This window comes from Achroia grisella, unplaced genomic scaffold (genome assembly GCF_030625045.1).
Source record: "Achroia grisella isolate CSIRO2021 unplaced genomic scaffold, CSIRO_AGI_Agris_v1 utg821, whole genome shotgun sequence".
Lineage (NCBI taxonomy): Eukaryota > Metazoa > Arthropoda > Insecta > Lepidoptera > Pyralidae > Achroia > Achroia grisella.
In genome coordinates, this window is record NW_026713035.1 from 4,048,417 (window position 1) to 4,112,355 (window position 63,939).

The 63,939-nt window shown below is 35.4% G+C and overlaps 4 protein-coding genes across 4 annotated transcripts; 3 read left to right on the forward strand and 1 right to left on the reverse strand.

Annotated features, from left to right (window-relative positions):
• Positions 1–5,723: 5,723 nt before the first annotated feature.
• LOC131851994 (ER membrane protein complex subunit 1) lies at positions 5,724–19,459 on the forward strand. The gene is made up of 17 exons (XM_059202557.1): positions 5,724–5,869; positions 5,952–6,067; positions 7,319–7,450; positions 7,567–7,768; positions 8,382–8,700; positions 9,172–9,358; positions 10,315–10,431; positions 10,927–10,941; positions 12,748–12,917; positions 13,351–13,497; positions 14,132–14,299; positions 14,850–14,954; positions 15,316–15,535; positions 16,278–16,436; positions 17,076–17,252; positions 17,698–17,919; positions 18,781–19,459. The coding sequence occupies exons 1-17, from the start codon at positions 5,727–5,729 to the stop codon at positions 18,939–18,941; spliced, it is 2,760 nt and encodes a 919-aa protein (XP_059058540.1). The 5' UTR covers positions 5,724–5,726; the 3' UTR covers positions 18,942–19,459.
• Positions 19,460–25,726: 6,267 nt separating this feature from the next.
• LOC131852024 (TELO2-interacting protein 1 homolog) lies at positions 25,727–50,439 on the reverse strand. Its single transcript, XM_059202594.1, has 17 exons — positions 49,918–50,439; positions 49,247–49,389; positions 48,435–48,609; positions 47,347–47,539; positions 46,716–46,869; positions 45,734–45,896; positions 44,814–45,022; positions 44,265–44,459; positions 43,446–43,634; positions 36,734–36,904; positions 36,062–36,283; positions 35,637–35,779; positions 31,680–31,775; positions 30,880–31,195; positions 30,046–30,343; positions 29,273–29,501; positions 25,727–25,939 (listed from the first exon to the last, which is right to left on the reverse strand). Exons 1-17 carry the CDS (start codon positions 50,106–50,108, stop codon positions 25,727–25,729), a joined length of 3,300 nt encoding a protein of 1,099 aa, XP_059058577.1. The 5' UTR covers positions 50,109–50,439.
• A 334-nt stretch (positions 50,440–50,773) lies between these two features.
• On the forward strand, positions 50,774–52,878 carry LOC131852049 (uncharacterized). The gene has a single exon (XM_059202636.1). It carries the CDS (start codon positions 50,890–50,892, stop codon positions 51,964–51,966), a length of 1,077 nt encoding a protein of 358 aa, XP_059058619.1. The 5' UTR covers positions 50,774–50,889; the 3' UTR covers positions 51,967–52,878.
• A 1,289-nt stretch (positions 52,879–54,167) lies between these two features.
• On the forward strand, positions 54,168–55,936 carry LOC131852052 (uncharacterized). Its single transcript, XM_059202640.1, has one exon. The coding sequence runs from the start codon at positions 54,192–54,194 to the stop codon at positions 55,671–55,673; it is 1,482 nt and encodes a 493-aa protein (XP_059058623.1). The 5' UTR covers positions 54,168–54,191; the 3' UTR covers positions 55,674–55,936.
• The last annotated feature ends 8,003 nt before the right edge of the window (positions 55,937–63,939 follow it).

A 63,939-nucleotide genomic window follows, 5' to 3' on the forward strand; every position in this document is an offset into this window, starting at 1 on the left:
CTATATTGTACAGCGTTTAACCGCCATTAGCTTGGATCGGTGAAAAGCGTCGTGTGCAAGCACCCTAATATTGATAATTCAACCAAAGTAACATCGGCGTCGCTTAGATGGGGAAGTCTGAATAACTTTTTGTATGGAAAAAATCTACTACAATTGTAGAAAAAATTTAAATGAAACTAAACTAGTGCATTATTTTTAATTCAGTTTTTTTTTCATTTTTACCACAGGATTTGTGATCTCGCATCTCGTGTCAAGAAATTAAAATAACTAAATAAGAAATATTAAAATTAAAATCTAAGTATAAATTAAAGTTATAATTAAAATATGAGTTGAAATAAAATTCAGTCTCGATATAAATTTTCAGTTATTCATATAACCGTAAGTTATCTATCTATATATAAGTATATATTATATATACATCATATATGTATATATCGCATTTAGAATATATTCGTTATTATTTCTCCTAAATATTCGTTAATAATATAATAGGCTTCATTCTATTTGCATTTAACAAGTGCGGATAGAAACCAAGTTGCATGAATGGTTCGCAACAGCAACTGGTACATCCATAAACTCATAACTTTCAATTTTAAAGACATTCATAGGAAACAGCCTTAATTAATTAAGTTCCAGTCCTTGCAACTGCCCGTCCACTAGCAAGGTAACCATAAATAAAAACTTTGTAAGTATTTTTTACATTTAAAGTTGATTTATATATTGTAAGTAAGGACATCTCTATAGTAGTAGGTCTGTGCAGTTAACGAGCGGGCTGGTTCGCAAAACTCTCGCTCTTTAGATCGTTTCGTTTTAAATAAATATTATTTATTCGTTCAAATCAAAATGGATCATGTAGTAAAATAGAAAGTGTTTATTTGCTGTCAGCAAACAAAAAGGCGGGCTAAAATAAAACAAGCACACATATTGGTCGGAAAAAACACAACATACTGCCTTTACTCAGATTCGAGTCGGGAACGAACGAAATAGTTATAGTTCTTTCTTATTCTATAACTAGAGTTACGAAATAAATTAAACGTTCGCTAAAAGACAGCACGCATATGGGCTGGAAAAACTTATAGAATTAAAAATTGGCCAGTCTACATCCTTTCACAGCCTCGAATCGAGAACGAAAGATCTAATTCTAGTTCTTCTTTCTCTAGAGCTGGTGTTACGAACTAAATTGAGCGCTCAGTCGGTTACAATTATGCACAAGACTAATAGTAAGTAGGCACTGTCCTCTAGACACACGCATGCATTATATCTCGTTTGTATGAGGATGTTATGCCATAAATGGTAAAGACAAGATATCGCCTTCACTTTTATAATTGGTACGCGTCAGGGTCAATGGTTCATCAAGGCGTTTTACTCTATTTTCGAGGATTTGTTCCAAAGTTTTAAATGCTTTAGCGATTTTCTCACAAGTTCGTAACATCGTACCAAATTTTTATTTATTTCGGCAGTACATTTACTACTATTGTAACTACTACTAATGTATGTAATGACGTTTAAACAGAAAGGTACAGTCATTATATTTTCAGAAATGTAAATACATTATATTTATTTCTTTTTGAAACAGAAACTATTTAAAAAATTGTTGATGAGTGATGACAATCACAGGAGTATAAAACTGTACATTTAATTTTAATATATGTTCTGACTGCCTACCTATAAAATACTGACCGCAGGCGATGTATTTAATATTTTTATCTTCATGTACGTTAACACATATTTTACGTAAAGTCTGATAATGCATTTCAGAAGAACATATCACTAAAAAAGAATTCATTAATAATAAAATTTATTTGTTCCAGTCCATTATTAGTATTCTCAATTTTTTTTAACACTAAACATCTTGTAATTATAACAATATAAGAGAATTCTTTTATATTGTTATAATTACAAGATGTTTATATAGCTAGCACATTCTAACATAGCTTCCGTTCAATGGAACGGAAGATGTACTAGGAATTACATATTTACATATTTTATATGTGTATAATTTCTCCATCCGCTATTTTTTGTCTGTAAAGTAATTTTTTTAACACTAAATATCTTGTAATTATAACAATATATAAGAGTATGGATCGGACCCTGTGCTAAGAATTACATATTTTATGAATGTTTAATTCCTCCATCCACTATTTTAAGTTTGTCTTTATTCCAAACGTTATATACCAAAGATCGAGTTAATTTATTTTAAAATAATAATAATCTCAGGACAATTCACACAGCGCCATCCAGACCCAAATTAAGCTACCTAAACCTTGTGTTATGGGTACTAGATAACTGATACATATACATAGATTTTTTTTAAATACATACATATTATACATAGAAAAGACCCATACCGATACAAACAATCATACTCATGAATACAAATGTTTGTGCCGTGTGAGGAATCGAACCCGCGACCATCGATCGTAAAGACACCGCTAGACCGCTAGACCACCGAGGTAGTCAATTAATAATGAATCTAATTTGCATTGTAAAACCATATAGACAGGATTGAAACGAAAATTGATCTAACTGCACTGTTCCTAAGCAATAAAAGATATTAAGCATTTTAAAAAATGCATCAATATCTTCATAAATTGAGATTCTTATGTAATCTTGATTCAATATATTTGATAATGTAATACTCTCTTTAGGCACACCACTAATATTACAAAGTTATGTTAGACGAGGTTCTTTATAACCATTATAGTTCTGCAGCTAAAAACGAAGGTACTCTTTGCAAAAAGTCTCAACTATTTCAGCCGTCAAGCAGCATAGGTACTCTGTAAAATATGTTTTGGTTAAAGGGTAATATAAAACAGGGATTATAGGACAATACACATGACATCTTAGTTCTCCGGAAGGACAACGCATGAGTGGTATCACGGGCGTCATATAAGATACGTGATAAGTCAGATACCGTGATGGAGCAACACATTATAAAAAGATTCAAACGTCTTATATGTGTAAACGTTACTTCTCGGCAAAAATGTTTATTATAAAATTGAAGAGTTTGTATATGTTAATAATGATTTTGTAGAAAGAACTTAAAATTCATAGGGCGGACAATATTATTGCACTATGAATGTGTGCGTAGCGGTTTCTATGTTGATTATCGCATGTCTCTTACTTGTTACTGTGTTATTATTTCTTTTATACAAAAGAGCAACACACAAGTTCTTGCTCATTCTTCTTGTGATGGAGTCTGGGTTCCGAATGAGTGGTAGAATGAAAAAATGTGACTAATAAAAAGTTGTTGAGTTTATTTGATTAAAGATTATTTCTATTTTTATTGGATCACTTATAGCACAGATAACATAATATTACATATAGTATTGTTCATGTACGTATGTTGGCGACGGTTACCATTTACCATCAAGTGTGCGGTCCAAATATTTTTGCCATTCTAGTTATTAAAAAATGTTTCATCATTATATTAACATAGGTATAATCGACAATAGGTTGCACCAATTTTTTTATTAATTTCAACTGGTGCACTTGTCTGCTCTAACGGAGTACGCTGGCGGGGCACCAGTGAAGAGTGATAAGATAAGCATGAGGTCAGGTCAGTTTGCTCATCGTGAAAATAACCAGGAATTAATTATGAAGGCCTCCAGGGGGTACCGCGAGGAGGTCAACCTGAATTAAATCAAATAAAAAATAATTTATTCATGTGGGACATTTTAGCCGCTTATGGACGTATTTTATTTCTATTATAAATTTTCCCTACCGTCCAGTTCAATATATAGACTCAATTGAGAACAACTATTGAAATGCTATATAGCTATCAATTGGGTCACTAGTTCCCATTACTCCGTAAATACTTGGCGGAATAAGTGTCTGCCTACTGAGCGATATTTAATGACCCCCTTATACATACCTATATAGCTCAATATGAATAGTTCATTTCATATATCATAACAGTAACAACTGTACTAAAAATAAATACTTTACAATGCCCTGTAGAACAATAATGTGCTTGGAAAAATCACACAGCGCCATTTAGTTCTAAGTTAAGCAGAGCTTGTGTTATGGGTACTACACAATTGATATAAATACATAGATCCTTTTTTTTTTTAAAAAAAATATATAATTTACATAGAAAACACAGACCTATGCAAACAATCATATTCATGAATAGAAATGTTAGTAGTTACATTTTCGTAACTAGAAACAAGACAAAAGGACAAAATTGCAATAGAAATTTGGTATAGTATTAATGTAATAAAATCATATAAGTCACCGCTATACAGTTGTAAGTTATTGTAATATGAACTGTGAATGAAACGCTGTAAGTAGCTAGGTATACAAAAATAGGTAGATATGGCACCTGGATATTCACAGGCCGCCCTCACCTCACCTGGAGGGTTAAATTTAAAGTGGAAGCTAAACCGGCATGCATTCGACCCAGTTGCATGCATTTATTGAATGGATTTTTCACTCATTTGCATAATAGCTTTGGGTTTTTCAAACGCGGGAAAGTGCACAAAAATATATGTATACATATCTAACTTGCCGCTGTGTTGCCGCATCGATTTGGCCTGAGATTATAACTTTGTGATTTTATATATATACATAATATGTAGTCTAACTTTGGAATAATCTAACTTTCAAATAGTAAATACTTTTTCAAAACGATACGTTGGTCTTGTAGTTTACATCCTCATAACAAAATTCTTTCTTTATTTCTTTAAACAGAGAAATATAAATATTCAGATAACAACTATGACAATATCACTATTTAATCATTATTTTAAATAAAGATATAGTTGTAAAGTAATAGTTGGATATATTGTGATTTCTTGCTCAGTGTTGCCAGATAACTATATTGTCTTCTCTAAAATTTAGTCCGAAGTTCCTCTAATGAACGAAAATTACCATGGCTGATGGCCAATACAGACCAGTGGTAACCATTTCTTATAAAACTAAAGTTGCGCCAATAGCTCATAGAAATAAAATATTTGGGGTAACGTCGTTGTTCTTCCCTTACGAATTACTTTCCCTCAATTTGGAGGAACACTTCAATATTACAACACTACTAATAAATTCGGAGAAATATGTACGAAGAATCATTATAACTGTACACAAATTAATAGAAATATTTGTTCTGTGACACAAAATCAATATGAACTAAAAATTAAAACTACTAACATATTTCCTTTTTTTTATCAGGCTACATTTGTTTATGCGTTCCGTTCGTTACTGTTTATAAAATGTAATAAGTTGCGAATAATGCAATTAATGATATCTCAGTATTTTATAATCTATTTCGGAAAACATTGTAACCTAATTTTCAGTCTTGCAGTATTAACAAGATACAAAATGTGAGCTGGTAGTTGTTAAAAAAAAAAGCATTTGAATTTAAAGCCGAATTTAAAATATCTTAGATTTGGATATGACATGAAATTTTATATCTTTTTTACATAATAGTTAGTAAATATATATTATACTTTACATACTTAATTAATTAAATGGCTACATTTAGAATAATCTTTAAATTATCAAAACTTATATATAATGAAGATTACTCGAAAATACCCTTAAGTTAAATAATTTATTGACACATCGGTACCCATCTACAACATTTAATAAAATAGACTTACGACCTTAAGTATTAAATTACATTTAATATAGTAGTAACCACATAGTAGGATAATAATAAATAAATGGACACGTCATAGAAGTATTCATTTCACCAATAGGGTAACCCTAAAATTTTCAGTCAATCAGCTATGGGGCTCTTGTCAAATAAATTTAAACCCAATTTTTTGGGTTTATTAAAATTTTTGAACAGTTTAAACTTCTTTATAGTGTTCTTTAGTTTAATAAACCTTTCTGTATGTATATATGAGGATCAAATAGGAAAATTCGATTGGTAATAATTTGTAATAGGTTATAATATACTTGTCATCGGTGGGTTAAACTTGATGAATTTTTAATGAAATTAACCTTTTCAGGCGTCAAAGTTATGTAGGAAGAATAAAATTTTCAGAGTTCGACACAGTCTCAACAGCTAAGAAAATAATAGTCGCCACCGAAGAGAATGTTTTGGCCGCTTTGAACTTAAAGACAGGTAATTGATTTTATTACTATATCCGCTTCTAATTTATATAGCGGTTTGTTTACACACATTTGGGGTAATATTACGCTGCACATTTATTTAAGGATTAGTGAAAAACCAAGATATTGTGTTATATTTTAGTACTATAGCGTGTTTTGTCAGTGATTACATTTATTTCTTGTATAATGGAATATTTGATCATGATAGGTCACAGATTATAATCTAAGAATAAATTGCATATCTTTTTTTTAATCTTTATGATAACAGATTTCACCATTGGCTTGAGCTAATCAATTATGGTGAATCCATGTTATGGACAGCTTTCTGGAGAGCAACTCACAATAGTTTGCATCTAATTGCACCTATATGAGTTTATTTTGAACCAAGAATTAATTACAATACTTTGTTTATGTAAAACATCATATCTACTATTACACCATTTACTTTTAGCATTTTATCACATACTGTAGCTATTGTTATAATTTTAATGGTGTTTGTTTTACATTTTTAGTACTTATCTCTGATTTTATGTACATACCGCAAGTGTGATTGTTTAAGTATATTGTTTAAATATTATATTTCAATACCATACATTCACCTATTAAGGTATAAAGTGTGGTATAATTCCTAAGAATTTTAGCCTAAAAAAGCCTTTATATTCATATACTACTTCATACTGTAGATAACTAAGTATTAATGGGTCCATAAAGATGAATTATTTTTGTTGTCAGGTTTATAAACAGTGAAATACACCCTAATGCATCATAAATTCAAAAATGCCTTTAAAAGCTTCTATACTCATATATAACTCTTCAAACAGTGAATAACTAATTATTATTGGAATTGGATTGGATTAATCTAAATCAATTTGTTATTAGAATTATAAAAACATATACTGTAAACATTTCTAATATTCCATAATGGTTTTACAAATATTTCTTCCTAATTTTATGAATGCTGAAGTTTGTGAGTGTCAATGAATGGGTGGATGATTTGTTACTAATACTTATGGATTATAATTAAACTTTATAATAATATAGCTTATACATCAGAATAACAGCAGGTGGAAGTGCGGGCACATCGGAGGACACAGACAATACCTGAACGGAGCCGACTGCCACTTGTGTATAGTATGATGGCAAAGTTACACATAATTTTGTGTTTTTGTAAAGAATCAGCAATTAAAGTACTTATCATATCAACATTTGTATTATTGGAAGTTTATATGAAAAAGAAGTGATTATTAATTAAAATGTTTGGCAGGTCAAGTGGTATGGAGGCATGTGCTGGAGAGTGCTTCTACAGGCAACATCCAGCTTCTCCATGTGTCAAAGAGGGTGGTAACTGTAACAGGAGCGAACCCATATCTCGTCAGAGGATGGGATCCAGCTACAGGTGAATATAATTATGATATATTAGACAAACTTATATTATTTTTAATCTATTCAAGATTTTTGCCATTTTATTATTGTTTTAATTTATTATATAGTTAACTGATAATACTGTTTCAGGTGTCCTTATATGGGAATGGTCACTGACCCTCCAGAATGACGATCATGCTGACTTCTCGGAGTGGTGGGTGCAAGAGTATAATGTATTAGTTCACATGTTGCCAATCTATGGCTCCCACATTGAAGTCACCATGTACAACTTAGTGACAGGACATAACAGAGGGGCCACATCTAAGTTACCAGCTGTATGGACCAATGATGGGTGAGAAATTTATCATTTTATCATAATTTAAAAATATATAGAAAATAATTAACACTATAATTATTTTTAGAGATTAGATTTATTTAGAGAGCAATTATGGCTATTTGCTGTCTAGGGTTAACACACATTTTGTTAACATTTCTATTCATGAACATGATTGTTTGTGTTGGTCTGGGTGTTTTCTAAGTATATTATGTACATATTTACAAAAGAAAATGTATCTAAGCATTTATATCAGTTATCTAGTACTTACCTATTTCACAAGCTCTATTTACCTTGGAACTAGATAGTGCTGTGTGAATTGTTGAGGGATATTTTTATGTATGTATTTACAAAAGAAATCTATTTAAGTATTTCTATCAATTGTTCAGTCCCTATAACATAAACTCGGAAACTATATATAACTTTTCATAGCCCTAAGACTTAGGCATAAGAAAAGTTGTTTACATCAATTCTTTGACCTACTGCATATACACGCAAAATTTCATAAAGAACAGTTAAGCTATTTCAAAGGAGTTTTGTTACAAACACTGTGTGACAAGAATCTAATATATAGAAGTAGTCCCATGTATAGTTTATAATATAAAGCAAAGCATTTTCAACCTTTTTACAGATGCATTCTGACAGCACCATATTACACATGCATAGGAAAAGAGCTCATACATTCACTCGACGTCACATCTAATGCAATTCAACTGATAAGCAAACCACTGTCACTGTACGTTCCCAATGCAGGAGATGTGACTCTTAGACCATTAGACGGTAACAGCATCTCACCAGGATTTATTATCAATGACAAGAAAATAGTGATTATAAAGAATAATGACTTAAAACTTCTGGAAACTGCACTTGGGGATCAGTCAGCTAGCGCAAGTATAATTGACAGTTCCAGTGGTCCAATACTTGTGCAGAGTTGGAGTGATGAACTAAAGGTCAATATATATAATTGTTTACTTATTTCCACACACAGCAGTTCCTGTCTTATTTTTTTCTTCTATTTTAATTAATTTAAAAACGTTTTTATTGATATTCTCATTTGATTTTAATTTCATTCATATTTTACAATTAAAATCAAATTAAAACTTAATGAATTTCATCATTTATTAATACCTAAATAATAATAAATAATTACAATATTACATTTAAAATTAAAAATAAAAAATAAAACTAAAATTAAAATAAAATAAGATTAGAATTAATCAAACAATCTAGTTGGTAACACACTGGTATATTAAATGAACCCGATATGATGGTTATGGGTGCCCACCCATAACCATCATACAACACACAACCATCATACATAACACTGTTATGAATGATGGTTGTGGGTGGGCTGAAAATTTCACATCTGTTATGATAACAGATGTGAAATATTCTAATATAATTCTTTGGTTTCTTCGCAGGGATTCTTCTTAACAGCTCACAGTCTAACATCAGGCCAGGAGGTACGAGAAATCCAATATTCAGATAAGGATCTACACATACCCGAGCCAGAGATATCGGCTGCGGTGTGTTCATCAGCGAGGGAGAACATCTGCAGATTCTTCGTGACCGGGGCGGATGACGCCGCCCATCTGTTGCAACAAGGAGGTAAATACTAATTACGGTATTCGTATCCAATAAAAAAAACTAAATGACTAAGTCATTATTAAATTCAGTGTGCAACAAATTCTAACCATTTTTTATTTCATTATTATAACAACTTAAACATAGCAATATGCATCCAGCAAACATTAATTAGAAACTACATAAAAAAAATGCGAGTGACATAGTTCAATTCTAGAACCAATGTCTCCGAAGTCGTATAGCAAACACCGTTACAAGAACATAGTCAACGTTTAATAGATTTAATATAAAATTAGCAATATTCCAATTAACAATTGTCTAAGTAATTACTATATTGAAATTGTGACATTGTGACCTCGTTCATTCTTGGCGCGTGTAATTTCTGCTCGTCATCACTTTTTAATAGGGCTGTGCAGTACATATGTAAGATACTTAATGGATTTATACTATTTTGTTTAAATCTGCTAAAAGTAGTGCTTCTGGAAACGTTACAACCTTCCCTACTCGTGACAAATTATGACGGTTTTTAAGTTGACATCCATATTGGAACATATGTTACGCCTCTAAACGAGGTGTCATAAGGCATTAAGTAGAGTTCGGATTTAGCTATTTTTTTGTGTTTACTTTTGCGCTTTTTGCACATATGAATCGAGTCTTTTCTCTTTCTTTAAAAAAAAATATTTTTATTCCACAGTTTTTAATTTCAAACACTTTTTTAAGATTTATAAACTGTCATTAACTCTATAATTATGTCTTTGTTCCATAGTTAGAGGTCCGTCATTTTGCAATGATAATTAATTATTAAATATACGGCCCTAAAGCACGTACGATTGAAGGACGTATTATTGCGTTCACTGGCGACACGCGCGGTCATTCTCGTTCTTTTTGTCTACATTTACATGCACATTATTTTCTGATTGGAAGCTGATTCCCGCGTAAAAGAGCGTACATGTAAATGCAGCTAATGTTTTAATTTTCAGGCCGTGTACTGTGGACTCGGGAGGAAGCGCTCGCAAATGTTGTGGCAGTGGAATTTGTCGATTTGCCCGTATCGGATCTCGACGCTGCAATTGAATCAGAGTTCGATCAAAAAGAGGGTGAGCATATTTTGTAAAATCTGTACACTTTTTTAATTTTCTGTGAGGCAAAAACTACGGTCGAAGGACCGTATTAATTAATTTATCTTTATCATTAGGGACCAATTATTTATAATATTTGAATGTATTTAAGTATATATAAAAATAGCTGTGTGCAATACCTAAGTCCTCTGCTGTGAAATCAGTTAACAATATGTGTGTAAGTTAGTATTGAGGGATGAATTATGAAAATATATGTATAAAATATGAAAATAAGATTAAAAAAGATATATGATACATAGATAAATAGAATTATTTGCAATATACAATATATAAATAATAACAAATTACACATGTATAATTACGAAAAGGCGGCCTCATTGCTGAAAGTAATCATTACAAGGCAAGAAATAGATTTAATTATCGAACAAAAGGGAGAAAATAAAATAATAATAAGTATAATAAGAAATTAAAATGTTTGAATATTATGTATTTAATATTCGTGTTTGTTTTTAGCTGCCAAGATGTACAGTAAGTATGAGTAGATTTGATGTGCCACAATGGTGATATTTTAAAGCTTTGATAGTGAAATTTAACTGTGTTAATTTTTTTTTGTTGTAAACTGGAACACTGTAGAGAACCAATTGTGTATGTTAATACTAAAATTAAAACATATAGTGTATAACAATTATTATATAATAGATAATAGTATTTTTAAAATATGGCCATTCAAAGAGGTGATGCAGGCAGTATCTTGGGTACACTGCCTCAATGTGCCGAGTGGGATTATAATGATTGTTTTTTTTTTATTAAAAAAAAATTATAATGTTTGTATGTTAACTACTGGACAGTTTGTTTGAAATTGATATAATAATAGCCTCTATGTGGTTGTTCTATAACCTTTTTTACCTAGATAGTGCAAAATAATGGTACATCTAAAACATCTCCAGTATTTCTGATACTAAAATTCAAGAATTGAAAAATATTGTTGTAATCATATTTTTCACATTTTATTTTATGTCCATTTTGGACAAAGTTTTAACAGTCTGTGTTGCCAATGGCAACTTTTTTGATAGTTTTTTATATATATTTGAATTTTATATTTGGACGTTCTATTTTTATATACCGTTTGTTTTCTTATGCCATTGTCTTTATATGTTTGCTAGCGAGCTGATTACACTTATTTTACCTCACCTAGGAACGTGTCTCATTTTTAACCAGCCTTAATACAGTCCTTCCGTAACATTGTGTCCGGCTCGAAGGACCACAATGTTACGGAAGGACTGTATTAAGGCTGGTTTCAAATCAAATTCAAATATATATATAAAAAACATAAAAACTATCAAAAAGGTTGCCATCATCATTGTCATTGCCATGGCAACAGTCTGTTTTCATTGATGCAATGTATATGTACTTCTATACTAATATTATAAAGACGAAGAATATTATTTTTATTCTTTGCATATTTTTATATGTTTTCTTTGAATGGGCAATGAAACTACTATTCTGATTTGAACAATTCTGTGATAGGTATGGAACAAACATTTATGGTAACAATTTTACTTTGTCCTGATGAAAATAGGCAATAGAATATTTTAAAAATGTTAGGAATCCGAAATAGGAAAATGAAAACTTCAATATGTAAAAAGAATCTTATTACGTGTACGGTACGGAAATTATAGATAATAGAGTATTGTGATGTACTTCAATTTTATAGAGGACATCAATGTCACAGGGTGTATATTTTTGTGTGTTTGTATATATTCAAATTTATAATTTGGTTAAATACCCGTGCGAAGCCGGGCCGGACTGTTGGTCAAATATAACATCGACTTGAGAATTTTAGTGAAATATTAACTATGACTTAAATTGTTATATTGCACTACTTGGAAGGACGAAATCCTATGTCTAAATCGTATTTTAAATTGTGAGGATACTTCTTGATATTTTCTGATCTCAATACAACAAAATTATGTTATAAAAATAAATGAATGGTATGTTGTACTGAGTTCAAAATAGACAACGGATCGTTACTTTTATTGCATTGTGTATGGAGGCCATGCACATCTATTTTTTATTATAATGGAATGGTTTCCCGCTAACGGTGTACGCTGGTGTGGCGCCTGTGAAGAATGATATGTTGAAAATGAAGTCAGGTCAGTTAGCCCATCTTGGCAAATGCCAATTTACTACGGTTTTTAGAGGGAACCGCGAGGACGTCATCCTGGCTACTAACAATGCCCTTACCATTTATAATCTATATGTAATTTTTTTAATTTCATCAACTAACACGCATAATTGTTAACTACATTGTAATTTCATTCGCCACGTGCGCAGGTTCAATATGGGCGGCGTTCTCCCGACGACTGCACACGCAACTGCAGCAGTTGCAGGCGTTACTGCAGTCTCTGCAGGGCGAGAGGACCGCGGGCAATGACCCGGAGCCCCTCGTCCGAGATTACTTCAACTTACACAAGATTATCGTGCTCGTCACTGATGTTGGCAAGGTAAAGCTGGATTATGTTCTTTTTTAATAGATGATAATAAATTAGAGTACCCGCCTACGCTAACGATATACGCTAGCGGGGCATCAGTGGAGGATGATAGGATGAGCATGAAGTTAGTCTATCGACAAATTTCATATATTAATAGATACTATTTTTACACAAAAATTGCAAGTTTAAATGATTAAGTAATTAAATACTTCTTTGTTCAATGGTCTTTATCCGCCATTTTGCAATAAGAATTAATAATTATTTAACCGCACGATTGAAGCACCAAGGAATGTACGAGCGGGCGGCGCACGCGTCTTTTTTGTGACGCTTAGCGTCACTAAGAGAACGAGAAAACCTCGGTATTCTCTCTCGAGAAAACCGATCTACTCGTGAAGGAGAGTTCGTGTAGAGGCAACTAAAGTGACAGTTTGTGATCGTTGTACAGATTTTCGGTATGGACAACCTGTCGGGCGAGCTGCTGTGGCGGCGCTACGAGCCGCAGCTGGACGCGGACGGAGCCCTCATATTCACCAGACGCTCGGCCAGACATCCGCCACATGACGCCTACATCACTATCGTGGGCAAACACGAGGTACTTAATACTACGTATACTTGTCTATTGTGGGTGAACACGAGGTACATAAGATGACATATGTTTAACTATAGTGAGTAAACATGAGGTATGAAATATGACGTATACTTGAGTATTGTGGGTGAACACGAGGTACGTAATATGACATATGTTTAACTATAGTGGGTAAACATGAGGTATAAAATACGACGTATACTTGAGTACTGTGGGTGAACACGAGGTACGTAATATGACATATGTTTAACTATAGTGGGTAAACATGAGGTATAAAATACGACGTATACTTGAGTACTGTGGGTGAACACGAGGTACGTAATATGACATATGTTTAACTATAGTGGGTAAACATGAGGTATAAAATACGACGTATACTTGAGTACTGTGGGTAAACACGAAGTACGTAATATGACATATGTTTAACTATAGTGGGTAAACATGAGGTATGAAATACGACGTATACTTGAGTATTGTGGGTGAACACGACGTACATAATATGACATGTTTAACTATAGTGGGTAAACATGAGGTATGAAATACGACGTATACTTGAGTATTGTGGGTGAACTAGAGATACATGTTTAACTAAATGAAAGTACTATCCTTCCAAACATTTATTAAGTAACATAATTTACAGGAAACCGGTAATGGGCTAATCATTAATTTGAACCCTATCCGCGGTGTTAGCGTCGGTGATAGTCGCTTGCATTTGGACGCCCCATTACTACAAGTGGCAATGCTACCACGTGCAGACGCGGATAAGCTACACGCACTATTACTACTCGACTCACACCGCGACGTGCTGGTACGTATCTCTCTCTCTCTCTCTCTCTCTCTCTCTCTCTCTCTCTCTCTCTCTCTCTCTCTCTCTCTCTCTCTCTCTCTCTCTCTCTCTCTCTCTCTCTCTCTCTCTCTCTCTCTCTCAATACTAAAAATGTAGTATCTATAATCAGAATATCTAGTATTGTATAAGTTTCTGAACTATATCTAGATAATCATGACACAGGTTTGTAAGTCAAAGTATGTATTAAGTTAACTGTAACTTTGACTACAGATTTCTACAATAAGGTCCCTGGTGTGGCCAAGCTATCGATCTTGACTATCAGTATACAAAATCTGACTAGATCGGCCATGTTGTGCCCATTACTTCAAATTAAGAAATCCTAGCAACCAAGTTATATGGCCCAAACATTCACAAAGTGTTCATTTATATAAAAATCACTTTACAGGTAAAATAATGAAAGGTGTTAATTACTAAAATTGATTTCTTCTACACAACTTTTGTTTATTTCATGAAACAATTTACAATTCAGGTCCTGGCTTAACTTTTCATTATCCTACATCTTTATTAACAGGTTTTACCGCTGTCAGCGGCGCCACTGGTACAGGACATGTACATGTATGTCGCTGAGAAAGAAACAGCGAAGGTGCAAGGATACTCGCTCAGATATGATGGAGTGGTGAGTCTGACACGAGTTTTCGCACAGTTGCAAGTTGGGATGATGATCATTTCCAGAGACTAGGTTTAAACCCTTGTGGATGTCTATGGATCAATAGTATTACTCTGATTGTGGCTTTAAACTAATAACGATCAATATGATCCATGAAATGTTTACACAATACCAGGCCAAAAGCGATTTACTCGAAGTTTTAATTTACCCTAAATTAATCATATATTAAGATTATGACTCTTGAGACCTAGCCCGGGATTAGATGGCACTGTGTGAATTGTAAGAATTTATATATATACAAACTTGTAACATTGAGATGTTTTCGTCGTTTTCAATGCGTACCTTAAACTCACCATTGTCACCCTCGCAGCGCGTGGTGGCGCAGCAGACGTGGTCGCTGTCGCTGGGCGGCGGTGGTGGTGGTGGCGGTGGTGGCGGTGGTGGCGGCGTGCGCGTGGTGCGCGCGGTGACTGCGGGCGCGGTGGGCGCGGCGGCGGGCAGCGTGCTGGCGGACCGCAGCGTGCTCTACAAGTACCTCAACCCCAACCTCGTGCTGTTCCTCGCTGAGGGACCGGACCCCGTGCATAAAGGTACCCCTCTGATTTATATACATGAACATTTGTTATATTTACCTATCAATTTTGTAGTAAATTCTCTCAATAATATACATGATGATCTTTTTTAGCCGTGTTGTAGAAATATATACTAAAACTATTTATAAAGGGATAAATATTGTAATGGTAATGGTAGGTACAGTGAAGTGACATGTATGGATTTTTTTTATAGTTGATTAGAGAATACAAAAATAAACTTTAAATATATTAATATCCAAAGAGTTTTTCAACTCATACCGATCACTTAGGGCATGACAAATATGAATTACACGCAAAAACATACTAAACTCTATGTACAAATTTCTATATAAGTACATAGACTTTTAGTTTGTGATATTAGGTTTTAAATGAACTTAAAAAAAAAAAATGAACTATGAAGAGGGAATTTAAAACAGGTCTTTTAAAAGAATTAATAATTGCTGTTTATTTTGTTTTTTCATTAGACAATTATTGACACAATTTTATGTTATATGTATTTTGTGCCATGTATTCATTATTTTTTTTTAAACTACTGTATTCCGTTTCCATAGAATTTATAGAAAAGGTAAACAAAAGCCATTAACCTATCTATAAACTATCTAGCGATGCCGATAGCAGTACGATTAAAGTAAATTATATCAATTGACAATATTTTCAAAATAAGAATTACTGTACATGAGTTCGTTCAAATCGGCGCGTGTTGTAATCGGTGTGGTGGTGTGGTGGTGTGGTGCCGCAGACGTGGTGGTGGCGTGGGTGGTGGACGGCGTGTCGGGCGGCGTGGTGGCGGCGCAGACCACGCGCCGCGCCCGCCTCGCGCCCGCCGCGCCCGCGCTGCTGGCCGGACACGCCGCCGCCTACGTCTACTACAGCGACAAGCATCGACGACACGAGATCGGTAACTATACTGCTTTGATTCATCCTCCACTGCTTTTACACGACACGATCAAAGAAGTGCATGGGAAAGCCAGCGCACCAAAATTCGAGTGAATAGTTGTGTTTACAAGACACGTATTTTTGTTAAATTTTAAACGCCAAATTTGAACGAATAGCTGCCTTATAGGAAACGTTCTTTCACGCTCGATTAAAAGCGCGGGGAAGCCAGCGCGCGAAGACTTGAGTGATTGCATTTAACGATTTATTGAGTGTCATGTAATTTCACTTTTAAATTTTTAAGATTTATTGCATAATTTTTATTGTTAAAAAACACATTTAAGATTTATAAATTATCAATAACTGTATCATAGTTTTTTTTGGACCATAGTCAGATATACGTCATTTTGCAATAGTTATTACAAATAATTAAAAAAAAAGTGAAATTACAAGTTAAGGGGATGACAAATAAATGGTATCGCCGACGCTAGATGATGTCGTATCTGTCTATCCGTATCCTGTATATAGATCGTACCGCTGTTACATACATCTTGAAACTTCGTCATAAAATGACGTGCGTTATTCTGGCGTTTAAATCTACTGCAAATGCGGGCCAATTTCAAATAATGAATGTCAAAGACCTTCAATTACATATATAATACAGCTACAATGGAACTGTACGAGGGCAAGGAGCGTTGGTTACCGGCGGGCGCGGCGTTCAGTTCGCTGACGTGCGAGCGAGCGCCCAGCGTGCAGCGGCAAGCTTACATCCTGCCCGCGGCGCCGCTCGCCGCCACCTTCACCGTCACTGAGAGATCGCTCGCAGACATACACGTTTTATGTAAGTTACTACCTATACATCGTACATTGACCCACCAGGGAGACTCGGAAAACGTATATAGGCCAAGGTATTCAATAAATAATTTATGGGGTGTTAAGACATATCGAAATATTTGACAATTATAGTATTGTCTCTCAGTGCCTTGACTGTCCGAGTGGTTGACACATCATTTTATATCTGTATATATCTGCCTTGTACAATAGATTAGTATATTTTGATATATATATAATAGAATAGATCTTTATTGCTAACAGTGACTACACTATTTACAATAAACACATGTATCAACATTTACACCTTATTGGGCAAGCAACAATTAACAATAAATATATTTGAACATCGTATCATATATACTCGTAGATATAAATTATAATTCTGCTCAAATAAAGTGTCGAAAACTCGAACGGAGTGGCTCGTTCGTACTGAGTTTGGCGGTGTGTCGCAGTGGCGCTGTCGTCGGGCGCGGTGGTGGAGATTCCGTGGGCGGCGGTGTCCGCGAGGAGGTCGGTCATCGCCGATGACGAGGGCCTGCCCCCCTACCTGCCCGAGCTGCCGCTGCCGCACGACGCCGTGCTCTCCTACAACCGCTCGCTGCAGCGGCCACGAGCGCTGCACGCAGCGCCCGCCGGCCTCGAGTCCACCAGCCTCGTGCTGCTCACCGGCCTCGGTGAGTGTGCCTCGTGCTCTCCTACAACCGCTCGCTGCAGCGGCCACGAGCGCTGCACGCAGCGCCCGCCGGCCTCGAGTCCACCAGCCTCGTGCTGCTCACCGGCCTCGGTGAGTGTGCCTCGTGCTCTCCTACAACCGCTCGCTGCAGCGGCCACGAGCGCTGCACGCAGCGCCCGCCGGCCTCGAGTCCACCAGCCTCGTGCTGCTCACCGGCCTCGGTGAGTGTGCCTCGTGCTCTCCTACAACCGCTCGCTGCAGCGGCCACGAGCGCTGCACGCAGCGCCCGCCGGCCTCGAGTCCACCAGCCTCGTGCTGCTCACCGGCCTCGGTGAGTGTGCCTCGTGCTCTCATCTACAACCGCTCGCTGCAGCGGCCACGAGCGCTGCACGCAGCGCCCGCCGGCCTCGAGTCCACCAGCCTCGTGCTGCTCACCGGCCTCGTGCCTCGTGCTCTCCTACAACCGCTCGCTGCAGCGGCCACGAGCGCTGCACGCAGCGCCCGCCGGCCTCGAGTCCACCAGCCTCGTGCTGCTCACCGGCCTCGGTGAGTGTGCCTCGTGCTCTCCTACAACCGCTCGCTGCAGCGGCCACGAGCGCTGCACGCAGCGCCCGCCGGCCTCGAGTCCACCAGCCTCGTGCTGCTCACCGGCCTCGGTGAGTGTGCCTCGTGCTCTCCATCTACTGCTCGCTGCATTCGGTTCCTTTACACGACACGTTCTTTCACACCCGATGCTTTAGAAAGCCAGCGCGCGCAATCGTGTGTGATTGCATTATTTTCCGTAGACACGATTAAAATTTATAAATTATCAATAACCCTCTTAAATACACATTTTACAACATCTTTTCTTATATAATTGCAGATCTGTTCTACACCCGAGTGGCACCTTCGAAAACATTCGATCTCCTGAAAGATGACTTCGACTACAACCTCATCTCTATAGTCCTGGTGGCGCTCGTGGTGGCCACTTACAGCACCAAGTACTTCGCGTCACGAAAAATGCTCAGGGTGGCCTGGAAGTGATGTTTGTATCCTATATAGTGATTTGCAATCGATACCGGCAATCTGGACTGTGAGACGAGAGTAGTATGGCTTAAATTCGTTTGCAGGAACGTCTGCTAATAAATTTGAGACTAGATGGCGCTGTGTGAATATGCGCTCATGCCTATACTGTCTAGAAGAGTAAAAAAGTATAAACTATTAATTATACTCAGACACTCTAGTAATTTCATATCAAATATGTTAGAATAGAGGAAATTCTATTCTTTACGCTTTGTTATCTTCTCCTAATGATTCACTTTGATGACCTTATCCGTAGAAACCTTAAATTCTTTGATTTATAAGTATTTTATTTTGAGTTATGTTCCTTTTAATATTTATTTTATTTAAAAATATTGAATTAAGGATAGTAATTGCTAATCAATTTTATACTCGATTATATATTCGATTCATAGTATGATTCCTACAAACGATTTTAAGCTATAGGACCCTGATGAGATGTCGCTTTTGTATACATTTCTATAGGCGACTTTTATACTACTATATATAATATAAAATATCGTTCCAATTTTAGTATATGTACTGCCGAAGCAAGTACATATAAAATATCAAATTATAACTTTGTACGATTTGTTCCCAATATTATATATAACTATTTCGTCTATCTCATTCATTTAGTATTGATATAAAGAAGACAGCAATAATTGTAAAAATGAAATTACAGGATAAGAGGCATCATCATGACATCTTAGACCTCTAGAATAGCAACGCATGAGTGGTATCACGGTGTCTCATGATAACGTGATGTTCATGTCGGCGACGCTTACCGTTTACCATCGGGTGAGCCGCCAGCTTGTTTCTCTTTCTAATTTTTCACCAATTATATTTGCGCCTAAGGAATTGAATTCCCATTGCTATCGTTCATCTCATAGTCCAGATAGCGCTAATTTTAAAAAGATTTTTAAAGGAAACATAAATATGATAGTATTGTGGTCGTGCATAGTGATTTTCGAATAAGTAAAATACACACATTATTACTGCAGACCAAAAGAAAAGTCAAGAGGGGACGTGACTTACAGTAAAAGTAAGCGTACCAAACTATACTCGTATCATATAAAAACATTAATTTTGACAAAAAAAAATTACAATATTTGTATAAACAAAATTATTATTAGAATTTGTTTGAATTTGACAAAAAAAAAAAGAATTCAATTTATGTAATAATAAACTTCTAAAAAATATAAACAAATAATTATATTACAAATATGAAAAAATAACTGCATTTCTACTTATTTTTCGGTTTTTTTGGCTAGGATCGTGAAGTGAAGTGTAAAGTTTAGGGTAATCATTACTTAATTTATTGTAGTGTTACCTCTTGACGTTTCTGTTGCTCTGGATTATTAAAAATAATGTATAATATATTATTATATGTATATTTTACACAATAATAGATGATTTGTTCAAACATATTATTTATTCATAGTAGTGTGCCTTTTTAAGAATGTAAATTTACATGGTTACTTCATAATCTAACGTCACCTAATTCAACTGTGTTCCTTTCTGTCGATATTACGTATATACTTGTGAATTTTGTATCGATCTTTATATCTTTTATATGATGATATACTTTTTTTCGGAGTTTACTTCAAATCAAATTTATTTCCGGCAAACATAGGTTTACATTGGTTGTCATTGTAGAATATAATGTCCCATTATAGTTTGCCTCATGCTTGTGCTTGTTTTTGGTTGTTCACGCATTTTTAATTCGTTCTCTATTTTAAAACGATATAAATATAAATTACAGTCATCTAGAAGTTATGAATACATTGATATTTGATAATCATAATCATCTGAAAACTATGATTGATTAATGGAATAACTCGCTCGACAATTTTTTGTAATATAAAATTTATATTAATCTTAATGTAAATTGTATTAAAATGAATGAATGGTATGAAATAATTAAAAAAAGTATAGATAGACACACTACTGAAGGCATCGGGGTTGTTAATCTTAAAACAAAAGTTATATATAATATTTTCGAGAGTGTGGTGGTATTTTCGAGATTGTGGAGATATTCTCGAGAATGTGTGGGAGAGTTATACTGTGAACCTGATAACATTTATGAAGAAATTGAATAAAAGATAATATTTACTCCTACAAAATGCAAAATGTCGTACAACATCGTATAAGTATTAAGACCTTGTATTTGTGAAAATCTCGTTGACAACCCAGGAAGGCATACTACATTGAATAGACAATTATAATGAACATGTTAAGTAGTTAGTGCAATTTAGGTATATTATTTATTAGAAAGTGATTGGTAAATGTTTTATTTGGTCAAACAAAACCATTCCAGGATATATCAGTAAATAAAGGACGAAGTAAAGTTATTGTTGCATTCTAAAAGAAAAACAGATTGTCGTAAATATTAGGGATTCCGGTTGTATAGAGTGAGAAATGTAATTGTTTATATATGCAGGGTTAGTGATAAAAGTCGTACCGCCGAAAACAAAATACAGTTTTTTATTAAAAGTACAAACTTTTCCGAGAAGTCAGAAATAGAAAATGTCGCTTGTCCTTGGGCAATATCCGAAAATCTTTGGTATTAGGTGAGGACACAAGACTCGACTTCACGAATGTTTATAACTGTCCAATGTAGTAGTATATTTATTGTATATCTTTTCTCGTATTTCACTGTATTTGTGTTTAAACTATTGTAATTTTCTGTAAAAGGACAAAAACAAAATGAAGTGAAATAAAGAAAAAGATACACATAAAGATCCCTGAATCATACTGCGCGGTCACGTGATCAACTTAGTTTCTGTGTGAAAGCAATACTGTGTTAATAAGGATGAATCTGGCTATTATATATAATGTACTTTCTGACTAACCCTGTATAAAATATGGCGATCTTTTAATCGATGTATATTTAGCTGCACTACACTATATCAATCTATGTTATACTTATATATATAATAAGATCTATTAAACTGAATAATATAAATGTAGATAGTATATTATATTGTCACGCCATCAATTCATATTACTTAGGGAATGTTAAGATGTTTTTAGTGAACTGGTATTTTATTTGTGTATTGCGGTTGTTTTCCCATAACAAAGCATGACGTAATAAAAACGTTAGTCTAAGAATATACAGAGACGTAAATATCGGACGCGCTACGCAGGCGTGGAATTTAGAGAATTCCTGTGCAGTTCAATTTTAGTACAGCATATATGGGAAACTGTTGTGACCTGACTCTTATGATATGTCAAATCTACCGTCAGTTCGGTATGCTATCGAGCTAGGAACTAACAAATTCTGCTCTTATTATTTTTCAAATAAGTTTGTACATCTTTACAAAATTACAGATTCAATTTCAAATTTAAATTAGGGAGAATAGTGACCACCAGTATATGTTGATTCATGTAAACATATTGTTTACAAAAACCTGTGCTGTGCTGAATTGTATCTGTGTCTCTGTATACGGCTAGGCTTAAGGTTATTTGTTCCATATAGTTAACCAAAGTAATATAACTAGTTATCTTAAAGGAAAAGATACCCGTTTGGTCACCTTGTTTTTTAACTGCAAATAAACTGAACTTACGATCTTATATATCATCGTAGAAACTTTTTCATCATAGGTAATTTTTATTTCATTACTTTACTACGAGAAAAATGTTTTGTTTTATAATATTATTATCTAATGGGAAAAGGTACTATAATGGTAACTTTATAAGTCATCCGAAACGGATGGTCCTATGCTGTGTTTTGTTATTTCATAACTTTGTGTTAGTTGTTCCTGTTATACACGGAGCAACTGTCGCTTTGATTCATCTTTGTACTAATAATTGAATTACGACGGCCTCGGTGGTCTAGCAGTTTAGCACACCGCCTTACTTCTTATGGTCGCGGGTTCGATTCCGTACGGCATAAACATTTGTATTTATGTATGATTGTTTGTATCGGTCTGAGTGTTTTCTATGTATAACATGTATGTGTTTACAAAAAATCTATGCATTTGTCTGGTACCCATAACACAAACTTTAGCTAGTTTAACTTGTGTCAAAAAAAATATAGATAACTTACGATCCATAGTTATATTTTAAAGAACGTAAAATTGTTACTACTTTTAACGTTCTACTGATACTTGATGATTTTATATATCGAATACATACATACGATTCGAAGTTTTATTTTAACGATAAAGTTCTTGTTAGGTTTCTCGCTCCGTGTATAGCATATGTATCATGAAGATTTATTAATTGATTGGGAATGTATAAATGATTTCAAGTCAATCGATATAAATGATTTGATATCGATTGACTTGTTTTAATGCGATAAATTCCGATTGAATAATAGATTGAGAACTTTGTTCTAATAGTCTTATACTTTATAAGTAGAATGCATTTGATTTTTTTGCGTTTATTTTGAACATACGTGTACAATGTTAAGTTCTAATTGTCAAAATGTATATTAACTTAAAAATGCCGTTCGCATGTTGTTGCTCACGAACAATATAATTATTATATGACTCAATTATTTTAACTAGTTCAAAACTATATAGTTTTATTGATATTGCTGATTCACTGTGTGTTAGACAAATAAATGTAGATAAGTCAAGAAATACATAAAATTTATAGGTGCAGGTTTAATTATTAAAATAATCAACAGTAATAGATATTATTAATCTTCTATACTTAATTAACGAAGAATTGTTAAGTTTTTTTTCTAAAGAATTTAATTAAACAAATATTGCATTTATTTATTACTATCAGCCACGGCTTCGTAAGGATGTACATGTATTATACATATAAACCTTCCTCTTGTATCATTTAAAAACTGCAATAAAATCCGTTGCAAAGTTTAAAAGATCTAAGCGAACAGACAGCTGTAGCGACGGCTTACTATGTAAAGAGTTTTTTAAATTGTTTCGAGAATAGGTGCAAAAAGTGCATTTTACTAGGTGTATCTATTTGTTAAAATAATTGAGTATATACTTAGAATTAAGTCTAAAGTATTGTTTAATATTCTGTTATTTGCTTTTATATCAAATTTAATAGACTTAATAGCGTAACGGTTGTATATTGGTAAGTTGTTGTGAGTTGAGTCGCGTATATAACATTCATTTTGTACAATAAATGCACGAGTATATAATGTATATTCATATAATTTAATTAATAACTATTCAATATTCTTTCTCAATAATATTTCAGTTGTTACACATAATATAATGCTATACTAGTAGTGTTAATTTTTTTTAAAGGCATCGGTTTAACGTTAAACGAACAGTATTTAGCTAAGGTTAATGCGTTTGCTGAACAATTTATAAGGTTACCAAATGAATTAGAATTTATTAAGTTAAAGGTATGGTCTAATAATTTGTCGTTCGGCGCTAATGTATTGGTTTTCACCGCACATCTTTTTTTAATAAGCGTTAGTTTTGTATGTCTTTTTAATTGATTAAATAACAATAGCTTTAAAAATGGTTTATTCCATAATATAAAGCAACTTATTCTACATACCGTTAGGCCTTTTATCCTGGATGTGGTAATTGTAGAACTCAGAGGCATTCTCATCTCGATTATTACAGTTATGAGGACTTGCATCCGCTGAGTGTATTTTAATCCAACATGGCCGTCCTCTGCCATTTTGGATTCAACTATAGGCTATAGCTTAGCGCCGTCTCCCGCACTATTTTTGTTTCTTCACTGAAGTAATATAAACCATTTTTAAAGTTAAATCAAGTTAATGCAATGAACAACTATTGATAATGTTCATTTATAGATCAAAACTACCAGTTAGAAATTATAAGATGTGAGAGTGGTTACAGTAGATTGTGTTCTGTATATCGAAATGGGTATTTGTTTCTGTCGAAAGTTTTTTTATATAAAATAAAAACGAAATACTGCCATTCAGTGTTTTATTTTTAATCCTTACTATGTAATATTATGTTATCTGTGCCCTTACTAATATTATAAATGTGAAAGTAGGTATTTTTGTTATCCTTTCACGCAAAAACTACTGAACCGATAATCATAAAATTATGTACACATGTTCTTGGAGGTATTAGAATGAATATAGGATACTTTTTATTAAAAAAATAAATATTTTTTATGCAAAATATCAACATTTTGCTACTTCAGCGCCATCGAGCAGCCAGCAATGAAGTTATGCGAGAGAAGCCGCGGGTAAAGGCTATATATTACTTAAAACTAATTAACTAACAGCATGATTGAATGTCAATTTGATTTTGGTTGTAGTCTTTATTTGTGGGATGATACGGTTTGTTTCTGTCGAAAGATTTTTATTGTTACCAATATTATTAATGCGAAAGTAACTCTTGTCTATCTCGCTTTCACGCTAAAACTACTGCACCGATTTAAATGAAATTTGGTACACCTATATTATAGACCCTGAGAACGGACTTAGGCTACTTTTTAATGTGAAAAAAGGGTTGAAAGAGATGAAAGTTTGTATGGAAGAGTAGTTTTAAAAATGACAATACATTTTTAAAACTAGACTTGCAATTTATTTTTTAAGTTGTTCATTAAATATAAATAACTATGACGTTCAAATGTTATATAGAAATCGTCATTGATGTATATTGCATTTATTGGGCATAGCTAGTATATAATAAAAATTAAGTACTGTCATTGTTCTGTTTTTAATATCTATATAAAACTAATTAACGGCATGATCAAAATTGTCTTTATTTATGGAATGCTACGGTTTGTTATTTTTTTATATAAAATAAAAATGTATTTTTGCCATTCAATGTTTTATTTTTATATCTACATAAAACCTATTAACTAACAGTATGATCGAATATCAATTTGATGTTCGTTATATAGTCTTTATTTATGGGCTCGTACGGCGTGCCGGTGACTGGCTGCAACGCTATGTGTTGTGTTGACGGCGGTTGCAACACGTGGTCGTTGTCGCAACGTTGCCTCAGGTGGTGCCAGGCGGCGCCGTAGTCGTACTCTAGGATTGTCTTAAAGAATTCCACGGCTCTTGTCTGTAATAATAAAATAAATAAGTCTGGACAATTAACACAGGGCTATCTAGTACCACAGTAAGCAGAGCCTTTGCTATGGGTACTAGAAAACCGATATTAATACCAGTGGCACTCAATGAGGAAGTAGCCATTATTATTGCTAAAAGTTGCATATAGATGGCGTGATTGGTATCGATGGAATTCTTCATAGTTTTGCAAACGTTTTAAAAAACAAAACTGTGTTTTCAAAAATGTTTAATCAATTTTTAAAAAGTTATATATACATGTTAAAATGAAATAATGCGTTTAGAAAAGTAATTTTCATATATTTACTCATTTTGTTATGTTCCAGTACTTAATTACACTTTAATCAGTGCTAATATGGGGCTCAATGTTTTCAAAATGCTTTCATAGATGGCATTGTCGTCATTTGTATCGGCCTAATTAAATGTCTTTTTTATATTTTCCAATAATAAGCACTTAATATATTATTATTGTAAATTAAACATATAAAATTTTTTTAAGTAAATTAAAAATAGCCGAACAAGCAAGTAATAATATTTCCAATAATACTTATGTATGAAGTGTTGTCATATTATAAATAAATACATGTATTATCGATTTTTTTTAATAATCGATAACAGGATTTTATTACGCATTATTCGATGATGCTTTTAATGAGTCGTTGTGAACAGTAAATTTTCATTATTTTGTATTATAGCAGTGTTCCGTTTCAAAGAACGGAATATAGTAGTACATTATTAGTGTCGTTGGTTATTTGCATTTGTACTGAAAAATCGATTACATAATAATTTAAAATATCGAGTACGAATCGTAGTTGTCTTCGAATACTGGCAACTGGTAAGATTAAATTAGTATTTAAAAAAAGAAAGAAATCGATCCTAATTCGAATACCATAAAGTTGATTTTCCTTTCTCATTAATATCATAGCAGTTTGTTTTTAACTTGCGTATGACTCTGTGGTATGATGTTTAACGTGTATTGTTATTGTACGGTGCATACATTTCAAAAATTATATTTTAATGTAGGTACATACATTACTTTCATACATTTCAAAAATTATATTTTAATGTAGGTACATACATTTCTTTCATACATTTCATACATGTCAAAAATTATCTTTTAATGTAGGTACATACATTTCTTTCATACATTTCATACATGTCAAAAATTATCTTTTAATGTAGGTACATACATTTCTTTCATACATTTCATACATTTCAAAAATGAACTTTTTATGTAGGTACTTACATTTTTTTCATACATCTCATACATTTCAAAAATTATATTTTAATGTAGGTACATACATTTCATAAATGTCAAAAATTATCTTCTAATGTAGGTACATACATACATTTCTTTCATACATTTCATACATTTCAAAAATTATATTTTAATGTAGGTACATACATTTCATACATGTCAAAAATTATCTTTTAATGTAGGTACATACATTTCATACATTTCAAAAAGTATCTTTTAATGTAGGTACATAACACCCCATGTCAGACCCCTTGTATTTGGAAGAAACTTAAAAATAATGCCAAAAATATTAGATGAATATATTTTTAATACGAATATTGTTTTATTTTTGTTCATCAACTTTATCCCTCACTAACAATACTAGTAGTAGTACATAACCTGGTTTATACCGCTAAAGATATTGAAAGATATACGAGTAATTCAGAATGTTTGGCGTGAAAGCGAGACAAATAGACAGACTGAGTTACTTTAGCATTTATAATATTTTTAAGAATATCGCTATTAAAAATAGGGGTTGGTGAAAGACGGGTGAAAATTTAGGCGTGTATGTATTTTCAATGTAACATTATAAATAAAAAAAAATTGTCCATAATACAAAAAAATATTTTTTCGGGGTAGGCCACCCCTATGACTTAGGGGTATAAAAAATAGATAACAACCCTACCTCAGACCTGGCAAGTATACATATCAATTTTCATCATGGGAGAAATATGGCAACTAACACTGTGATACAAAATTTATATATTGTAATACACTACCTCTAAGTAGATATATATATATAGCGGCGCACCCGCCGGTAGCCTCGCGCTGTTGGCTCGTTGCTAAGCAACGGATACCCCGGTAGCGGTTGGGTAACGGGAGGCCGGCGGCAGTTGGTCGTTGAATACCGCACGCAGCGCAATAGTCTTACAACTTATTTTAATTATTTTTATGACGATCCAACAATATAAGATATAGCGGAATTCTCATTAGGTAAAAGAGGGGTACATCGTAGAATACATGAGGTATATACCAGTAAATTAATTGTAGCTAAAATCAGTCTCATACATATAACGATTGAAATAAAAAAACGTATAGCCCGATTTTGATACGTACGAGTATAAACGTATCAAAATCAGGCTATACGTATAGCGCAGACGCGTTACAACATATCAAAAAAAATAGGCATGGAATGTAAAATAAACCATAACATAATAGGTATATACATTGGCACATAAGCCATATCTGCAGAGTGTCGGCTAACGATATTATACCTACACATTTACATTGAATCTTGAATCGTCCCTAATGAGGTACACGATACAGTAACCTACATATCTATTATATACATATCTTTGCAAAACAGATGTCATGTAGCTGAATTGACTGCCATCTATTTTCATGCTTTGTTACTAAGCACCCACTAGTAATCCGAACTGCTTCAAATCTAGCGACATCTAGCGGCTACGGTGGCGAAATAAAATAGCCCGAAGAATAGCCCGAGTTAGGAAGGAACCATTTTCTTGTATGGGATGGGGTATCTGTATGTAATATTATGTTATCTGTGTTAATACTTAGTTTTTTTTATAAATACATAATACATATAGAAAACACTCAGACCGTGCGAGGAATCAAACCCGCGGCCATCGAAGTTATGTGATATACTAAACCGCTAGAATACCGAGGCCGTAAACATCAAATCTGTAACATACCTAGATTCTTGTCAGTTCTTCGTGGTTCGAACTACTTTCAGAACTGTAGATCTGAATTATAAGCATATATAATTAGACTAAGACGTATTTGATTTGTTTATTCCCAGATTATTTTATATTGTTTATGTATAATAATAGAATGGTGCACCCGCCTGCACTAATAGTTTACGGGGCAAGAGTGGAGGACGATAAAATGAACATTAACTCAGGTCAGTTGGTCCATCTTCGCAAATGACAATTTACCATGATGATATCCAGGGGAACCGCGTGTAGGTCAATCTGACATGGTACTTTGTTAACAATTGGGTCATTAGTCTACATTACTAACTATTCCCTTCCCCGCTCAGTTTACTGGTATCACGATAAAGTCCTAACGTACCTGCAGAGGTTTGGGTTGTTTATTCGACAAGTAAACATTGACGCAGTTCATCGCTTCTGTCAATTGTTCATCTTCAAGTCGGAGATTCACTGCGAGGTGCGGCAGGGCGGCGAGTGACGCTTCCTGCAATACGAACGCCTGGCTGTTCCTATAAGCCGACCCTGCATCCTTTAGGTAACTCTCGAATGATGATTTATGAAGATTTAAGTAGATTTTCGGCAGGACCTCCCTGTTGACAAGAGATATTTATTATTACCAGGTCACTAAGTGGTCGACAATAATTATTTAACACTCAAAGCTCTCCAGTTCAGTTGGAAACAAAAATGGTACTGGGCAGGGCATTTGGCGCGATACAAAGGCAGGAGGTGGACTATTGTAACTACAAAATGGCTAGGCCCGACAGGCTAAAGAAGAGTAGGACGGCAGAAAAAAAGATGGGCTCATGACATAAAAATTATGCAGGAAAAGACTGGATGCAAAGTGCCATGAATAGAGAGGGTTGGCAGAAGATGGAGGAGGCTTTTACCCGAGGGCACCACATAAAAAGAAAAAATAAATAATATATATATCTAAAAATATATATTTAAATATATGTATAGACAAATAACATTAAAGAGTAACAATATTATTCTATTCTCAATTTGACCACAGAACAATAAACAAGAGTATCATATATATGTCAAATATATGGTGACATGTGTAATATTATATGTAACATCATAATATTTTTAGACCGTAAGGACAGAATATATAATAAGAAAATATTGACTTACTTAACAGTCCTACTAAATATGAAATCCTTGGACACGTCCGCCAAAGTCAACAGCAGATCTAGAGCTTTAGTCACTCGGGGTATATCTTCAGCCATGAAGCTGGCCACCAGCGGCGCCCAGCACTTGTGCACCAGCGGCAGCAGTTCGTCCTGATGATGTTGCAGCTGCCGCAGGCCCGTGTTCACCACCTGCAGCGCCAGTATAGCTTCGTCGCGACTGCGCGAAGTGATGAAGTGTATGCACCGATTTATGATCGTTGTTGTCACTTTTATGTGTTGGGGAAGAGGCGGCTTTTCCTCTGTAAGTAACGGGATGCAACATATATTAAACTTAATAAAACAATTATTTCTTCAACATTACGATAAAACAGCGCTCTTTTACTACTCCACATATTTACAATTTTTTTCATAAGAAACGATTTACCTTTATAATCAGGTTATTGTTAGCTTCCTGGCCATTCCAGTTATTAATAAAACAGTTATACAAATTAATACAATAAAACGTAAATACAGTAGCTATGGTGATGAACTGCAAAATCAAACCGAAATATATTCATATAGATCTATTACTGACTCTTGTGAAATGTTAATACTACCGGAGTTTCGAGCCAAGAAGAACTGACAAATAACTCGGCCCTTATTCTTTTCAAATGAGCTTGTACACGATTACAAAAATACAGATTCATTTTTAAATTCAATCAGGAAGAATATAGTGACCACCGGTATATGCCATTGCATTTTTGTTGAAAAGAAATAATTTAACCAGTGGCTGTAACCTAGTGGCCACAAGCAGCATCAGTTATTATGAAATGTGTAAAAAAAATCATAAACTAACCAGTAACTCGATCGTCATAATCTAATAGACCATCCTGTTTACTTTTTAAATCTTCCTTATACATTTCTTCAACACTCTTTCCAGTTTCATGCTCAAACTCCTCATTGCTCATCAGTCTCTCAGATTCTTCTGTATTCTTTATATATTCTTTGAGATCACTAAATATGTCTATATTCGAGTTTTCATTATTATTAACCGTTTTGTTTGTGTCCTCTAGTGGGTACCATTTTCGTATGCATTCCATGAATGTTAGGAACACTTGTAAATAATCATATAGATTGTTTTCATAATATTTATCACAACTTTGGACTAGAACCTGAAATATAATACTAATTAAGACATACACATCATTTTCTAAAGGTTCATAATGTTGCCTTATAAATGCATTTAGTTGTTTTGTTGCATCTAGTATTTTTTAATATTATGTAAAAGATAATAATAAAAAATACCTTATGGATTCAAATCAATGAAATTTGGTATACGAATACATCTAACAAAAATATTCTAAACTAACGGATAAGACTTTTTACGCAATTTCTTGTAAGTAGAACCGAGGTATACAGCTAGTATTATATATATAATTTAATCATCATCATTATAATTTAACATGAAAATCAATTTATTTTTTTACATTTGATAGTTAATTGTTGTGATTTCACACATTGAAGTACTAAATTAGATAGGAATTTTTATACATAGTATTTCAGATACAAATATAATGCTATTAAAACCCAGTCAAACACTGTTCGCCCGGATGCATGCGTGTAAAAGATAGTACAATATATTTGTGCACAACTTACATCTTCCACAATACTGTACAGACAATCCGACATACTGACATCACTGTACTTCATGACCACACTGAGTATCTGCAAAGCTGATTGACTATTCCATGCCTGCAATGAAATTAAGAGAAACATCTATTAGAACTTTGTTAAATTTAGAACTGACGGTTAATATTATGACTACAATTTTATATTTAGAAAGAGTGAGATTTTATCTTCTGTTTGTTCATTTAAATTTTCGCTGTTGACATATTACGAGACCTTTACCTTTTACCGATTATATATACATATTTTTGTGTCTAAAGGACATGTTGACTCTAAAACTGTTGTGCAGAAGTGCTAATGTCTAATAATTACTATACATAATACATAACATATATATATATATGTGGGATTGGTATGTAACGGAACGACTGTGTTAACTTAATGATGTGTGCATAAATTGAAACGTGAATGACGAGAGAAGAGATATATAAGTGAAGGGAAATGATTGAATGAATTGAACGCTAGAACGAGAAACGACGAATATTTCTAGCTGAATATTAGTGCTTTCATTTCAATTCTGAAATAAAATTCATAACGCACAAAAATTCTATTATTTCGAATCTCCGGACCTACATATAACTAACATTTTTGGTATCTATTTAAACTTTTATATAAATAGTTCTGTGAGATTATGTAATTATATGTCAATTAATAAATAATAATAATAATAATAATAATATATTTATTTGTCAGAATATGGTATGTACAATGGTGGTAAGTATATATAATATATGTTTCATCATATTCTGCTGTTTCCAGCGTACAAATATTAAATCAATCAAGTCATTATAAATTCTAAATATTACTCATTCACCATAACTTCTCACTTTAAAAACATTATGGAATATAATAGAATGTCAATATTTCATTAATTGTCAACATTTTATTTTAATTCTAAATAATTCAATTGATTGATACTATTTCGAAATACATCACAATCACATTACTAGCCGTTACTTGTCATTAAGGAATTCATCAATTGAATAATAACATTTTTCCAGTATCCATGAATATACACGTTTTTTAAAGAATGTGGTATTGAGACTTTTAAAATTGTCTGGTAATTTATTATAAATACGGATCGCCATGCAATATACATTATTTGAATAAACGGTCAATTTCTGTCTAGGATTTTGAATTTTATAAATATTAGTGCTCCTTTTGCTCAGTGTCGTTTTTCTGAAATGAATTTGTATTAGTATGAACAAATACACATATGTGATAAATATATAGACTGGGTAATGGTAATATCTTATTTGCTATGCATAATGGCTTACTATCCCGCGTCTTGGCACATATATGATGCATTTCTTTTGTGTCTTAAATGCCCTATGCATTTCTACTGAGTTGCCCCATAAAATTATTCCATATCGCAGGTTAGATTCAACGTAGCCTCGATATGCTGAAAGTGCTGCTGAAAGTGTTACTGTCTTTCTAATACGATTTAGAACGTATACAAATTTGTCTAACTTTTTGCATATGGTATTAATATGTTCATTCCAACTACAGTATTTATCCATTACTATTCCTAAAAATCCTGTGGAGCCTACTGATTCAATTTTGTTTTTTTTATAGGATATATTCAAATCTATATCAGTTTTTTTTTAGTTTGGAATTGAATTATCTTTGTTTTATTCATATTGATGTTCAAATTGTTTGTTACTAACCAGTCTATTACCGATATTAGTTGATTGTTTATTTTTGTTTCATAAGATATTTCGTTTTTATTCTGAATAAGTAAAGTAATGTCATCTGCATACAATACACACTCACAGTTAACAATGTCAGGCAAATCATTAATATATGCAATAAACAAAAAAGGGCCCAGTATGCTACCTTGAGGTACTCCAAGCCCATTCACTGCGTATTTGGATCTATATGTTTGTTTACGCGAATTCAATGTTTTTGTCACTTCTGTACACTGTCTTCTTTCACATAAGTAGCTTTCCAACCATTTATTAGCTTTTCCTCGTATACCATATCTATCAAGTTTATCCAATAAAATGTCATGACGAACATAGTCAAAAGCCTTTGAAAGGTCTAAAAAAATAGCTGTTATTGGTGTGTGGTCATTAAGGCTTTCTGTTATCTTTTTTACCAAAGTAAAACCAGCTAGTGAGGTCGATTTGTTCTTTCTAAAACCAAATTGCTTTTCAGTCAATACGTTGAATTTATTAAAAAAAGCGTCAACTTTATTGTACATTGCCCTTTCTATTATTTTGGCTAATATAGTTACAAGTGCAACTGGTCTATAATTATCGATGTCCGTTTTATTTCCTTTACCCTTGTACAAAGGCTTAATAACTGAGTCTTTCAATCGTGTTGGAAAGTGTCCTTCAGTAAAAGATAAATTTATTATATGGGCTAATTCAACCGATATAGATTTCTTGCACTGCTTTAAAATTTTTGTGGTAATATCATCGTATCCTGCTGAATTTGTGTTTTTTAATGAGGTAATTATTTTTTCTACATCTGTTTAATGAAACATATATATAAAAAAATAAACATATATATAAACACATATATAAATAATAGCATATATTTGACACCCATTAATGAATGGGTGTCAAATATATGCTATTATTATTAGATTTTATTTCATAGTTACGATAATTCTTATCATTAATTGTTATATTTTCATGAGTCCGGTATATAAAATGATTGTTAAATTGTTCACATATTATTTTAGGGTCATTATAAGTCTTTTCATTTATTTTTATTTCATTTATTTCATCTCTATTTACTTCTGACTGCATATTGCTTTTTATGATGTTCCAAGCAGCTTTACATCTATTTTTTGCATTGATAATATATTCCGTGTTATTTATTTTTTTGTGCTTGTAGTATGCAGTTCCTCAATATTTTTGAATATTGTTTATATTTTATTTTATTTAACTTTTTATTGGATTTATTTAAATGATATTTCAAATACAAGATTCTTTTAACAATACAGCATTTCTTAAGTCCTTTTGAAATCCATCTTTTTTTTTGTATTTTTCTTGAATGTTTTATTGTTATTATAGGGAAGCATAAGTTATATAAGAGGGTTAAAATATTATGGAAGTTATTGAATGCTGCTTCTGTTTTGGTTTCATGTAAAACATCATCAAATGTGAGTGATTCCACATATTGTTGATATTTCTTTATATTATCGTAACTATAGTCTCTACGCTTCTCAAACCAGTAATCATTATTAGTATTAAAAGTATTTGTTAAAGCTTGAAAACTTATTATTTGCGCAGTTTCATGATCTGACAGGCAAAGGCTATGTAAACTAGATTGTACTTTCGTAATATTGGAACATATTAGGTCTATACATGTATTCTTCCTGGTTGGTTTATCAATGTGAATCCTAATATTGTGATTGCTAAGTATTGATGATAATTCAGTTGAAAGTTTACAATTTTTAATCAGATCGATATTCCAATCCCCACAAACAATTAAACTTTTTTTAGTATTTTTGCTCAATGTACCTAAAAGTTCATCCAATTTATTAAAAAATATTTTTGGGTCTGATTTTGGCACCCTATACAGGCAAACAACTACAATGTTCATATTTTTTATTTCTGTGGCACAATACTCAAACTGAAATGGTATTGGTTTTATGGTGATTATTACTGGGCTATAATTCAAAGTATTCTTTAATAAAATACATGAACCGCCTCTACGCTGATCCCTTGAATAACATGAGGCAAGTCGATAATCTTTCAATTGCAAATTACTTTCAGTACCCCTTTTTAAAAATGTTTCAGTAAAACAAATTATGTCAACTTCACCTATTTGTTTCAATTTGTAATACATATGACACCTTTGTATTTCAATATAAGGATTAGAGCCCTACAACATATATACAAGCGCAGGCAGGTGCACCATTTCATTATCATCAATTAAAAAACTAACTAAACCTACCATTACTCATAATAGTACCTTTTTCAGTCTTGATGTCACTTGGTTCGTGAAGTAATCCGCGTTGCATTGTATAAGTTCGGCGACAGTCGCATGTCCGCACGCGAACGCTATATCATTAATTGCTATCAGTCCCGCCTGATGTAGTACCTCGTACTTACTGCCTGCAAAATAATGGAAATCTTTACGCCTGTGTTATTCTCATTATTCATGTAGTACAAATAGTTCAGTCTAATTAGATAAGATTATTTTTAATTTATTTATATGCATAACATATATCTTTTTCTTCCATCATAATTTATAATTGCATTCACATATTAAAGAGCTCGAAATTTAATACAGAATAGAAAAGTCTTTTTTCAAATTAACTTTAATATAAGGCACATTTGAATAGTCACATATTTTTTATTCTACCACTCATTCGTAATACATAAAATGAAACCTACCAACTCTTTCTAATATCAGGCATAGAGTCTTGAGCATGTACGGCTGGTATTGATCCATGAGTCGCCTGGCGATGACGCCCACGCCCTCAGTGAGCAAGCAGGAGAGTGCCATGTTGGTTTGTGCAGTTGCCAGTGACAAGCAGCCGCCAGCAGGCCTCCGCTCGCGTCTGCTCTGATAACTTATATCTGTGTAGCGAGTCTCCACTGTGCCTTCGTACAGTCCTGCAGTTACAAAATGATGCATTGAATTTTATTTATTTGTTATAATATTGTTACACTATTCTGTGTCGGCCTCGGTGGTCATGCGATCATCGGGCGGTGTAGCACACCGCCCGATGATCGCATGTTCGATTCCTTGCACGGCAAAAACATTTGTGTTCATGATATGAGTATGATTGTTTGTATCGGTCTGGGTGTTTTCTATAATATGTATATATTTACGAAAAAAAAATTATCTATGTATTTGTATCAGTTATATAGTACCCATAACACAAGTTTTAGCTAGCTTAACTTGGGTCTAGATGGCGCTGTGTGAATTGTCCTGAGATTATTATTATTATATACATATACATAGGTGTAACTGGTTATAAATTAACAGGTAAACCTGTAAATACATCAAACAAAAAAAAATTTTTTTTTCAGAGTCAAAAACACACAAATAGACAGACTTACCAGGCACACTATCCCGGGTCCAAGCTCTAGGGTTGTACACAGTGACGTCTAAGGTTTCATCCTCTGTGATGGGAGTTTCCCCACTACTCACTTCCAATGGTAAGTACCACATATCTTCCTCTAAATACGTGTCCAGTATGCGTTTCACTAACTCTAGGGGTGAGTTTGGTGCTGAAATATACAATGATACTTTTAAAATGTAGTTGGTTTAGTTTGAATTTTTTTCAGGAAAATATAGCATTTTTTTATTCTACTACTTATTCGGAATGCGGACTCATTACAAGAATGAGCACGAGACACGTTGGTCTTTTAAATAAATGTTGTTCTAAGTAAATTTATATCATATAATAAATATAATCATTGTTATGATTAGGCTTGCGATAAACCTCTAAATTAGAATTGTAGTTATCTAGGCACATATAACAAACATTATGTATGTAGTAATATCAAAGCTACTATAGGTTTCACATAATGAACACTATACAAAATGTACTATATATTTTATTGGCTTGCGTTAAAATAAAAACAACCAAATAAGAAAAAGAATGTAACAACTGAATAAAATGAAATGAATAAGAATAATTTAACCTCTCATTTGCGAAGGAGCCAATTATTGGACCCGGACACTAAATCCCCATCTATAATAATAATAATAATCTTTATTTGTCTCAAACAGAAACATTTTACACAATACAACTATTGCCCATAGAATAATATAATTTAAAAACTAATTAATGAGACAAAACGGTCTATAACTCAGTGAGGGCAGTGAGTCCACCCTCTCTGCTATTCTGTCTGCCTTTATCTGTGAGAAGTTCTGTAAGTGTAGGTGATGGTGACAGGACTATGTACTAGGATCCCTGGTCGTATGGTCGGACGGCGAAGTAAAAATGCTCGGTTGTTTGCACTTAGTAGGAAGGCACCTATCGGGTCGCTGTCTCGCCAGTGAATGCGGACCGCTGTTTTTTTTTTTTTTCGGACTACTCTAATGCTGTTGGCCGTAGCTGGCCTTTACAGCTTCACCGGACGTTATGGGGCGAGTGCAGATGGCACTCCAAACCCGCGGAAGGACTTATGGAGCGGCTGAAGGCCAACTCCTGCCCGACGGATACGACTTTAGTCTGAGGGCACCACTAGGGGTTCGAACCTCGGCTCAGGCCGTCGTAATTTCGATCCCCGTTTGAATTGGACGGGGGATCGATCGGAGAGGCGCCCGGGGGCGCCGGTGTGGAGCGCCCGGGCGCGCGCAGGCGCCCGGTTGAATGCGCGATATTGTGTGTTTGAGGTCGTCGTCTTCGCCGGCGAGGACGGTGTCGTGTGTGTGTGTAAAAGTGTGGTCGGGGTGGAACGGGTGGGCCCGTGGGGAGGTTACCTGCCGTTATGGGGTCGTCGGGGTCAATGAGAACGTGCCTCGGGCGACGTTGTCGCGTATGTCGGATATTACTCCTCGGTGCGTAGTCGACCGCACTGACTATAAGCGGATTAGGGTGGGATTGGGCAGAGTCGAAGTAGCGTCGAGACGCTTCCTTCATAAACTGCTTGATGGAGGGCAGATTAAGATCGCGGTGGAGATCTACGCTGCGAACGAACCACGGCGCACCGGTGGCTCGACGCAGAAACCTATTCTGAATGACCTGTAGTCTGTTGATTAAGCAGTAGGGTATGTGGGCGAATACGGGACTAGCGTAGGTCATGATGGGACGGATGCAAGCCTTGTATAATGTCAGCTTGTTGCGAAGCGACATTTTACTGTGCTTGTTAATAAAAGGATAGAACCGCCCTAGTATAAAGGCGGCTCGGTCGCGGACACGCTTGATGTGAGGACGAAACGTTAGTTTCCTATCTAGGGTGACGCCGAGATATTTCGTTTTCGAAACCCACGGGATGTTTTGGCCGAATAGTTCGATCGGGTGATTCATAGAGTCGAATTCCCTGCTAAAGTACACTGCTGCACTTTTTTCGGGATTGACTTCTATGCGCCACCGACGGAACCATTCGCCCAGTATCGTTACGGCTTTCTGAAGCCGTCTGGCTATTGTCGCACGGGACTTGGCGGATGTAAAGAGAGCCGTGTCATCGGCAAACAGCGATATTTCGACTTTTAAGTCGGAGAATTTAGGGATGTCGTTGGTGTACAACGAGTAGAGCATCGGAGAGAGGACGGCGCCCTGAGGGACGCCGGCTCGTATGGGGTGCGGGTCGGATAACGCTCCGTTTATACGGTAGCGATAAGAGCGGTTTGACAGGAAGTCTCGTACAATGAGTACTAGCCTGTCGGGGACACCTAACTGATGAAGCTTGTAAATCAAGCCGTTGTGCCAGACTTTATCGAAAGCCTTAGCCACATCGAAAAATAGGACGCCTGTACCGCCTTTGGGGGACTTGGTGGCGAAGTACAGAGTGTTTTTGTGAATGTGCTCCGTGATGCGGTGCACTTGATGGACGCATGAGTGCTCATTGATGAGCAGGCCTTTGGAGTATATAAACTCCTTTAGGCGGGCGAGGAGGAGTCGCTCGTACAGCTTGCCTATAGCCTTGAGGAGGCTGATAGGACGATAACTGGACGGGTCGGATTTATTTTTACCGGGCTTGGGGATGCCAATGACCACGGCTTCTTTCCAGCTGTCTGGAAATATAGCGTTGGACAGCGCCGCGTTAAAAATAGCGACGAGTAATAACAAAAGTTGGGATGGCAGACTTTTGACTAATCTATTCGATATGCCGTCTGAGCCGGGTGATTTTTTGATAGGTAGTTGTTTAACTAACGTTTTGACCTCATCAAGCGTGACTGGTGAGAGGGATTCGGTGGGCGGGGTGGACGCGATGCGTTCGACTTCGGTGTCTATCTTCTCGAAATGACCTGCCTCGACTGGGAGCGTGCTGGGGGAGCATTGGGCTTCTAAGTTGGACGCTAGACACTCAGCCTTGTCTTCGTCGAAGAAGGCTATAGTGTTGTCGGGTCGGACTAGCGGGGGCATGTCGTTTGTCTGTTGGTCGGTTTTGAGAGATTTCGCTATGCGCCAGTACGCGGTGTGGCATGGCGTTATCTCTTCTAAGGAGCTAGCCCCACCGGCCGTCCCGGATCTGCGCGATGCGCTCCTTAACGCTACGCTGTAAGGCTCGCAGGCGCACCCGGTTCGGTTCGGAGGGGTAGCGATCGTTCTAGTGGCTGCGTTCTTATCGCTTATTAACCTCCTTACGTCATCGGGGAGCTGCCAGCGACGGTCGTCCGTCGCCGGTACCTTGGAGCAGTCCTTGACTGCCGACTGCAGGTGGTTAGTAAGCGAGTCGATCGCAATGAGAGTGTCCTCGGTGGACTCTATGACGTCGGGAATACGGTTGAGTATCGGTGTGTCGGTCGATTCGAGAGATTTCTCGAGTAGTTGCCAGTCTGTTATTGTTTTGGTTGGTAGTGGCGTGTCGGGCGGAGGGCCCAGAAGGAGGGTTACCGGTCGATGGTCCGAGTTAAGCTCGGCATGGACTTCTGGGGAGCTCACCCGTAGGGTTACGTTCCTCAGCAGTGCCATGTCCAGTATGTCGGGTCGGTGGTTCACGTTATGGGGATAATGAGTAGGGCGGAGCGGGGCGATTATCTCGAATTCGAGCGAGTCGGCTAGTCTGTCTAGTTTGTGGCCGTTTGTCGTGGACACGTGGCAGTTCCAGCGGGTGTGTTTACAATTCAAATCGCCAGCCAGAATGGTGGCGCTGTTGATATCTAGGAGGGCGCGTAGGTCGCTTTCCAGCAGTAGTTTGCCGGGAGGCTGATATACGGATGCCACGGCGAGCGGTCGGTGGCCGGTCATGCCGAGAAGACAGACGGAGGCCTCCATATGAGTGAGAGGCGGTGTTTGTAGTGGTATACAATGTAGGGACCGTTTATAGTATATGAGCGTACCGCCGCCTCTACAGGCGGTGCGGTCGTTCCTAACTATGTTGTAATTGGCGATTCTAGGATCGCGGACTGAACGTTTCAGTAGAGTCTCCTGCACGAGGAGAATATCGACTTGGTGGTCAGTGAGAAAGGAGGCTATTTCCTCCTTTTGTTTTTTTAATCCGAACGCGTTGAAAAACGCTATTCGAACGGACCGAGGCTTTTCTCTCTGAGCTCGAGTACCCATAATTACAGGTTAAAATTGAGGATGGCGGTAAGTACGCCGATGTGCTCACAGACGGCTGCGAGCCTATTTTGGGGCGATTCCTTATACAGGCGGAGCTTGGAGGCCAGAAGGGCAATCTCGTTAGGGTCGATGGTGCTGGCTAAGCGAGCGACCAATGCGAAGTCCTGCGCGAGGGAGCTGCCGTTGGCCTTGGGGGCCGCGGGCAGTGTTTTGGGGACGGGTTTGTGTATGGGCATGGGCGGGGCATGGGCGGGGCCGACTGGGCGGGCGGGGCTTTCTGGGCGGGCGGGTTGGGAGCTACCTTGCTTACAATTGCCGGGGGTTTAATCCAGGCATTGTTAGCAGGCAGAGGGGCGGGTACGAGTGGCTCGGGTTGTGTTTGAGCCTTGGCGGGGGCACGTGCCGGAGCACGGTTGCCCTGGGTGTGGGTGGCCTTTTTTTTGGCGGGACGTGGGGCGCGTGAACAACCGCGGTAATTCGCGGTGTGACCCTCTGTGAGGCAGAGGGTGCAACTGGGGGGCGTGGGGGTGTTGGGCCTACGGCCGCAATCTGCGGTGGCGTGATCGCCTAGGCACTTGACGCACCGTGGGCGAGCGAAACAATTACGGGCAGAGTGCCCGTAGTTCTGACAACGGTGGCATTGTCCGGGGTAGGTACGCTTGCGAGGCGCCTCTACGGAGAGTGAGGATAGTTGGCAAACGCTCTTTATATCAAAGATCGATTTGCCTTCTGGGGATAAGTCTAATACAACTAGAACAAGGTCGATAGCGGCCTTGTTGCGTGAGCGCGACTGGTACATACGATGTACCTCGTGCGCTGGGTAATTCTGGGACTGAAGGTCCTCAAGGATGGAGTCTGTTGAGAGCTCCTTGGGTAACCCGCGTATTACAACGCGGAGCTTTTTCTCTTCCTCGAGAGCATAGGTGTGATAACCTATGTTTTTCTCCCGCAGGAAGGTGGTGAGACGACGATGGTCGTCAGATGATGGGACTGATACTTTGATCCCTAGTGAGGTAGCCTTAACATGGCTGAAATTGATATGCTTGTTTTAAGCATATTGGATACGGTGTTCCAGGCACTTTTGTCCTGGATGATGACGGGGGGCGGGGCTTTGGTCTCGGGGTGCGACTTGCGTGCACTTGGACCGGGGGCGGTTTTAGCGGTGCCGTCATGGGCACGCTTTGTTTTGGCTGGCTGGGAGCCCTGGGTCTTCTTGGCACGCTTGTTGCCAACAAGAATAAAGTCGTCCTCGTCTGAGGAGACCGGGGGGATGGGAGAGGGGACGTCGCCGTCGCGGATGGCGTCGAGCTCTATACTAGGAGCGTCAAGCTCCGCGACGGAGTCGTCCTGCTCCATGGCGGGCGAGGCGGGTTCGGCCTGGTCGGCTTGGGTCGGGGGAAGCGGCGGGAGCCGTTGCGAGTCGTCCTCGAATTCGTCTGTCTGACTGTCTGTCGGTGGGGACGCGGGTGGCGAGCTGTGCACTACTAGTGCGGGGGCAGCCTTATAAGCCATAAATGACTCTAGTAAGCCGGGGCACTTCTTTTCGAGGAACTCGAAAAGCAGCGGGATATCGGCCGCGGAAAAGGACATTGTAAGAATTATAAGCAAAAACAAAAACACAAACAAAAAGTAAAAATAAAAAATAAAATATATTAAGAGGACGGTCGTCGGCGGGTGCAGCCGACGGTGTCAGCGGGGGCCTCCCTGCCGGGTGAGGCAGGGGGGTGAGTGCCTATAAGTATGTGACCCTAATATGTAAGATCACTAATCTTATTAGAGTGAAAAATGTGTACCTAAGCGAACCTACTTGGTGGCGTCGGCGGCGGGCGGCAGGCAGCAGGCGTCGGCGGGTGTTGGTGGCAGCGGCGGCGGCTCGGATCGGCGCGTCGCGCAATAGGCGTGACGCACCTCCCTAACTCACGACAGTCCGTGCCACTGAGCGTCCACACACAACACTTCACTTCACTTGAACGAAAGAGTTCCTCCTTCAGTCCTCACAACACAACACTACACACGCGGAAAGTCCTGTAGTACCGTGTCGGAACGGATGCCGAGAGCGCGGACGGCCGCGGTCGGCGCGGGACACGGAGGCCCCGGGCCACGCTAGGTGCACCGAGTGCACCTAAAACGCGGCGAAGTAGAATGAACGCGCGAACGTAACTGCGCTACGTGCGCGCGCGCGGTGGGTTGCTCGAGGGAGCAGAGAACAGCGAGACGGCGGCGGGACTAGCGAGCACATACGCGCGTTCGCTAGCGCGTCGGTCAGCGGAATATGCGGACCGCGGCGCGGCCGCGCTCTTTATATAGACGCCCGACGGGTGGCCTTCCCTACTGCAACTGTACGTTGCGCTTGATTTATTATTATTAACAAAAATGATCTTACTTATATACAAATTTTGCTTATACTAATTATTTATATCTAGGGGAATAAAAGACACTATATTATATATTTTATTGATGATGACTTATTATACTAATTACTTTCTAATTGATTCCGTCGTGTACAGTAGGTCTTCATCGAGACCTCCCCATCTAGATGGGGCGTTAATGTAATTTTATCAGCTAACGGTTGAAAGATGAATGAAATTAGTCACCGGCAGCCATCCAGTTGATGAGGCAGGCGAGGTCTGGCGTCCTACAGCACTGCAGCTGTAGCAGCAGGTGGTCCAGCACCAGCGGCACGGCGGCCGCCCCGCACGCGGCCCGCAGCCGCGCCGCGCCCGCGCCGCCCAGCCGCAGCCGCCGCCACCACCGCGGGCCTCCGCTGCCCGACCACCCCACCTCTGCACGCGCATACCCATAATCTTATATATTAAATTCTCGTGTCACAGTTTTCGTTCCCATACTCCTCCGAAACGGCTCAACCGATTCTCATGAAATTTTGTGAGCGTATTGAGTAGGTCTGAGAATCGGCCGACATCTATTTTTCATCCCCCTAAATGTTAGAGTTAGTCCACCCCTATTTTTTTTTTATTTTAAGGCATAACGACGTTTACCGGGACAGCTAGTAATGTATGTAAACATATGGACATATTACACAGCGTCATCAAATCCCGAGTCAAGTAGAGCTTCTGCTTAACAAAGATTTGCAGATTTTGCCAAAATTGTCGCTGTAACTAACTCATGTATAAACAAAATATATCGTTTAGGGGAAAGGGGATTGTTAGTACTGTGAATTGATGAATTAGCGATGCATCTTATATATTATTGTAAAGTTTCATCAAAATCCGTTTACTTAGCAGTTTTTATGTGAAAGAATAAAAAACATCCATCTATTAATAAGATAAGATTTAAAGTCGAAGCGTATAAGAAGAGTGAATAGAGTTTCCATATACTTATACAATTATATTACTGTTAAATTTAATATAGTATTGCCAATACGAAAGTAGAATAGTCAATCATAGGATGAATACCTGTAGAGGTGCGATGGTTCAGCAGTGTAACATCTGTGTGTAAAGCTGCAGCGGCCTGCAGCGCTGCACACAATTGCTGCAGGCCGCTGCAGCCGCTGAGAGCGCGGCCGAGCCGCTGGTGAGCGTCCGGGCCTGACGACAGCGCCTCCAAATATCCATGAAGCAAATTCAGCGCTGCCAGCTTTCTACTTTCGTCTATTTAAAATTATTATTGAATATATAAAATCTCATATTACAATGTTGAAGTTATATTTACTTGTAGTGAAAATGTATTATTGGATGTTTCATTGTGTTACGTTTTGTTTAGATGACCGTCAATTACAGAGTCAGCTCCTGACCACTTTTATTTGCCATAAAATTATTTGTGTTAAGACCCAGTTAACAATATAAATATAATTAAAAATACAATAAAAAAACATATCAAATCAAATAATCGTCAAAATCACGCTTAAAGCGATTAAAAGACATCCTGTTAGATGTTGTCAAAATCAATAAAGAAAGAACATATATTTATTCGATACACATAAAAAAATATTATAAATCTCTTACCTATATTATTGAGTATACTGGGCAAACTATGTAACGTTGCGAAGAAATTTTCGCATAGTCCATCCATTATTCTCATCTTGGAATCTTCAGATCCTGCGTTGAGGTATGTGTTAACTGCTTTCGAACAATACTCCGAAACTGCTTGATACTCGTCTTTCGTCAGGGACATCAAAATATCTAGTACTACAGGAACAGATGCCTGCATAGTACTGGAATTAAATTTTTATTGTTACGTGAATGGCAACTACGCTTCATCTAATAGTAAATTTTAAGAACTCTGTTAAATCTCACTATCTTTCCAAATAAACTTATACTGTCTTCCTTCATCCCTTTTAGCTTGTTCCAAACTACGTGTTACATAATTTGTATTTAATAATTTTAATACTGTATTTCTATAAAAGTAGCGCACCTTCCGGCTCCATATCTAAGCATTACAAATCTTTGAATTTCTCGGTTTGTTCTATACAATAACAAGCATATATTACAGATATAAACCGTCCTCTTTTATCACTCTACCTATTGATGAAACTGCATCCGTTGTGTAATTTAAAAGACATAAGCGAACGAAGCGAATATGTATGTATTTATATAAATCAAAATATCTTTATTCATGTAGGTCTATTACGGACTCTTACGATATGTTAAATATATATAAAATGAATAGTATATATATGTAAGTAATATGTATTCATTATTATTATTTATATTTAATATTACTATGTTTTTTTTTCACCAGTCCATTACCTTTACTTCCAATAAATCTTAAAAATAATATTACTTTTTCACGAAAATACTACTGAACTGATTTTGATGAAACTTTACAGTAATATAGCCTAATCAGAATAACATATAGGCTATATTTTTATTGAAATTAAACGCGGCTGAAACAGAGGGCACAGCTAATGTTTTATAAAACTTACCGACTGCATTCATTGAGGATTCTTGAGCAATACACGGCCAACTCTTTCCGGACTTTAAAATGTTCGTGTGTTTGCAGTGGCACTAAACTTTTTGTGACGACGGCCAACTTATCACCAGCCATGGCGTACCATTCTGGTGATCGTTTAACTACCTTTGATTTATCTGTAAAAAGTCTTTGTATTATGCAATTTTACATTTTCGGTACTTGATAGGTTCTTTTTTCGTACTATTGTAATGCTGTTGGCCGCAGCTGGTCTTTTCAACTCAATCGATCGCACTCAAAATCAGAGGAATGAAGAATTACTAATGTTTAATGGATATGAGTTTAGTACGAGAGTATCGCTAGGGGTTCAAGCCTCGAGTCAGGATGTCGTAATAACCTGAAGAATGGGACAAGGGGTCGATCGGAGGGGATATTGATAGGGCCGAATCATGTCATGTCGCGTTGTAGTTGTCGATACGGCACAGAGTCAATAATGAATGAAATCACACGAAAGACAAAGACCAAAGTATGACCAAAAGGCGTCACATTTTAAAACTACATTACAAACTAACTTTGACAATGCTGTTTTTAATACATAGAACAATTGTTAAATTGACGTCTCAGTATATTAAACTCTGCCAAGTTTCACGATAGCCACATTTGTGACATGACTTGGGGAAAAGAGGGGAGGAAGGGAGAGTTACGTTGCGCTATATGGCTAAGTGGAAAGCGGAACTTAATGACTGTGTATTAAGAAAAAATAAAATTGTGTAATATTGATTGCATTTCGTAGCGTAATCTAGTGTATATTATATTTTAGTAGACTACATACAGTACTTTTACTTTATATATCGTTTACGTAAAGTCTCAGAATGGCCAAAAAGTCAGCAGTATGTTATATACATATATAAATATAATTATACGAGTAAAAGCTGCATATAATGTGGTTATAATATTGGTCTGCGTAAAAATTCAAAAGTTCTAAAATTACTAATTACCCTTATTGCTTACTTCTTTGTTATCACTGTCTGTTAATTTGGTTTTCTCTTCCACCATTTTGGCAATGTCCTGCACAGTGACTTCTGGTTTTTTTGCGAAATATTTGTCTTGCATTGTGATGCACAGGATGCGGTGAACAGCGTCTAACGATGCCTACAAGTATCATAAATTTATAGTATAATTAGCAGACCCGGCCATGAATTGCTGTGGCTAAGGTTCTTGAATAAAATAATATTGCGACTATAAATTGAGATGTAAGCTATCCTATCTTTCAAGTTAAATCAAATTGCACACAATGTGCAAATCAAATTTGCAATCAGTTCAGTAGTTTAGGAGTCCACAAACAACGTGACATGTAATTTTTGTATATAAAGATTACAGGGTATAAAGGCATAAGGATGACTACTGGCCTGCTCTATTGTAAGAGACTGACGTCGACGTTTTTCAAGAAGGGTTTATTAAGGTTTCTTAAGAGTCGGTAACACACGGGATTCACCTAGTGATTAGGCGTCTATAGACTACGACTTACAACCGTAAACGATGACAGAAGCACAGGTATCAGACAAACTGTTACATATAAAATATTAAATATATTTCCTTTTTTAAATTTTAAAATAGTATACAAATTACCACAATGACAGCATGTCCTGGATTGTTGATAGACGTAGCGACATCCTGCAGTGCTGCCAACACACCAGGCAAGATGCTCGCGAGCATATCAACTACCGCATTCTCCAGAACAGGATCGTACAGATGGTACTTGCTATTCATAAAGTGTGGATGTGTGACCGTGTGTGCAGTTACACAATTGATTGCTGACAATCTGCAAACAAAAGTGTATGTTATACTTTTTTGTACCCTGTCTTCATTATTTCATATAATATCAGAACAATTCACACAGCGCCATCTAAACCCAATTTAAGCTAGCTAAAGCTTGTGTTGTGGGTACTAGACAACTGACTGATATAAATACATAGATACATTTTTTTTGTAAATACATACATAATATACTTTGACAACACCCAGACTGATAAAACAATCCTACTCATGAATACAAATGTTTTCTCAGTGTGAATAACCTAGCCCACAACCATCTGAACTAAATTGGAGTGTTAGACCACTGAGGCTGTCAACTACATTTGTGTCCGAAGGCAGTTTGTGTCAGAAGGCAAAGAACTCTCCTTTACAATTTCGTAATAATAATAACTCTGGATTCACATAATCCCAAATTATGGAGGCTATTTACTGTTCTGGGTGTTTATAAATATTCATAGTATTTTATGTATGACTAGCTACTCGCCCCTGCTTCGCATGGGTGTACATGTATTATATATGTATAAACATTCCTCTAGAGTCACTCTATATATTAAAAAAACTGCTTCAAAATCTGTTATGTAGTTTTAAAGATTTAAGCATACATAGGAACGGACAGACAGTGATAGTAACTATGTAATAATAATGATGTGACACCTGTGATACCATAATGCAATGTTATTCCAGAGGATAAGAATGTTATGGGTCTTATCCAATAATTTCACAACCTTATTGCACCTACAACCTCAGGAATAGCTTAAAAAGCAAACTGATTGGTGGCTGAACTAGTTTAGACTGAGGTTACCCACACCTATGACTTTTTACAGTTTACCTTTGGTATTGCATGCCACAAACTTTAGGATCTACACATGCTTTATTTCTATATTTACAAATCTGGTACTTACCTAAGTGCTCTTAGTTTTTCGAACTTAGCTATATGTACAGATACAAATATAACCTGTGCTAGGAGCGGCATTTGAGTTTTGACCAACTTCTCTCTAAACCTCTTGTCAAGATTCAACATCAGAACAGTTAATGCTCTCATTACACTGTGTTTCAGCTCTTCTGGTACATTAGCAACTGAAATTATTAAAATAAATAAGTATGGTTTTTAAAGGTTTTATTAATAACTAAAGAAGGAGTTGCATGTTACTAATTATGAGAGATGGATGTGTAGCATGAACTTCGCATATACAGGCCTTTCATTCTCACACCCTGGAACCTAAATGGGAACATAGTGTGGTTTAAATTGAATTCCCACTTGTGAACATTAAAGTTATGGAATGAAATACCAGTTGAGGTATTTTCTAGAATATAACAGGTTAAGACAACAGCCCAGATGAGAGGCTAAATGTGGAGAATAGAGTCCATATTACATTACATTACAACAAGATGGGACACACCCAGGTGTTTCATGCAAACAAGTATATGGCCCATCTGATGGTAAATGGTTAACATAGCCTACAGACACTTCAGACACCAGGGGTATCACAAGATGCATCCATAAACTAAGATGTCTGTTTACCATCAGATGGGCTATTGGTCTATTTGTCACCATTGCAGTATAAAAAAATTGTAAAGTGTTTAACTTTCTGTAGATAGTGTTGCAATGTATTATGCTGGATATTTATTTATTTATTTCAAGCTACTAATGGATATATATATGCTGTTAAGGTATCAATTAAAGTCTATTTTAAATTATAACAGTAATACTTACTCATTCCAGGTTTAGTGTTGTCAAATATTAATTGAAGTAATGCAGTTTCAATCTTCAAGCACATTCCAAAATTGTTCACTGTGACTTTTTCCAAGACTACTCTCATTGCATCAATCAGCAGTGATTGTAGATCATACTTATTTCTATAAACAAAAGTTGTCATATAACAAATTTGGAGTATTTATAGCTGTGTCTACACATTACCTGAGCCTCTCAAGATTGGCAATTTTTTAACAAACTTTATATCAAATTCTGTAGAATAAAATATTTCAACTATGATTCCTTGATCATCAGGCTATCTTTAATAAGCTTATGATTTACATCTTCATTAATTTTGAACAAAGAATGTAATTAAATATTAAAATTAACATACAAATTTATATTGGTTCCATAATATTGATGTATAATTATGAAATTGAGTCTACCTTCCTAGGAAGACAAAAAAATAAAAATTCTATTAAGTCAGTAATTTTATATTGGGGGCAGGGGGGACTTTTAGTAATGTCATCATGTTGTATTCCCCTTTAAATTTACCACAATGGGCTAACTGATCTGACCACATACTCATCTTATCATCCTCCACTGCCAGCATATATCACTAGTGTAGGGAGTACCATTCCATTATCATTCATTAAAAAAATATTTATATATTTATATCACAAGATTCTTACTCCATTTCTGTTGATTTGATGTGAGTAATAAATGGAAACAAGAGATACTGCTGCAGTTCTTGTATGACTTCTTTCTTCAGGTCTGATACTTTTGCAGTGAAGGTTGTTATGCTATCAGACGTAGGGCACACCATTACAATATCACAAACAGGTTTAATCCGGGAAAACGCAGATTGCAATTCGGCATTCATTTTGATATGTAACTAAAATGCTATAATAACGAAATAACTACTTGAAAAGATTGCAAACTACTAATACCATACTGAATTATATATAGCTAATATGAAACTCATGTGGTAAAAGCTGCATAAGCATTTATTGAATATTTAAAAAAACATGACGTCGCTTTTCTTTGCAAATTGTCTTTATATCGCAGAATTTGCAAATTATGCACTCCACAGAACACTATATAATTCAGACACAATGCATCTATTGTTTCAGATTCAGATCAAAAGAACGAAATGAATAATTTAAATAAATTTATTAAAAAAATATTATTAAATGTAAGTTGTATAATTTAAAATTGTATTGGTATTTGGTAATCAGAGTAATCACAGATTAAGAAACTTAACGTTTCATTGCGAATTACAAATAATTGCTGATACTCTATGATTTTAAATGTCAAGTTTAAAAAATGGATTCTCTTTAAGAAATTAAAATTATCTATTTATTATCCTGTAGTTAAGTTTGTGTTCAAAATTATTATACATAATACAGGATATGTATTAAATATAGTAGATTTAAGTTCAATTGCAAATATATTGTTCGATTCAAACCACAATTTTTAACTACTTGAACGCATGTGTACTATTTAAAAAAGGAACTGTCAATTTGTTAATCAAAGTCAGATGTTTGATATTTTGAATTGTCAATATTTTACCAGAATGGTGCAAGAGAATGATAAAATTAATTAGATTATAAAATTGTAGATAACATGTTTTTATAATTCGTTAATAGTTTAAAATACCCATAATGTTCTCCTTGGGAGGGCAGCGTGTCTTACATAAGTGCCTCAAGATTTTGAGGTTAACTGTTCTTGATTTCAGCAACCTACCTGATATAAAGAATCTGAACGTAGTCAGGACTGTGGAGAAAACAATAGACAACAATACGAGTATATTCGTTGAGAGCCCCATACACGTAAAAGTTCAGCCCATCGACGTTAACGATTTAAAAGCACATAACAAATTGATTATGACACTCTACAGTCAGGGCAAAGATACGAGCGATTTCCAAGTGAAACAGACCTCTAAGCGTTTGGAACTGCTTAATAAGAATACTTCTCCAGATAGGAACGATGTCTGCTTAATACAAGTGCCATATCACCTGAAAGTGCAGGTGACAACTACAGATAAAGCATCTGTGCATTTATCAAAGTTGGAAGGTGAAGAATTTGTAGTCAAAACGGATAAAGGTATTGTTAAAGTTACTGACCTGAAGGCTCAGAATATTAAAGTCGAGAGTTCCGAAGGTGAGGTACATACAGAAGGAAGATTGCAAGCGAGCAATATAGAATTGAAGACGGGTTTAAATTCTGGAATACACTGTCACAATATCATGGCGAACACATTTGTAGTAACAACACATGCAGGACCAATAGGTGTCAAGTCATGTTACAGTGATAAGTCACATTTCACAACCCTAATGGGCAACATACGACTTGACCATCTACACAGGTCTGTAATGATTGATGTAATACAACAGGGAAACTTGTATATAACAGCGTTCTCTGGCAGTGTACAGGCTTCACTGAAGAGTGGTGAAGTTTTTATGCATGCTTCACAATTGACTGACAAAAGCAGTATATTTATTCATGAAAAAGGCAAAGTAGAGATGCTTGTTCACGACATATTGAAAAACTTGCCTGCAACAAATTTGATTGCGGATAAAATAAAAGTGGATGAGAAAATTATGAAGCTCGGTCGGTTCATGGATGATTCACATCCGCAACGGTTTAGGTTCGAAGGGGAGCCCCACAATGAGTTGCATATAGTCTGTAAGAATGGCTCAATTGAGTTGAAGGAGACAAACTTACCATTTCTCATTTAAGTTGTGAAATTGTATCTCTAATATTAGATATTATTTTTCCTTTATATTATTTGTATATGATGCTGAATAACATGGTTATTATTATTTTATATATGCAATTAAATATATTTCGCTAATATTGATTTTGAACTTTATTAAAAAAAGAATGCAATATTGTTTGTCAAGTACTTAATTTTATTTCACAGAAATAAATTATGATTACTTAAAAAATAACTGACGATTTTATACAAGGTACCACTTCTAAATTACATCACACTTTGGAGGGAGTGACAAAGTGCGACATACAACAAGGGGTTGGGGACATCATAAATATTGTGTAAAAAACTATGATAATCATAATAATGGTTATATCATAACATTTCAATTATAGTGCTAAAAAACATGAAATGTTAATTATTAAAATATGACAAGCTGTATAAGGTAAGCGGTGGGAGGGGAATAAAAATGACTGAAATTGGTGTGATGTAACTTAAGGATGAGCCCCAATTAGAAGTCACAAATACAACAATCTGTTTCAAAATGTTAATACAGTACAATACTAGGTAACTTTGTAAATTGTTAACTATAATCTAGTTATATATAAGAGTAGTCATGATGAAATTTATTGTTATATTATATATCTAAATTGTATATTTTTGATTTATATAAATACTGTATTATTATTGTTATATAAATACTGCATGATTATTCAAGTAACAAATAACTTTCTCATGTTGTTATATTCTATTGTAGGTACTATCTTTTTAAATTATTGTATAATTGTCATTTAGAAGTGATAATTATCAATTGTGTATTTATAAATGCATTTATATATTATTGGGGATCTGTCAATTAAATTGTATCAATTTATTTTTGGTTCCGAACAATACTGTGTTTATTATATTTGATCAGGTTTCTTAAAAGAACATCCTCTTCTAGTTCTTATATCCACCGATTTTTCTTAAAGTGCAGGTATACAGTAACATTTTAAAACAATCATTATGATGTATATTTTAAAAGTTATTTTAATAGTTCCTATGTTTCATAACTTGCTTTTGTGATATGTTTCCATACTGCTAGTCCTAGATGAATCTATGTAATTACAATACACATTTTAAGATATTATACAAAAGTATTGTTATTATTTAGATATATGGTAGAAATTATTAATAAATATTGTTGATTTTATTGCTATTGTTTTTAAATCCGACATTTATTTATTATTAACAGCCGCGCTAGTCTAGTGGCAAGCACACGCGTTACTTCTGATGGTCGCGGGGTCGATTCCTCGCATTTGTATTCATTAGTAATATTGTTTGTATTGGACTGAGTGTTTTACGTACATATATAATGATACATTAAAAAAGTATCCTATAATATAAGCTTTACTGAACTTAGGACTAGATGGCGCTGTTTTATTCTCCTGAATGATTATTACTATATAATCACATTACATCGGCGTGGTCTCCTTTCATAAATAATTTCTAATATATACTTGCTATTAATATTAATGAAATATATTCTGAACTATAAAAAATAACAAAACGAGATCACTATCTATTCAGATATATTCAATTTCATTCAATTATAGGTTCAGAATAGGCAAAACATGCCACTTTAACTACACACTTATTTGTTTTTTATGTGAGTACCTATTCCTGTAAACACCGTTAACAAGTTAGTACGCTTTGCGCTAAAAGAGATAAATAATATTTAATTATTTATAAATAATTAATACATTTCGAATTATGTTCTATAATTCTTCAATAAGAATACGCTTGTTATTAACAAAAACAGATTGAACTGATAACAGATACAAAACACAAATCATTCAGAAAAAAGCGCTTGATTTGGTTGTCATTGGCTGGTAACCATAAGCTAAAAATTTTGTTAGTAAGTTTTTATATAGCATAGAGACAAACGAGCTTTCGTTTCACCTCATGTTAATTACTTTCGCCCATGCCTGCACTTGCAACGTTAGAGAAATTAAGGGTATGATGCTGATGTCTTAGAAAATGATGTGTTCTTTCTTGAAGGTTTAATATCGTACTGTAGTTATTGTTTAATAGTAGGTACTTTTGAATTTCCATTATTATTTGTTTGTTTACTTACTTATTTTTTTAATCCAAGCGACTGTTAATTGGGTGCAAAGATGAGTGGATAGCGTGGGCTCGGCGCCGGCGGCGCGCAGATAACGAGCCAGTTTATATGCGGTACGACAGTGCGCGCGCGTCAGTTGCTACACGATGCCGGCCTGTGCGCCTGAATACAGTCGCCTCGCGCGATCCAACACTGAACTAGTGTTCTCTCCTCGAGTCAAACGCTGCTCGCACCAGCCGCCACCCTTCACAGCACTGCGGCGTTCCTTCTCGTCCACCTTCTCTCTCATACCCGAAGAACGAGCTATTTCACCGGAGCGACCACCGCCACTACCCCGCATCGTACGGATCATCACCTGGGGACCCAGATTATTCCTGAGACCAATATTTGCATTGCTCGGTTTGATATCACACCCAGCATGGAAACAAATCCTGGTAGTTCTACCCACATTATGGATTGCCGCGTCGTTATTCATATTCTGGAAGTGTGTTCAGGCTCCGATTGGGTTACTGAAGATGATAGGACGCGCAATCAGCTCTAACCAAGCTCATAAGCCTCGAACTGTGCTCATCAGTGGAGGAAGTACTGTTCAAGCATTGCATCTAGCCAGAAACTTTCATTCTGCCGGTGCCAGAGTTGTTGCCTTTGAAATAGAGGGACAATTCTCGTTACTGAAGTATTCCGCAGCAGTTAACAAATTCTACACAGTTCCGAGGCCTAATCCTGCTGATCCACTCGCGTATGCACACGCTTTGAAAGAAATCGCTGAAAGAGAAGGGGTAGTGTTCTATGTTCCGGTCAGTTCGACAACCCCCGCCTACTACGATGCTCTTGCGAAACCGCATTTGGAAGTAATCGGATGTCAATGCTTTATACCATGTGCTCGTGATGTAGTTACCTTAGATGATCCTTTAGAACTAATGCGAGTGTGTCGCGCCGCTGGTCTGCCGACACCACAATTCTGGGTTGTGGTTTGTGATGAAGATGTCCGAGCATGGTATGACAGTGGAGCATCGAAAGAAGGTCGTCACTACATAGCTAGCGCCGGTGCTCGTGGTGCAAGAGATCGCTTGCGATTTGTTATGCCAGAGGATAAGTCAGAGTTTAGATTCCCTCGTGAAATAAGTCTCGAAAAGCCATGGGTAATTTTGAGAGAACCAAAAGGAGAAAGATTTATAACGTGTACAACGTTGAAAGAGTCACGAGCTGTTAATAATGTAACATGCCGCGTAGACACAAGCAGGAAAGGATTAGTGCCACAGAAAGATGAAGAAGCAGACGCTTGGGTTCAGCGATTTGTTTCAAATCTTGCACCGGCAAGATCGATGACGGGGCACGTGTCTTTTAGACTTGTTCGTGAAGAAAATGGATCTAATGGACACAGCAATAGACTGGTAGCTATTGGAGCACGGGTGACTGTCTCATTACCATATTTGTGCCAAGGGCCGACCCGCTGCGGACACACAGCTACTGTGGGTAAACTCCTGGACACAGTACTAGATAGACGTGAAGCTCTCTTTGCTTTCTGGGACCCGTTGCCCTATTGTGCATATTATCAATCTAGACTGCCAGAACAAAGGAGGTTACCTCCTGAGCCCTGCAAAACCCCACCAAATGTGCCGCTGTGAAAATTCGATTAATCTGCAGCTTAGGAATTATTTATTAAGACACTCAGTACCTGAAGAGTGCGTGAGTGGGAGAGATTCTCCTCTGTGAGTGATAATCGCGTTTATTAATCGCGTTAATTGTCCCCCTGTTTTGGGAGAAGAGCTTTGTACGGTTCGGTCGGGGACGGTATGAATTGATTGTAACTACTAAGTAGATATTATATACTCTAAATGCCTACCAAATATATTGTAGACTTAATTCTAATTCTCAGTTAGTAATAAAAAGAAATAAGAATTATATTTTATTTTTATTTTCATTACTATAATCATATATATCTAGAATAATACATACATGTGATACAAATTGATTTGCTAATTCCTAAATTTCTATACAAATACGTACCTAATGTATAATTACATTGTAATGTATTTATTCATAGCGATGCATAATAAAATGAATGGATGATATTGATATCGAAAAATAGCTCATGTCAAAAGGTTATAGTCCATTATAGTGATAAAATAATAGTTACAAGTAAGTTCTAACATTTCCTATAGACACAATTTATTGAACATATGATATCCAGGAAATCCTAGAAAGATAGGTCCTATTTCTAAACAGAGTTAGATATTAATAACTTAATATTTTTTATGCTAGATACTAAAGAAAACAATATCCATATAATGTATTTATTGCTTTAAATTAGTACAGAGATAATACACGAAAACAATCCATATTTAACACTTTTATTTAGCAAATAATAAATAATACATACATACACAATCACACAAAAAAATCCATATTGAATGCAAAAACAATATCTAAATCTAAATATTGTTTTATTGTTTTCCTTGTCTTCAAAATTGGCAAAAGTAAGAGTACCTAGGCATCCATTAATATAGGTGTCTCCCTATATTAATAGATGCATACTTATAATGTGTACAATGATCACACATAAGGAAAACTATTATACTATGTCATTGCTCAATTCCATAAGATATTTAATTTCCTCATGCCTTTACATGTCCAGCGATCTAAGACTTACTAAAATAGAGTTTGTTGGGTCGTAATGCAAAATATTGAAGGAAAATAAAGTATTTTCCTTAATTGACGTTTCATCTAAGCTACAGTACTACAGTTTGACTAATGATAGGTGTCTATAATAGACTTACATACATAGTCGGTACATAGAAAAAAACTCATACACAAATTAACGGTGGCGAAATATATACGAAAATAGCTCTCATGTTATTGTTTCTTTTAAATTAAAAAACGAGCAAAATAGCAAGATTGGAGTAGTGAAAATAAAATATAGAAATGTATCCAATACCTTTATGGTTCTTTGTAAGTAATTTATTGAAACATTCGATAAATCGATGCATAATAAATATAAATATGCAAAAATACATAAATGTAAAAGGTCACTTAAGACAGTCAGTATGTCTGAGAAATTTACATACATACAATCCAAAAACTGACCATATTTATAGCACAGAATAAAGAATTTTTCTTATAATTGAAGCAAGTTGTAGTAAACTTGTCTTGCTTTATGCAAAATGCTTTTACCGAGCCGTAGCTTATTTGTGACTAGAGCCAGATAAATTTACTCTAGTGCGGAAACCTGACCAACGCTACTGGAAGCGTTACGACGTGAGTTTACATCACAGATAACATAATGTCTACATTCACATACAACACGTGTATCGCATTTTAAAGAGGCATCATCAGGCAAAGAGATCTCGGATATAGCTTGAAAAACTTGTGTTGACTCGGTTCGGCCACTAAACTGAGAGTTGGAGTCAACACTACATATTTGTGGTTAAAAGGTAGCGAAATTAAAGGAGACAAGTTGTCGCACATTGGTTAATATTCGACCATAATTAACTTAATATTCAGTAAGACGTTAGACAAATAATATAAATGACAAACAATATGAATGTATTCTAAATTTGACCTCAGACTAGAATAATAAAGAATATATAGGTATATAACGATGGTGTGTGTAATGTTTTTTATTGATTAATTACATATTTAATGAATAATTTTGATAAACATTAGTATACTCCATTTCTTCTCTATATAGACAAAACTATAAGTGTACGGAATTTTATACTAGGTACGACTCCTCTGTCCGCGCGATTTTTGTAAAAAGGCGTACAAAGTACATTGAAATACATTGTATGACGACGACGTACGGACGGTAGAAAGTCCATCTTTAATCTCAAGAAAAGTAGACGAAATCGCGATTTAAATTTAGTCTTGTATAGAATCAAAGCTGTAGAAGTGTCGGTGTTTGCGTCTGTTTGTCCAGTGCGATAACTGAAACATATTGTAACTGTGCTGCACTTGAAGTGATAGCCGTTATCGTCGTCCGGGTCAATCGACGCGGCCGGTCAAAGATCGCACCTTTCTCGAGTCCGTAGCTCATGGAAAAATAATCGCATCCCGCTTAATATGTGCAATATATATAATAATACGTCTGGACAATTCACAGCGCCATCATACCTTACATCACAGATAACGTAATATTACATACTTATATTCTATAATTTAATTGTCCCTTCTGTAGTGTCCGGGCCGTCCGACACTTGTGAATAAAATACAATTTCAAAATCCTTAAAAAAACACACACCATTTTAATTGTTTTACATAACCAAAATTTACTTGTTCTACCATAAACCAAAACACAGCTTACAAAACAAGTTTGGCAGTTGATGTAGATAATACCCAATACAAGCTTTTGGGGGAAGGGGATTGTTAATAATGAGGACTGTTGACCCCATTGCTAGCAATGTACCATGTAAGGTTGACCTCCACGCGGTTCCCCCTAGAAACCATCGTGATAAATTCCTGATTAATTTGTCACGATGGGCTAACTGACCTGACCTCATGCTCAACTTATCATCCTTCACTGATGCCCCGCCAGCGTAAACCGTTAGCGAAGGCGGGTGCACCATTCCATTATCATGCCTAAAAAAAAAAGGTCCAAGCTAAGTAGGGTTTGTGTTATGGGCACTAAACAAGGATAGCCAATAGCTACTCAGTATCTAAAGGAATGATTTCTATTTTTGAAGTTCAACACATTGCCGTAACTTTCGTTCTGCTACTAATCACCTGCTGTATCCAGTATCCTCTCATCGTTCTAATTTAAATTAATCTCATCTCAGTCTATATATACTTTAGTATTATATATAATATTTTTACAGAAAAGATAACGAACCGTACAAAATAGTGAATAGTTGTAATTGGTTCTTAATATTACCATTTAGAACATACCGTACAAAATAATTACAACTGTTGTTTACAACTTTCAACACAATCGATTGGTTGAAACGTCTTTTTAATTACTTATTATGGAATATAAATAATTAAAAAGACGTTTCAACCAATCGATTGTGCTGAAAATTGCTATTACATATGCAAATGAGTTGGAAATATTACGGAGACAATAAGCAGATCTGATGTTAAATGATTAGTTGTTATCTCATGTCGGTAATTAGCTACATAAAACCATGATTCATTGGATTGTCTAGGTAATTACATGCGTGATTGATATTAATTAGGCCCTGATTATTGATTCACAGAGTAAATAATATAATATCTATTGAAATACATAATATCTATATTTATGTGTTAAATCAGAGATATTGATAAATAACTAATATTATATAGAGGTAAAGTATGTGAGGTTGTAGGCAGTAATCTAGAATCTTCTAGAACGATTTTGTCAATTCTGTTAATATACATAACCCATTCAGCGTGAATTATTATAATTTACACACGACAATTAACACAGCGCTATCTAATCCCACGGTGAGCAGAGCTTGTGTTATGGACAACTGATATAAATACTTAGATATATTTTTTCTAAATACATATATAATATACATAGTAAATACCCAGACCAATACAATATAAATATAACAACAATATATACTGGCCACTTTGACTACAAATTGTTAGAGCGTATAGAGTGGAGTCCCTGTATTCTATTGTCCAACCACGTACCGAGAAGTGCAGAAGATTCATGGTATCTCAATATTTATATTGATGGAGATATTCCGTGGTTAGATAATTTGTTCTTGATTTCATCACAGTAATACGTAAGATATCACTGTTACTTAGCAATTAGAACACTATTTTTTAATGTGACAGATTATATTCCACAAACTTTTTATTCCACAAACAATATGCCTAATAACATTTCATAATCCATTACATTTTAATACATTTTACATTTCAATAATATACATAATATAAAATTATACAGTGAAGAGTAAATAATAATAGCAAAAAATAATTCTAAAATTAAATCTGTTAAAACACTAATTACTAACTATAATTTGACCTATCGAGCCGTAATAGAGATATTGTGTTTATACAGCATAAATACAATTATTCTTGATTTCACGTAACACATAACTGTTAGGTACTTAGCAACAAGAACACTACTTTTAAATGTGATGGATACACTTTTATTCCACAATCAAAGTGCCTAATATATATACTATACATATAAAATGTAGTAAGCTCCTATGTAGATGAAGGCAAACATACCTAAATATACACGTGACATTAAAGCAGATAAGGTCTAATCACGTTTGTGTAATACTACAATTTAGTGGACATCACGTGTTCTAGATATCAAAACACAAGGCGTAATAAAAAATTTGAGAAACCATCTCTAATTTAAGTACGCGCTCGGAGTTTTTACATTACATAGATATTTACTATATCTAAATATATATTTTTAGGTCATTAATAGAAACTGCATGATATTATTGTATATTTCATTCATATCTGAATGATATCTAATATGTTTTTATTACTCAATTAAAAATAACTTTACACTTAACTGAGTAATAAAATGTATTTTTTATTAGGTGTAGTTCTTTGAATCATTTACGAGTATTTGATATAATGGTTGTTAAAATAAGAAAACTAAATAAGAGGATATGGTAGAGGTGGACAACCCTCATCACTTAGAGGTATGAAAAATAGATAGTAGTCGATTCCCAGACCTACTAAATATGCATATAAAATTTCATAAAAATCGGTGAGGCCGTTTCGGAAGATTGGTACGCATTGCGACACGAGAATTTTATATATAAGATTAATAGATAATTTTAATATAAAAAGTACGAAACATGCTAATCATTGATAAATTATTTTCGCTTAGTACCTACCTATGTTATAATATCATTAAAAATAGTGAATTGAATAAGTATTTGAAATTGCTAAATTTAAGTTACTGGCCGGATTAAGGGCAAGCGAAAGGGGCGAATTCTATGAGTTCATTATCTTTTTAATTCTTAATGACTGATGCCTTAGTATCAATTCATTAAGGTCAAGATCCCGTTAATTTTTATCGTCATTAAAATCTGTCACGATATAGTATTATTGCTGGTAGGTATCTGCTATTTTCATTATACAATTATAAAATTAGAAAGCAATTATTAAATATTTTATAATACGTATTATTAATAATTGAATATAAATTATGCAATGGGAAGTTCAGTTAAACCAAATACTATGCTATAGATCCGGACGATTGGCGGTCCTTCACCGTGCGTTTTTCAAGATTTTTTTTACCACGCACATTGATCACCTTCCAGCAATGGTATTTACGAATCGATACGTAATACAATACATAAACTTCTAATATAAAACCATATTCCTTCTTTAAAAGCCGGCAACCCACTTGGAAATGTTGCTGACGCCAATGGGCGGTGGTAATCACTTACCATCAGGTAAGCTACAAGCTCGTTTGTCCCTTATGCTATAAAAAACACATTGTAAATAGAAAATGATGTATTTTACTAAATGTATTGATCATAAATTTTTAAACAAATACATTAACTTTATAGTATAGGATACTTTAGTAGACTTGTAGGATTATAAGATATCGGGCATCCGAGTTACGAGTAGAAACACGGTATAAAAATCAATAAGCCCCCGACATATCGGTATTAATCTTAAGAATAAGGTATTCATTAAAAACGTTTTATGATAACGTTTTGTTATTGTGAACCAATCGCAATTAATTTTTAATATTATTCCATTTTCCTTATGAAATTATGATAATAGGTGCTGTTTTTGGTTCAAATAAGAAATAGATTAGGCTTTACATAAATACTCTGATGTTGCGGAGAAGTAATGCAAGTAAACTAAATAAATATGTAGTAATTGTAATAGTAATGTAAGTTGGACTCCATTTTCCGCAATCAGCCTCTTATCTGGGCCGTTGTACGTGTAGTGTTAAGTGAAGGGTAGGAAGAGAATTGTTAGTAATGTGGACTAACCCCATTGCTAGCAATGTACCACATTAGGTTAACCTCGTCGCGGTTCGCTCTGGAGACTATCATGATAATTTTTTGGTAAATTTGCTACGATGGGCCAGCTGACCCGAGATCATCTTACTGAGCTCGTCTTACCATTCTTCACCGGCGCCCCGCCAGCGTAAACCGTCAGCGCAGGTAGGTTGATGTTGACTCTGTGTGCAATTTTCAATATTAGCTACCATCGTAGTACAAAACAAAATTAAATACGTACCTATTTTATAACGTGTAACTGCTTACATTCAAAACTGGTTATTTCGTTGAAACGGTTTCTACATTTGCTACTAATTCCATTTATTTGACTAGACAATTTATTCGTCTCTTGAATTCTGCAAAATTATTCAATGCACTTTGTTATGAAATGGTATTTTATTTTAGTATATAATTTATGCTTACTTTCATTTTAAATTTTCAATAGGGTGAATGCAAATATTAATCCTTATTTTATTTAATTGGAATGATAAATAAGCTGGTGGTAACTGTCGCTTATATACATGAATAGCACTACGGACATCACGTTATCAAGTGAAAGACTGATGTCATGCCTCTTGCAGCGACCTCATTGATAAGTTTTTATATTATTTTTGAATTTTACATATTCTTTTTATACCATTCTATAATATATTGTCTTATTAGTCTCATTTCTTTTATCTTCGTATTTTTTCTTATAAAATCCTCAATATCTCTCACTCATCAGGTTCATCAGATACCTCCGCTTTACTTACTCTGTGTTTAAACAAGCTGCTTTACAGTTTTCCTTCGCATATAGCTAATGTTATAAGGAGTATCTTATAATATACAGCATACAGATGTTGTGCTACGGAAGAATTAGGAGAAAGCTGGATTTTTGCATGAACTTTCCTTTTGTGGTTCTAAACAAAATCCCAAAAGTCCCTATTGAACATTGAAGTTCGGCCTTATTTTTGTATTTATTCCCTGAAATAATAGGCTATTATTAATTGAGAAATATTATTTATTTCAATTCCACGCCGAAGAAATCGCGAGTAACAGCTAGTGTAGAATATGTTCTCTTGTGTTCTGCCAATTTTTACTTGAATCCGTCCGGTAGAATTTTCTAGAAAGATAAATAAACGTGCTGTCATCTCATCGCAAACATTCGCGTTTATACTATACTAGCTACCCGCCTCGACTTTGTACGGGTATACATGTATTATACTTATAAACCTTCGTCTTGAATCACTCTATCTATTGCTAAAACTGCATTAATATCCATCGCGTAGATTAAAAGATCAAAGCGAATAGACAGTGGAAGGAACTTCTTTATTTGTTCTGTAAAGAAGTAGAATTGTATGAAACTATTAAGTGACCATTTTATCTCATGATCGTCAATGTCAAAGAAAGATGTATAGAGACCTAGAACAACAATCTAATCTAATTGCATACGTACCTAATTATAAATGTTAACAGTAAATTTAAACAATTTTATCGCTATTTTTATTAAGCTGCAGAGAGTTATTGACGTAGGCAATTGTACCTAAGGTCATATTTACTTTCAACGATTATATATAATTACCATTTATTACCTAACTACCTACTTGGGTTATCTAAACGCAAGTGCATCTCTATTTGTCAGTTATTATTGATGATTCCCGTATATAATGGCGCTAGAGTGTTGTGTAACTCGATCGTGTGCGTATTACTTAAGTGTCATAGAAAATAAACAATATTAGCATCATTATATTATTTATTACGTGAAGCAAAAACTTTGCACCCCTTTTTATGAAAATTGCGCGGAAGGAGTATGAAATTTCGTACACTCATCTATAATATATAAATGAATCGCTAAATGTGTTGATAATCTCGAGAACTACTGAACCGATTTCGAAAATTCTTTTTTTTAAATATTTCTTGAGGTTGATTCTTACGGAAAGAAAAATTTTAAAAATTGCCTAAAAATGCTTTAATACACTATTTTTCTGTAATCCCA

Coding starts and splice junctions, on each gene's coding strand:
- LOC131852049 (XM_059202636.1), top strand. CDS start 50,890: ATGTTCTCCTTGGGAGGGCAGCGTGTCTTACATAAGTGCCTCAAGATT.
- LOC131852024 (XM_059202594.1), bottom strand. CDS start 50,108: ATGAATGCCGAATTGCAATCTGCGTTTTCCCGGATTAAACCTGTTTGT. Junction 36,905..43,445: donor CATCAACTGGATGGCTGCCG/GTGACTAATTTC, acceptor TGTATATTTCAG/CACCAAACTCACCCCTAGAG. Junction 31,196..31,679: donor TGTACAGTATTGTGGAAGAT/GTAAGTTGTGCA, acceptor ATTATATTTCAG/GTTCTAGTCCAAAGTTGTGA.
- LOC131852052 (XM_059202640.1), top strand. CDS start 54,192: ATGCCGGCCTGTGCGCCTGAATACAGTCGCCTCGCGCGATCCAACACT.
- LOC131851994 (XM_059202557.1), top strand. CDS start 5,727: ATGGGGCTCTTGTCAAATAAATTTAAACCCAATTTTTTGGGTTTATTA. Junction 5,870..5,951: donor CAAATAGGAAAATTCGATTG/GTAATAATTTGT, acceptor TAACCTTTTCAG/GCGTCAAAGTTATGTAGGAA. Junction 7,769..8,381: donor GCTGTATGGACCAATGATGG/GTGAGAAATTTA, acceptor ACCTTTTTACAG/ATGCATTCTGACAGCACCAT.